General features: G+C 44.0%; 1 protein-coding gene and 2 pseudogenes across 1 annotated transcript; 2 read left to right on the plus strand and 1 right to left on the minus strand.

Annotated features, from left to right (window-relative positions):
- The first annotated feature begins 18,557 nt into the window (after positions 1–18,557).
- On the plus strand, positions 18,558–19,285 carry LOC133764798 (kunitz-type protease inhibitor 2-like; annotated as a pseudogene).
- A 9,238-nt stretch (positions 19,286–28,523) lies between these two features.
- LOC133763576 (anosmin-1-like) lies at positions 28,524–33,395 on the plus strand. Its single transcript, XM_062197377.1, has 8 exons — positions 28,524–28,679; positions 29,786–29,863; positions 30,439–30,501; positions 30,622–30,844; positions 31,244–31,428; positions 31,550–31,679; positions 32,012–32,199; positions 32,355–33,395. The coding sequence occupies exons 1-8, from the start codon at positions 28,527–28,529 to the stop codon at positions 32,493–32,495; spliced, it is 1,161 nt and encodes a 386-aa protein (XP_062053361.1). The 5' UTR covers positions 28,524–28,526; the 3' UTR covers positions 32,496–33,395.
- Positions 33,396–34,473: 1,078 nt separating this feature from the next.
- On the minus strand, positions 34,474–41,162 carry LOC133763996 (steryl-sulfatase-like; annotated as a pseudogene).
- Between the last annotated feature and the right edge of the window lie 30,927 nt (positions 41,163–72,089).

Raw genomic sequence — 72,089 nt, forward strand, 5'->3', positions numbered from 1 at the left:
GATTTCATATAGCCCTTGCCAAAAAGTGACTCTAAAACCATGGGTAAACTATTAATTAAGTAAAAGCAGTGCACCAGGGCCTTGTTAGTAAAATGGGAAGAGAATGTCATATTTTTACTGATTCATGGACAATGATAGATGGCTACATGGATGCCTATTTCAAAGGAAAAAAAAGAAAATTCATGGACAAAAATTATGAAAATGATGATAAAATACATGGGGCAGTGCTTAAAATAGTATTATCTCAGTGTTTCATGTATATGCCCATGCTGCTATGAATTTGCCTGAACATGAGTGCAATGCCCAAATCGACAGATGGGCTAAAATCACATCAAATATGGCCAAGCAACCAGAATAATATTTCCTGGAAAAATGGGCTCATCATTGTTCAGGTCACCTTGGAGTCCAAGCTATGCCAAGGTGGGCCTTTGCCATAGAATTGTCACTTTACCTATCTCTTTTAAAGCAAGTTAAAAATGTAAAATATTTCAGTTTGTTGATTTGTAAATATCCCATTCAAAAGAAGACCCTGCAAAGGAATATCTAAAGCCCCAAATGTCACCATAAGCAAGGAATTTATTCTACCAATATTAAATTAAGCCAAAAGTTTGGATAAAGAGGCATGATGAATATAATCTTAAGGCCACTGAGGTAGTTACTGAAAATAAAAATGAATGAATGAATGAATGAATAAAATTGTACTAGTCCCTTATTCAGGTCAAGATAAAATATTGCCTACTGCTCAATTATTTTTTTAAAGCTTTATTTATTCTATTTATTTTATTTGAGATGTAGAGGTAGAGACAGTGAGAGGGAGAGACAGGAGAGAAAGGTCTTCTTTCCATTTGTTCACTCCCAAAATGTCAGAGCCATGCTGATCTGAAGCCAGCAGCCAGGCACATCTTCCCCATCTCCCACATGGGTGCAGGGGCTCAAGGTCTTGGGCCATATTCTATTGCTTTCCCAGGGCTTAGCAGAGAGCTGGATTGGAAGTGGAGCAGCCAGGACTAGAGCCAGCATCCATATGGGATGCTGGCACTACAAGTGGAGGATTAACCTACTGTGCCTCAGTGCCGGCCCCAACTACTGCTCAGTTCTTTACTCATGAATAAAAAGTATTTTTGCAGGACTGCTTTTTATGAGTTAGAATTTTGATTTGCAGATATGGACAATGAAAACTCTCTTCATTTCTTCTCATAATATGAGATGTTTTCAGGATCAGTTGGGTCTTCCAGGACCAGACAAAAGAAACTTAATTGCAATAATCACTAAAGTTGTTACGTTTTAAATATGGCCCAGAAAAAAGTAACATTAACTATGAGAAAAATTCTTCATGCATCTATGAAACATATTTTATGGCTGAAGAAAATATTACTGTAACTGTAGAGTCTCAATACCATCTTCTGTAATTATACTTCACAGATTGGTTTTTTCAACTACACCTTGAAAAGCAGATACTACCTTTAAACAACAATGTCAAATATTTCCAACAATGTTTAATTTTATTTTTGTATATTATAATTCTCAGTTGTCTTTTTGTTTGAAACATGTTCTTTTACGAGATGGGCAGATCACATTAAATTATTTATGCTTCCCCTAAAATACAAGAGCATTCTATTATTCAGATCCCCAAATCATATGTAAATATAATTCAAAATGTACAAAAATAGATTTGAAGCATATATGAATAGCCACTATGACATTGCCTAAAATTTTCTAAAATCTTGTAATGAAAAACAAAAGAACTAGTACAATACTTTTTTGGTGGAGCAAAAACAGATTTATGCATAGTTAATTCTGTAAAGTTTGAGAGCCAAGCAAACAGGCTGTGCAGTTCTGGACAGGATGTTACTCAAGTTTTAGTAGTTAGTGCCTAATAGTTGCCCATGATGATTATTCTCCACTAAAGTAACCTTAACATTGAAAAAGACTTTCTAACTATTTGTCCACCCCCTAATAGCCAATTTGGAAATAACTACTAATGTTACTAAAGTTTCTCAATTTTATGATGTGTTCCCTACTAAATATGCCTATGTTAATTCACAATAAAGTGCATAATACCTGTTAACCACCAGGACAGGTGTTAAATGGAAAAAAAATATGTTTCTAATATATACCTGCAGAGGATTTGTTAACTTTAGATAATAAACAGGAAAATTATATTGGATTTTTTTTTTTTGTATAGGGACCAAATAACATTGCTGTGTAGGACCAGCGCCGTGGCTCAACAGGCTAATCCTCTGCCTTGCTGCACCGGCACACTGGGTTCTAGTCCCGGTCAGGGTGCCGGATTCTGTCCTGGTTGCCCCTCTTCCAGGCCAGCTCTCTGCTATGGCCCGGGAGTGCAGTAGAGGATGGCCCAAGTGCTTGGGCTCTGCACCCCATGGGAGACCAGGAGAAGCACCTGGCTCCTGCCTTCGGATCAGCGCAGTGTGCCGGCCGCAGCGCGCTGGCCACGGCGACCATTGGAAGGTGAACCAACGGCAAAGGAAGACCTTTCTCTCTGTCTCTCTCTCACTGTCCGCTCTGCCTGTAAAAAAATAAAAAATAAAAAAAAATAACATTGCTGTGTATACTCAACCCAAGTACTGTGTGTCAATTTCATGTTATTTCTTTTATATTACTTCAATATTTTCACTTTACCTTACATAATTGGAACATATACGGGCCCTGATAATCTTAACAACTATCTCAGTGTACAGCAATCTGATCATGGATTGACATGTGAATGACATATTGGACAAATTACTACATACTTATTAGTGCATTCTTCTAATCTACGTGTTTTACATCGTATCCTATGACTAACTTTTCTGTGCTATATACAATTTCTCCTCAATAGTTTTTCATAAGTAATAACAAAAGAAAGCTAAAGGATCGAGGTAAAGTAGCTCATTGTGTTGGGTGTCTGCTGCTCCTTGACATTCTCCACTGCAAGAATCTTCATACCTAACCTCCCCTGATTAGGTAGACAGTGTCACTTCCTGGACCTCTAAGTCCTCACCCCTTTGTAATATTTAATGCTTCATTAGGATCCCTTGCAAATACATTATGGAATGCTTCCCTGGTATCTGCCTTCAGCTAGTAGCAATTAAATTAATTATAAGTTAGAACTCACATAATTGCCAAAAAACTAAAAGCTATTTCACCCTTAGCTATTAATGACAATAATTCTCATTGGTATGATTTCCTTTTTTTAATCACCTACTGCACAAATTTTCTTTTCAATCTTTTTTTTTTTTGACAGGCAGAGTGGATAGTGAGAGAGAGACAGAGAGAAAGGTCTTCCTTTTTTTTTGCCGTTGGTTCACCCTCCAATGGCCGCTGCAGCCGGCGCATCGCGCTGATCCGAAGCCAGGAGCCAGGTGCTTATCCTGGTCTCCCATGCGGGTGCAGGGCCCAAGGACTTGAGCCATCCTTCACTGCCTTCCCGGGCCATAGCAGAGAGCTGGCCTGGAAGAGGGGCAACCAGGATAGAATCCGGCTCCCCAACCGGGACTAGAACCCGTGTGCCAGCGCCGCAAGGCAGAGGATTAGCCTGTTGAGCCACGGCGCTGGCCTTTTCAATCTTTAATTCTTTTTGTTAAACTTGTTATTTTTTGTAATGTTTATCCATACACCAAAATGAATATATATATATATATATATATGCACCAACTGCAGCACCAGCATCCCATATGGCTGCTGGTTCAAGTCTTGGGTGCTCCTCTTTCAATCCAGCTCTCTGCTTATGGCCTGGGAAGACAGTAGAGGATGGCCCAAGCACTTCAGCCCATGCACCCATGTGGGGACCCAAAAGAGGCACCTGGCTCCTACCTTCAGATTGGCCCTGCTCCATCCGTTGTAGCCATTTGGGGAATGAACCAGTGAATGAAAGACAATTCTCTTTTTCCCTCTCTCTGTCTGTAACTCTGCTACTTAAATAAACAAATAAAATTTTAAAATGTTTAGCTCAAAGTTATGTCTGGCCTATGCAATGAACCTCTCTGATCTTAAAGGTAGTGGAGGGTTAATATTAAATTAAGGATCTTGGGTGGTTGTAGTGGGTAAAAGCCACCACCTTCAGTGTCAGCATCCCATATGGGCACTGGTTGCAGTCCTGGCTGCTGCATTTCCAATCCTGCTCTCTGCTTGTTTTGACCAGATAGTGATCTGGCCAAGAGTTGTGCACAGACTTCAATATTAGAGGCTTGATTCATAAACAAACATCCACGTACCCATGAAAGTAGAAAGATAAGATTTATTTACAAAGACTCTCATCCATTAGATACAACCACAGCACTGGAATAAAGCATCATAGGCAACACATGTAGCATTCGGGAAGCAATCAGTTCCACCTTCATTTGTTTTAATTCTTATTTTTATATCTTTATGTAATCCCTTACCTGACCTTAACCTTAGTAGTGCTTGCCAATTGGCCAGAGGCAAATGTTTTTAATGTTTTTTGTGAACTGGCCTGGCCAGAGCCATATTCCCACACAATTTGATTAGAACATTGTTTGGAAGAACAGAGGGCACCCTCTATTCCCCAAACACCCTCTGTTTACCCTAGGTTGTACAGACTCACCTCCTTATCTTTCTTAATTCTTGTCCTTGAGTCAAACATTTTCCTTCTACTTTTTCATTCTCTTTACACTGCTGTGCCTGAAAAAGTAGTAAAAGATGACCCAAGTGCTTGGACTCCTGCACCTATGTGGGAGACCCAGAGAAATCTTCTGGCTCCTGGTGTTAGATTGGCTCAGTTCTGGCCATTGCATCCCTTTGGTTAGTGAGCCAGCAGATGGAAGAGCTCACTTGCTTGCTCTCTCTCTCTCTCTCTCTCTCTCTCTCCCTTTATCTCTTTCTGTCTCTGCTTCTCTGTAGCTCTGCCTTTCAGATAAATAAATCTTTTTTTAAAAAAAATCTCCCATGTCCTTGTTTGCACTGTAAACTCAAAAGCCTAGAACTATGGATGCTGTTTTCCTTGGGAGCTTAACTCACCTACAGAGAAAAATAAGCTTTTTTAATGTGATATGGAGCAAGGATAGATGTTCTCACAGGTCCCTAACCAGTTTCTGAGAGAATAGACTCCATACCTAGCTACACAAGGACTGTTGGATGGATGCCACCCTTGTTCATAAGAATTTTAAGGGAACTTAAAAGGGAGAAACTTTGCAAGCTCCCCTGTGGAGAAGATATTCTGATTGTCACCTCACAATTGGAACCCTGAAGCACATGTTCTAGGATTCCCAAGCCATGAATCTTCCAGCATTGTTATCTTTCCCTCCATAAGTAATGTTCTAATCTTCACATTTCTTTGTCTATTTAATTGTAGATAAATTTTTTATTATTATATTTTTGTGTTGAGAGTGCTCTGCTGCCACAGATCTAGCCCTGCTAAATTTTTTGGCCACAAATTGAGGTAGGTTTTTAATGTTACAGTGGTTCACGTTGTTATTTCTTAAGGTCACAATATTTTCTCTGTCTTAACTGTGTGTGACAAGACTGACTGTCCTAACTAGGAGAACTTGGTCTCATGGTTACTTTATATGTATGGGTATGTGGAATGAAGGAATGGGGTAGGCTGTGATGTGGTCAAAGACACAAACTCAATTCTCTTCTACTTTATGGTGAGAGTGTTCAGTTGTTCAAGAAGACATTATGGAAAGAATAGAAGTTACTTTTCATACTAGCAGGGCCCTGATGTGTATTTCATGTGTTTGCTCTTTGTTTTTGGTCATGTTGATACACGAGTGTTCAATATTTGGAATCTGACAATTCAAGGCACTTGGTCAGTCATTCACATACACCATCTAATTAATAGTCACCAATCCCAGGAGGTAAGGAAATGTATAACACTCATTTTCCAAATGAAACTGAGGCCCAGGGAGTTGAGTTCCCCAGCAAGAATTTGAATTTTGGCATTATGAGTCAATAACTCTGAGCTACTGTATGCAGACACAGAAGATCATTATACTAACTGGTATTCCTGTATGACTAAAATCACAAGCTTTCAGCTGCTAGCCAGCTCATCAGACTAAGTTTTATGCCTTAGGAGTGGTGATGAAAGACACAGAGATTACTAAATGAAGGGGGCAAGTATTTGGGTGTTTGAAATGTCAGAAATGAAGATTCTGGAGATAGTACACAGAAGAAACTTGATAGGAGAAGAGTTAGCATAGGTACTTGGGGAAATGTCCAGGACACAGAAGACACACAAAAGTGATGGCACTGGAAGATCCCTGCTGGATTTAAAGCAAAGAATTGTCATAAAAATTTAAATGGGCCAGGGCCCAATTTACTAGGGACAAGACCCCTGGTGAGGTCATGGCTAGCCACAATCCTGGAATAATAGTGGTTACAGCCAGAAGTCCAATAATAGCCTTACTCGCAGCCTTGGTGTAAAATGTCAACATCATCTGGTCTTAGAAAAAAATCTTTATTTTTTCTAAGAATTTTTTTTCAAAATTCATTTATTTGGGGTGGTGGTGCATGGAGACAGAGACACTTGGAGAGGCTTCCACCAGCTTGTTTAATCTCCAAGTGTACACATTAGCTGAAGCTGTGTTTGGGTTTGGCTGGAATTAGGATCCAGGAATTCAATCCAGGGCTCCTATGTGGGTGGAAGGGACCCAAATATTTAAACTATCACCTGCTGCCCCCAGGGGTTTTATTAACAGAAAGAAGGAAATTGAACCCAAACACTCTGATGTGGGCATCTTAACTGCTAGGCTAAAAATCATCCCCTATAAGAAATCTTGTCTTGACCAAAAGAATAACAGGATAGTGTTCATCACCCTCCCCTGCTGTGCCAGACTTTCCCATCTGTCTTCAGAGGCAGCTGTAAGAATGAAACAAGGCAGGGAAAGGAAAGAGTGCAGTGTTGGAGACAGGTGAGTGGAGTCAGTAGCAATGGAGTTGAATGTTTTTCTAATTGACTACTGGCCAGGTCCAAGCCCTAGATCACAATCTAAATGAATTCCATCATCTATGTCTTATAAGGCTCAGTCAGCACCCCAGTCTTTGGGTTTGCCTTCTAGGAGTCAACCAACCACAGATCAAAAACATAAAAACATTGTGTTTTGGTTATTATTCCATAAATAGTAGAGAATAATGACTGTTTATGAAGCATTCACATTGTATTAGGCCTTATAAATAATTTAGAGCTGATTAAAGTATATGGGAGTATGTGTACAGGATATGTGCAAATGCTAAGCCCTTCCAAACAAGGTACTTGAGGCTTCATAGGTCTGGTGCTAGGCTGTAGCCTGAGAATCAGCTTGTGAAGGGCTTGTAAGGATGGCATCTCCCAAGCAGTAGTGTCATAAGATACTGGGCCTGTGCTCCCAACTCATTGCAGCATGATTTAGCTAAAAATATTCCCTGAGTTCTTTAACAGAAAAGGCAGAAAAAGAGAGTTTTATCATCAAATTTTGAAAACGGATTCCAAGATTGTGGAATAAGGAAAAATGTTCTGCACTAGGCTAGAGATAAATAGTAAAAAATGTAGGAAGTGAACTCTAAGGGGATAATTGAGAGAAAACCCCAGGGGGAATTCTATTAAAGGAAGAGGAATGCTGTAGACCTGTGTGGAAGGTACAGATGTGCAGCATGAACATGGACACAATACACTAAGCAGCTGAAAGCCAGAGCGGTTAGCAGCTTAGAGACAGAGGTGAGACCAAACTGCAGCAGCCCTTGGTGATATACATGGAGGGAGAGCATGATGTGAGTCCATCTGCATCCTTAGGGGCTAATGGATATTCATGGATTCAGTAGGAAAAAGGGGGCATGTTTCTCTCACCCCATCATTTCCACAGCAGCACCCAGTTGTGGGAGGGCAGGTGCAATTTGGGGCTTGGGCAGCAGCTGTGGTAGGCCTTGCATGCAAGCACAGCAACTGGCTCAGGCAGGGCGCCATCTTCTCAGCAGTACTGGTGATAGTGGTGGAGAGAGGGCCATGTGTGGCATGTGGCACTTATGCATGCGTGTGATCCAGAGATTCCAGCAGATGGAAAAGTATGTGGCCCCACTGACTTTGAGCCTGGCTGGTAGGATTGATAGGGGGCTGGGTACCCATGTAGGACTGCAAGGTTCACCCAGTCTTCCAACCCACCACAAGCTCTGGATCTCAAGCCCATGGACAGCTGGTTCAGGGAACATCTGCCTCTCTGTGGACTGAACAGGCTGGCAGGGCAGAGTAGAACCTCTGCATTCAGCAACTGTAGGAGCCTTGTGTGCTGAAACTCTGAGAGGGTGCAGGGTATAACTGGCCTTCTGGACAATCATTGTGCAGTGAAGGCAGAAAACCTGCCAATAAAATTACAAAACAAATCCATATAAATAATAGGAATATTTTTCAAAAAAATGGCAGGGCCAAGTCATTATTTATTAATAGTAACCTTTAAAGTAAATGGCCTCATGGGACTGGCACTGCGGTGCAGCAGGTTAATGCCCTGGCCTGAAGCACCGGCATCCCATATGGGCACCAGCTCAAGACCCAGCAGCTCTACTTCTGATCCAGCTCTCTGCAATGGCCTGGGAAAGCAGTGGAAGATAGCCCAAGTCCTTGGGCCCCTGCACCCACGTGGAAGACCTGGAAGAACTTCCTGGCTCCTGGCTTTAGATCAGTGCAGCTCCAGCCATTGTGGCCAATTGGGGAGTGAAGCATCAGATGGAAGACCTCTCTCTCTCTCTCTCTCTCTCTCTTTCTCTCTTTCTCTCTCTGCCTCTCCTCTTTATGTGTAACACTGACTTTCAAATAAATAAATAAACCTAAAAAAAGACAAAGTAAATAGCCTCAAAAATCCAGTCTCTCCAGTTACAGGACACAGAAAAGCTGAATGAATTGAAAAACAAGACCCATCTATTTTCTGCCTTCAAGAAACAGATCTCACCAACAAAGATACACACAGATGGAAGTGAAAAGATTCAAAAGACATCCCATGCTATCAGAAAGCATAAAAGAGCAGGTGTTGCCATAATATTATCAGACAAAATAAACTTAACACAAAAACTGTTTAAAAAGACAAAGAAGGGCAAGCATAATCATTAAGGTATCAACTCACAGGAAGGTGTGACTATAATAAATGTATATGTACCTAATTACAGAATTTTGGATATTTAAATTAAATGTTAATTAACTTAAAGGGTAGCATAGACATTAATATAATAGCAATGGGGGACCTCAATACCCCACTTTCATCAATAGACAATCTAAACAGAAAGTCAACAAAGAAAGAACAGAGTTAGTGAGCATTATGGACCAGCTTGACCTAACTGATATCTACAGAACTTTTCATCACACAAATGAAGACAATACCTCATATCAAACATATGGGATACAACAGAAGTAATGTTAAGAGGGAAGTTTATAGCAGTTGGTCCCTACATGAAGAAATTCAAAAGGTACCAAATATATGAGCTATTGATGCATCTCAAAGACCTAGAAAAACAATAATAAACCAAACTCAAATTAATAGAATTAAAGAAATAATAAACATTAGAGAATAAATTAAAAAACTGAAGCAAAAATCAATATTGATGACCAGTGGAAAAACAGAGTTTTTTTAAAACAGTATATATAAATGATACACTTTTTACCAAACTAACCAAAAAAAAAAGAGGGAGAAGACTCAAATTAATAAATTTAGAGATGAAAAAGGAAGTGAAACAACAGATACCACAGATAATTCATCAGGAATTAAAACAAAGAGCTATATGTAAACAAATTGGGAAACTCAGAACAAAATGGGTAGATTACTGGACAAATACAGTCTGCCAAAATTGAGTCATGAATATATAGAAACCCTAACCAGACCAAAAACCAAGATGGAGACTGAATCAATAGAGACACTCCCAACAAATAAAAGCCCAGGACCAGATGGCTTCACTGCTGAATTCTACCAGACATATAAAGAACTCCAATACTTCTCAAGCTGTTCAAAGCAACTAAAAGGAACTGAATCTTCCCAAATTCTTTCTATGCAGCCAGAATCACATTAATTCCTAAATCTGAAAAAGATACAACACAGATAGAGAACTACAGACCTATACCCCTGCTGAACATAGTTGCAAAAATCCTCAGCAATAGAGTAGCAAATTGAATCCAATAACATACAAAAAAGATGATTCACTGGACCAAGTGGGAATTATCCTTGGTATGCATGGACAGTTCAACATTTCACAAACCAATCAATGTGATTCATCACATTAATAAACTGAAAAACAAAAACCATATGATAATCTCAATAGATGCAGAGAAAGCATTTGATAAAATACAACACGCTTTCAGGATGAAAACCTTAAGCAAATTGGGTATAGACAAATCCTCTGCCAGGATCTTATTGAATGGAAAAATTGGGGAGCATCATCACTAAAATCCACAACCACACAAGAACTTCCACTCTCAAAACTGCTAAACAATATAGTCCTTAAATTTTAGTGAGAGCCAATAGGTAAGAAAAACAAGTCAAAAGTATAGAAATTGAAAAGAAACAATTCAAACTATTCCTATTTGTGGATTATATGATTCCATGTATAACCTGGAAGTTTGAGCCAGAACTACTAGGCAAAAAAAAGAAACCAAAGGGATAAAAATTATAAAGGAGTAATTCAAATTATCTGTACGTGTAGAAGGCATATTACAATATATTGGGGAACCAAAAGGCTCGAGTAAGAGACTATTGGAACCCATGAAAGAGTTATGTAAAATGGCAGGATATAAAGTGAACATACAAAAATCAATAGCCTTTGTATACACAGACAATACCGTGTCTGAGAGAGAACTTTTAAAATCAACCCCATTCACAGTAGCTATAAAAAGAATTAAATACCTTGCAATAAATTTAGCCAAAGATGTCAAAGTTCTCTAATGGAAAAAAAAATCATCTATATTAATGGACTGGAAGAATCACTATCATCAAAATGTCCATACTACTGAAAACAATTCACAGATTCCATGTGATTCCTATCAATATACGAATAACATTCTTTTCAGATCTAAAAAAAAGATGCTAAAATTCATATACCAACACAAGAGACCCTGAATAGCTAAAGCAATATAATATGATAGAAACAAAGTGGGAGGCCTCACAATACCAGATTTTTAAAAATCTTTTATATAAATTTCCAAAGTACAGCTTATGGATTACAATGGCTTCCCCCACATAACTTCCCTCCCACCTGCAACCCTCCCTTTTCCCGCTCTCTCTCCCCTTCCATTCACATCAAGATTCATTTTCAATTCTCTTTATATACAGAAAATCAGTTTAGTATATATAAAGTAGAGATTTCAACAGTTTGCCCTCACATAGCAACACAAAGTGAAAAATACTGTTGGAGTACTAGTTATAGCATTAAATCACAGTGTATAGCACATTAATGACAGAGATCCTACATGATATTTTTTTAAAAAATGATTAATTTTCTATGCAATTTACAATTTAACACCAAGTTTCTTTTTCATTTTCAATTATCTTTATATACGGGAGATCGATTCAGTATATAATTAGTAAAGATCTCATCAGTTTGCACCCACAGAGAAACACAAAGTGTAAAAATACTGTTTCAGTACTAGCTATAGCATTACTTCACAATGGACAACACATTAAGGACAGATCCCACATGGGACGTAAGTACACCATGACTCTTGATGTTGGTTTAACAATTTAACACTCTTGTTTATAGCGTCAGTAATCTCCCTAGGCTCTAGTCATGAGTTGCCAAGGCTATGGAAGCATTTAGGGTTCACCAACTTTGATCTGATTCCGACAGGGTCATAGTCAAAGTGGAAGTTCTCTCCTCCCTTCAGAGAAAGGTACCTCCTATTTTGATGGCCCTGTTCTTTCCACTGGGATCTCACTCGCAGAGATCTTTCAGTTAGGTCTTCTTTTTTTTTTCCCAGAGTGTCTTGGCTTTCCATGCCTAAAATACTCTCATAGGCTCTTCAGCCAGATCCAAATGCCTCAAGGGCTGATTCTGAGGCCAGAGTGCTATTGTGCTATTCAGGACATCTGCCATTCTATGAGTCTGCTGTGTCTCCCACTTTCCATGTTGGGTCGTTCTCTCCCTTTCTGATTTTATCAGTTAGTATTAGCAGATATTAGTCTTGATTGTATGATCCCTTTGACTCTTAGACCTATCAGTGTGATCAATTGTGAACTGAAATTGATCACATGGACTAGCGAGATGGCATTGGTACATGCCACCTTGATGGGATTGTATTGGAATCCCCTGGCACGTTTCTAACTCCATCGCTTGGGGCAACTCTGATTGAGCATGTCCCCAATTGTACATCTCTTCCCTCTCTTTTTCTCACTCTTATATTTAACCGGGATCACTTTTCAGTTAAAATTTAAACACCTAAGAATAATTGTGTGTTAATTACAGAGTTCAACCACTAGTACTAGAACAAAACAATACTAAAATGGACAAAGTATTACATTGTACAACAACAGTCAGCACAGGAGCTGATCAAGTTACTGTTTCTCATAGTGTCCATTTCACTTCCACAGGTTTTCCCTTTGGTGCTCAGTTAGTTGTCGCAGACCAGGGAGAACATATGCTATTTGTCTCTGTGGGACTGGCTTAATTCACTCAGCATGATGTTTTCTAGATTGCTCCATCTTGTTGCAATTGACCGGGTTTCATTGTTTTTGACTGCTGTATAGTATTCTATAGAGTACATGTCCCATAATTTCTTTATCCAGTCTACTGTTGATGGGCATTTGGGTTGGTTCCAGATCTTAGCTATTGTGAATTGAGCTGCAATAAACATTAATGTGCAGGTGGCTTTTTTATTAGCCAAATTAATTTCCTTTGGGTAAATTCCAAGGAGTGGGATGGCTGGGTTGAATGGTAGGGTTATATTCAGGTTTCTGAGGACTCTCCAGACTGACTTCCATAGTGGCTTAACCAGTTTGCATTCCCACCAACAGTGGGTTAGTGTCCCTTTTTCCCCACATCCTCTCCAGCATCTATTGTTGGCAGATTTCTGAATGTGAGCCATTCTAATCAGGATGAGGTGAAATCTCATTGTGGTTTTGATTTGCATTTCTCTGATGGCTAGTGATCTTGAACATTTTTTCATGTGCCTGTTGGCCATTTGGATTTCCTCTTTGGAAAGATGTCTGTCGAGGTCGTTGGCCCATCTCTTGAGTGGGTTGTTTGTTTTGATGTTGTGGAGTTTCTTGATTTCTTTATAGATTCTGGTTATCAACCCTTTATCTGTTGTGTAGTTTGCAAATATTTTTTCCCATTCTGTCGGTTTCCTATTCAGTTTCCTGACTGTTTCTTTTGAAGTACAGAAACTTCTCAATTTGATGCAATCCCAATAGTTAATTTTGACTTTGACTGCCTGTGCTCCTGGGGTCTTTTCCAAGAAGTCTTTGCCTGTACCTATATCTTGCAGGGTTTCTCCAATGCTCTCTAATAATTTGATGGTGTCGGGTCGTAGATTTAAGTCTTTAATCCATGTTGAGTGAATTTTTGTGTAAGGTGAAAGGTAGGGATCTTGCTTCATGATTCTGTACGTGGAAATCCAGTTTTCCCAGCACCATTTATTGAATACTGTCCTTACTCCAGGGATTGCTTTTGGATCCTTGATCAAATATGAGTTGGCTGTAGATGTTTGGATTGATTTCTGGTGTTTCTATTCTGTTCCATTGGTCTATCCATCTGTTTCTGTACCAGTACCATGCTGTTTTGATAACTACTGCCCCGTGGTATATCTTGAAATCTGCTATTGTGATGCCTGCAGCTTTGTTTGTGTTGTACAAGATTCCTTTAGCTACTCGAGGTCTCCTGTGCCTCCATATGAATTTCAGCATCATTTTTTCCAGATCTGAGAAGGTCTTCGGTATCTTGATTGGTATTGTATTGAATCTGTAAATTGCTTTTGGGAGAATGGACATTTTGATGATGTTGATTCTTCCAATCCATGAGCATGGAAGATTTTTCCTTTTTTTTTTGGTTTCTTTGTTTTTGTTTTGTTTTGTTTTTTGTTTTTGTTTTTGTTTTTTGTTTTTTGTTTTTGTTTTTTTTGACAGGCAGAGTGGACAGTGAGAGAGACAGAGAGAAAGGTCTTCCTTTGCCGTTGGTTCACCCTCCAATGGCCGCCGTGGTAGGCGCGCTGTGGCCGGCGCACCGCGCTGATCCGATGGCTGGAGCCAGGTGCTTATCCTGGTCTCTCATGGGGTGCAGGGCCCAAGCACTTGAGCCATCCTCCACTGCACTCCCTGGCCACAGCAGAGAGCTGGCCTGGAAGAGGGGCAACGGGGACAGGATCGGTGCCCCGACCGGGACTAGAACCCGGTGTGCCAGCGCCGCAAGGCGGAGGATTAGCCTAGTGAGCCGCGGCACCGGCCTGATTTTTCCATTTTTTGGTATCCTCTTCTATTTCTTTCTTTAAGGTTTTTTTTTTTTGACAGGCAGAGTGGACAGTGAGAGAGAGAGAGAGAGAAAGGTCTTCCTTTGCCGTTGGTTCACCCTCCAATGGCTGCTGCGGTAGCGTGCTACGGCCTGCGCACAGTGCTGATCCGATGGCAGAAGCCAGGTGCTTCTCCTGGTCTCCCATGGGGTGCAGGGCCCAAGCACTTGGACCATCCTCCACTGCACTCCCAGGCCACAGCAGAGAGCTGGCCTGGAAGATGGGCATCCGGGACAGGATCGGTGCCCCGACTGGGACTAGAACCCGGTGTGCCGGCGCAGCAAGGCGGAGGATTAGCCTGTCAAGCCACGGCGCCGGCCTAGGTTTTGTAATTTTCATCATAGAGATCTTTAACATCCTTGGTTAAGTTTATTCCAAGGTATTTGATTGTTTTTGTAGCTATTGTGAATGGGATTGATCTTAGAAGTTCTTCCTCAGCCATGGCATTGCCTGTGACAATACCAGATTTTAAGACATGCTACAGGGAAGTTATATTCAAAACAACCAGGTTGTGGCATAAACATAGATGTGTAGACCAATGGAACAGAATAGAAACTCCAGAAACTGGTCCATGCATCTACAACCAACTTAACTTTGACAATGGAACTAAAATCAATCCCTGGAGCAAGCGCAGTCTATTCAACAAATGAGGCTGGGAAAACTGGATTACCACATGCAGAAATAAGAAATGTAATCCTTACCTGACATCTTACATAAAAATACACTGAAAGCTGGTGCTAGGGCTCAATAGGCTAATCCTCCACCTGCGGTGCCAGCACACCAGGTTCTAGTCCCAGTTGGGGTGCAAGATTCTGTCCCAGTTTCTCCTCTTCCAGTCCAGCTCTCTTCTGGGCCCTGGAAGGCAGTGGAGGATGGCCCAAGTGCTTGGGCCCTGCAACCGCATGGGAGACCAGGAGGAAGCACCTGGCTCCTGGCTTTGGATCAGCGCGGTGCGCTGGCCACAGCGTGCCAGCCACAGCGGCCATTGGAGGGTGAACCAACGGAAAAGGAAGACCTTCCTCTCTCTCTCTCTCTGACTGTCCACTCTGCCTTTCAAAAAAAATCCACTGAAAATGGATCAAAGATCTAAGTCTATGACCCAATACCATCAAATCACTAGAGAATATTGGAAAAATCCTGTTCAACATTTTTATAGGCAAAGACTTCTTGGAAAAGATCCCAGAAGCATAGGCAAGCAAACTTCAAATTGAGAAATGGGATTACATCAAGCTGAGATGCTTCTGCATTGCAAAAGAAGCAGCGAAGTGAAGTGACAACTGACAGAATGGGAGAAAATATTAGTAAACTATGTATCTGATAAAGGGTTGATATCCAGAATCTATAAGTAGCTCAAGAAATTCTACAAAAACAAAACAAAGAACACAGTTATGACATAGGCAAAGGTCTTGAACAGGCATTTTTCAAGAACGAATACCAAATGGCCAACAGACATTTGAAAAAATGTTCAGGATCACTAGCCATTATGGAAATGCAAATCAAAATGATGATGCAGTTCCAACTCACCCCAATTAGAATGACTCTTTTACAGAAATCAATAACAACAACTGCTTCAGTGGACGTGAAGAAAAGGTATTCTAATTCACTGCTGGTGTTAATGTAAATTGACTGTAGAAGTCCATATGGAGATATTACAGAAATCTGAACATAGACCTACCATTTGCTCTGTCCATCCCACTCCTGAGAATTATCCAAAGCAAAAGAAAGAAATCATCATTTGAAAGTGCTATTTATACCCCCAAGTTCATTGCAGCTCAATTCATAATTGCTAACATATGTCCATCAACTGAAGACTGGATAAAGAAATTGTGGTATATATACACTAATGGAGTACTACTCAGCTGCAAACAAATGGAATCCTGTCTTTGCAATAAAATGGATGCAACTGGAAACCATTATACTTAGTGAAATAAGCAGCCCCAGAAAGAAAGATATCATATGATCAAGGATAGCTGATATAGTACCTAAATGGTAATGTATAGGACTGAAATTGACATTTTCAGGTTTGATGATTGTTTACAGTCTTGGTCTCTTCTGTTGAGGAAGTGTTTTTTTCTTCCTACTATTTGTTAAACTCTTTTACTTAGAGTAGGGTTAACCTTGTGGTAATTAAGTAAACTGAAAGTAGATCTTTGCAAAAATTAAGATTGGGAATGTTAGAGGTAGGAGGAAGAACAGTTGGAGTATGAGTGGGAACAAAGGAACTATCACTATGTTCCTAAATCTGTATATATGAAATACATCAAACTTCTGTAGCTTAAATAAAATTTTAAGGCATTGTGCAAACTTTTCATTCCATAACAGTCCTTTTATATTGGACTTGAAATGAAGTGGCTCTGGGTTACAACATGCCATTCCCCGTATGGCACTTTAAAGAATGAAGACATGCTTCTCATTCTAAAATATGCATTATGATTTAGCAGCCCTATTTGTATTTTTTTGCATATTTCTAAAAGTACTTTTTTTCCTCTCTTTTTTTTTTCTTTTTTGACAGGCAAAGTGGACAGTGAGAGTGAGAGACAGATAGAAAGGTCTTCCTTTTGCCGTTGGTTCACCCTCCAATGGCCACCACAGCCGGCGCGCTGCGGCCGGCGCACCGCACTGATCCGAAGGCAGGAGCCAGGTGCTTCTCCTGGTCTCCCATGGGGTGCAGGGCCCAAGAACTTGGGCCATCCTCCACTGCACACCCGGGCCATAGCAGAGAGCTGGCCTGGAAGAGGGGCAACCGGGACAGAATCCAGCGCCCCGACCGGGACTAGAACCCAGTGTGCCGGCGCCGCAAGGTGGAGGATTAGCCTATTGAGCTGCGGTGCCGGCCAAAAGTACTTTTAAAGGTGATTTTCCTTTAAAAATGTGTTGATTGGGTACCATATGGTGTGCTCCTCCAAACACTATTAGGTTAATTTAATGTCATAATCAATTATGATGTCATAAACCACCAATAGGATGCTAACATCAGTCATGTTATAAAAACCAGTGTGGTTTCATAACCAACATTATAGCCAGCTCCATGACTCACTTGGCTAATCCTCCGCCTGCGGCACTGGCACCATGGGTTCTAGTCCTGGGTTGGGACTCTGGGTACTAGTCCCGGTTGCTCTTCTTCCACTCCAGCTCTCTTCTGTGGTCTGGGGGAACAGTGGAGGATGGTCCAAGTGCTTGGGTCCCTGCATCTGCATGGGAGACCAGGAAGAAGTACCCAGCCCCTGTCTTTGGATCAGCGCAGTGCTGGCCGTAGCAGCCATTAAGACAGTGAACCAAAGGAAGGAAGACCTTTCTCTCTGTCTCTCAGTGTCTATAACTCTGTCTCTCTCTCTCTCTCACTGTCTAACTCTGCCTGGCAAAAAAAATAATAATAATAAAATAAACCAACATTATATCATAAAAACATTGTGATATATAATAAAGCTACCATTGGGACATCACAATAAATTATGATGTCACAACAATCATTGTGATGCCATAAAGCAGTACTATGATCTCATATATATATAAATTGCAGTGTCAAATCAATCATGGACTCATTAAAATTGTTACACTATAACCTATTATGCTGTCATAAACCACCATTTTGATTTCATAGTTAATTGTGATGTCATAAAAATGCAGTGCGATATCATAAAACTACCATTGTTATGTCATAATAATTTGTGATGTAGGGACGCTTTTGATGTCATAATTCATTGAGATGTAACAAACTGCCATTGTGACATCATAAGCCTAACAATGTAATGTCACAATCAATTGTGATGTCATAAACACCACTGTGAAGTCAAAATCTGTTGTGATGGCATAAATGATCACAGTGATTTCAAAATCAAGTATGAAGGCTTTGGCGCCCCCCGAGTGTCTGGGGCTGCGGCGCAATTCGGGACCAGGGAGGGTCGCGGGGTGTCGCTGGGCGCGAGCGCGGAGAGGGCCGAAGCGGTCCCGCGCGCTTTTCGGTTTCCAAGGTCCGAGAACGGGCCTTGCCAGAGGCGTGCCCACTCCGCGGACCCTCGAGGGGCGCCAGCACCTGAGCGCGCGGCCCTCCAGTGCGCGTGCGCGGACAGGGTCTTCGAGTACCTGATCGCGAGAGACCCCAACGTCGGCGGCTTGAGGCCTCGCCTGGGCGTCCCGGGTGGAGCCGGTCATGGCGCAGCTGTGTGGGCCGAGCCGCTGCTGGGCGCTCCTTGCCCCTGCTGGCATCGCTGCTGCTCTGCCGGGCCGAGGCGGCCGGCAGGGAGCGAAGCATCCACGGCTTGTGCCGCGCTTCGCAGGAGGTGGGGCTGCTGGGCCTCCATCCCCCGGTGGTGGTACACCGCCACTGCCGGGTCCTGCCAGCAGTTTGTGTACGGCGGCTGTGAGGAGTGTCTCGAGAGGTGCGCTGGCGTCACAGAAAATCCCAGTGATGAGGAGGCCACCAGCAGGAATGGAGCTGACGTCTCTGTCCCGAGTGTTTTCAGGAGGCAGAATTCGGACGAGGCCTCCGGTGATGGCTTCAGCTATGAAGAATACTGCGCTGCCAAGGCAGTCACCGGGCCCTGCCGTGCGGCCTTCCCGCTCTGGTACTTGGATGCCGAGAAGAACTCCTGCGACAGGTTCATCTACGGAGGCTGCCGTGGCAACAAGAACAGCTACCAGTCCCAGGAGGCGTGCATGGGCCGCTGCTTCGGCAAGCAGGTGTACCCTGCCCTGCCCACTGGAAGTAAAGTGGTGGTCCTGGCGGGGCAGTTCATCATGGTCCTGTTCCTCCTCCTGGGAGCCTCTGTGGTCTGCCTGATCCGGGTGGCGCGGAAGAGGCAGGAGCGCGCCCTCCGCACTGTCTGGAGCTCCGCGGACGACAAGGAGCAGCTGGTGAAGAGCACGGGCGTCCTGTGAGCGCCCGAGCTGGCGCCGGGCCGGACTGTGTGTCTGGATAGAGCAGTGGGGCGTGCTGTGCGGCGCGGCGCGCTCTGCGTGCTACTCGCCCGTGGCTCCGAGTCCCTGGCAGGCGGTCTGGCGGCGGCCAGTCTTGTCCTTGTCTTTCCTCCAGGGGTGGTGGCCTTTGCTCACGTTGAATCCCGTTGTCTCCTTTCCCATCACAGACGTGATGTTTTCATAGCTGCTTCCTTTGTGTGATTCATGTTTTTTAAGTAAGCAAAAGCTGAGGGTTTTTTTTTTATTAGGATTCTGAAAGGAAGAAAACAAATTTAATAAAAAGGGCCTATCCTTTTAAAATAAATTCCTTTCAACACGCAAAAAAAAAAAAATCAAGTATGAAATTAAAAAAATCAGTGTATCATAAACCACAATTTGTGGTAGATTTGCAATTCATAATCAATTGTGATGTCATAAGCCACTATTATTATGTTATATTCTATTGTGATGTCATAAACCCATTGTGATTTTTTGACAGGCAGAGTGGACAGTGAGAGAGAGAGAGAGATGGATAGAAAGGTCTTCCTTTGCCATTGGTTCATCCTCCAATGGCCGCCGCGGCCAGCGCACTGCAGCCGGCACATCGTGCTGATCTGAAGGCAGGAGCCAGGTGCTTCTCCAGGTCTCCCATGCGGGTGCAGGGCCCAAGCACTTGAGCCATCCTCCACTGCACTCCCTGGCCATAGCAGAGAGCTGGCCTGGAAGAGGGGCAACCGGGACAGAATCCGGTGCCCTGACCGGGACTAGAACCTGGTGTGCTGCCGACACAGGCAGAGGATTAGCCTATTGAGCCCGCAGCGCTCAATTGTGCTTTTATAAGCCAGTATTATGACATAAAATCAAGTCACCATTCTTATTTATTAATCAATTGTGAGGTTGAAAAATCAACTGAGATGTTATAAATCACGATTGTGTCATAAAACTATCATGGTGATGTCACGATCATTTATGAGATCATAAAAAACACTACAGGGGCCAGCGCTGTGGTGCAGTGGGTTAAAGCCCTGGCCTGAAGCACTGGCATCCCATATGGGTGCTGTTTCTAGTCCTACCTGTTCCTTTTCCAATCCAGCTCTCTGCTATGGCCTGGGATAGCAGTGGAAGATGTTCCAAGTCCTTGGGCCCCTGCACCCATGTGGGAGACCGTGAAGGAACTCCCTGCTCCTGGCTTCAGATCAGCTTAGCTCTGGCCATTGCAGCTATCTGGGGAGTGAACCAGCAAATGGAAGACCTGTCTCTCTACCGCTCTCTGTAACTCTCTGTCAAATAAATAAAATAAATCCTTTAAAAAAAACACTATAACATTATAAACAAGCATAATGGAGTCATAATCAATTATGATGTCATACACCATCATTGTGATCACAAAAACAATGACTAGAAGACTACTATTGTGAGGTCATAATCAATAGCAAAGCTTTAAAATCATTGTGGTATAGTACCATTGTGGTATAGTAATAAATTGTGATGTCATGAATAACTTTTGTGGTGTCAAAATTATCTTTGTGATGTTATAAAACTACCTCTGTGAAATCATTGAACCAATTGGGACATCATAAACTTACCATTGTGATATCATAATAAATTGTGGTGTTATGAACCTCCATGCAGTATCAAAATCTGATATTGCAATGATGTTAAAGCTATTCTTATGTAATAAACCAATATTCTGATGTCACAAATATTCTGTGGCATAATAAATTTTAATTCACTATCATCTTCATGTTATTGTCAATTATGATGTCATAAAATGATTGTGAAGGATAAATCTATTGTTGTGACATGTAAAATCTGTGATTTTATAAAACAGTTATTGTTATGATAAAAATCAATTGTGACATCAAAATCCCAGTGATATAATCAATCAGGATTTTTGATATATCACCATTATGACATCATAAACCAACCACTCTGATGTTATTATTAATTGCCCAGTCATAAAAGCCATTGTGATGTCATACATCCAGTGTTGTGACATCATAAACAATTGAGATGTCATAAGCCTCCATGGTAGTGATGTCACAAATAATTGGTAGTGAATTCGTAGATAAGTATTGAGATCATATAAAATGCATTGTACTGCGATAAACCTACCATTGTTATGTCATAATCAGTTGTGATGTCATAAAATACTTATGATTACATAAACCAACAATTCCTGTATCATAAACCTACCATTGTGACATTATGATCAATTATCATGTCATAAGCAACCCTAGTGATGTCATAATGATGACTGTGATCTCACAAAAATACCCTTGTAGTCCCATAATCAATTATGAAGTCATTGAAATAATTGGGACATCATAAACTTATCATTTTGACATCATAATTATTCATGATCCCATAAACTCTCATGATGTCATATTCAATTGTGAATTCATAAAGACTGTTGTGATGTCATAAATCTATAATTATGATGTCTTAATTACTATGTCATAAACCACCATTGCAATGGCATAATCAAATGTGATGTCATAAACCACAATATTGAAGTTATAATAAATTCTGATATTATGAAAACCATTTCCATGTCATATGCTATTATCCTACCATAAATATGTAATTGTGATGTCATAGACCAAACATTATGTAGTAAAGATGAAATGAATATCATTCTGATATCATAAAACTACCATCATGAGGTTATAATCAATTGGGATGTCATAAATGACACTGGCTGGACATGACATGAATTACCGTTGTGATGTCACCATCAACTGTGAAATCATGAACCAATATTTTGATATCCGAAAAAGGGACACTAACACACTGTTGGTGGGAATGCAAACTGGTTAAGCCACTATGGAAGTCAGTCTGGAGAGTCCTCAGAAACCTGAACATAACCCTACCATACAACCCAGCCATCCCACTCCTTGGAATTTACCCAAAGGAAATTAATTTGGCTAATAAAAAAGCCATCTGCACATTGATGTTTATTGCAGCTCAATTCACAATAGCTAAGACTTGGAACCAACCCAAATGCCCATCAACAGTAGACTGGATAAAGAAATTATGGGACATGTACTCCATAGAATACTATACAGCAGTAAGGAACAATGAAACCCAGTCATTTGCAACAAGATGGAGGGATCTGGAAAACATCATGCTGAGTGAATTAAGCCAGTCCCAAAGAGACAAATTTCATTTGTTTTCCCTGATCGGCGACAACTGAGCACCAAAGGGGAAACCTGTTGAAGTGAAATGGACACTATAGGAAACAATGATCTGATCAGCTCTTGTCCTGACTCTAGATGTACAATGTAATACTTTATCCTTTTTAGTATTTGTTGTTGTTGTTGTTGTTCTAGTACTAGTGGTTGAACTCTGTAAATAACACACAATTATTCTTAGGTGTTTAAATTTTAACTGAAAAGTGATCCCTGTTAAATTTCAGAGTGGAAAAAGAGAGGGAGGAGATGCACAATTTGGGACATGCTCAATCAGTCTTGCCCAAAATGATGGAGTTAGAAATGTGCCAGGGGATTCCAATACAATCCCATCAAGGTGGCATGTACCAACGCCATCTCACTAGTCCAAGTGATCAATTTCAGTTCACATTCGATGGCTTGGATAGGTCTAAGAATCAAAGGGATCACACAAACAAGACAAGTGTCTGCTAATACTAACTGATAGAATCAAAAAGGGAGAGAAAGATCCAACATGGGAAGTGGGATACACAGCAGACTCATAGAATGGCAGATGTCCTAAACAACACTCTGACCTCAGAATCAGCCCTTGAGGCATTCGGATCTGGCTGAAGAGCCCATGAGAGTATTGTAGGCATGGAAAGCCAAGATACCATGGAAAAGAAAAAAAGAAGAAGAGCTAAATGAAAGATCTCTGTGAGTGAGATCCCAGTGGAAAGAACGGGGCCATCAAAGAAGGAGGTACCTTTCTCTGAAGGGAGGAGAGAACTTCCACTTTGAATATGACCCTGTCTGAATAAAACCAAAGTCAGCGAACTCTAAAGGCTTCCATAGCCCTGGCAACTCATGACTAGAGCCTAGGGAGATTACTGACGCCATGAACAGGAGTGTCAAATTGTTAAGTCAGCATCAGGAGTCACTGTGTACTTACATCCCATGTGGGATCTGTCCTTAATGTGTTGTCTAATGTGCAGTGATGCTATAACTAGTACAGAAACAGTATTTTTACACTTTGTGTTTCTGCGTGGGTACAAACTGATGAGATCTTTACTAATTATATACTGAATCGATCTTCTGTATATAAAGATAATTGGAAATGAAAAAAAAAACCTGGTGTTAAATTGGAAATGGCATAGAAAATTAATTAATTTTAAAAAAATATTATGTAGTATCTCTGTCTTTAATGTGCTGTACACTCTTATTTAATGCTATAACTAGTACTCCAACAGTATTTTTTTTTTCACTTTGTGTTGCTATATGGGGGCAAACTGTTGAAATCGTTACCTAATATATACTAAACTGATCTTTTGTATATAAAGAGAATTGAAAATGAATCATGATGTGATAGGAAGGGGAGAGGGAGCGGGAAAGGGGAGGGTTGTGGGTGGGAGGAAAGTTTTGGGAGGGGGAAGCCATTGTAACCCATAAGCTGTACTTTGGAAATTTATATTCATTAAATAAAAGTTTTATAAAAAAATAAATAAATAAAATAATGTAAAATTGTAAAAAAAATATTTTGATATCCTAAGTTTCCATTGTGATGTCATAAGACTACAAATATGTTATAGTCAACTGTGATCTAATTAAAATCATTTTGATGTCAACAGATATCATGGCATGAAAAACCATGTTATACATGACAAATCTATAATTTTTATGTCATAATCAATTGTGATTTTATAAAAATCTTTGAAATTTCCTAATCAACTAGGATGTGAGAATCCATTATTGTTATATCACATATCTACCATGGTGATGTCATATCAATTCATAAAAATCATTGGGATGTTATATATCTACCAATCTGAAGTCATAATCAGTTTGTGTTGCCATAACCCACCATTGTGATATCGTTAGTAATTGTTATGCCATATAAACCGTTGGGATCTTGTATCAGTTGTGATGTCATAAATGACCATTGTCATGTTATAATCAATTAGATGTCATAAAATAAATTGTGATGGAATAAACCAATAATATGATGACACAGCATACTATTGTGTTGTCTCAAAACTACCATTGTTATGTTATAATCAATTGTTATGTCATAAAAATCTCTCGTGCTAGCTTAATCAACTGAGATACAAAAAGCAATCATTGTTATGTCATAAGCCAACCACTTGATGTCATAATCAATATGAAGTCTTCTTTTTAAGTTATGCAAGTTTCATATATTTGATGTATGCAGGTTTGGAACAAAGTGGGGCTTTCTCTCCTCCCACACACATTTCAAACCTTCCCCCCTTCCCAGGTTCCCATTCTTAATTTTTATGATGACCTATTATCAATTCACTTAGTGATCTTATAGTTAGCCTTACTCTAAGTAGAGTATTTCAGCAAATAGTGTAAAGATAAAGAAAACAAAACAAAATAAAACAAACTGAAGATTGTTGATAAGTGGAAGAAACCAGGTCTATAAACAATCATCCATTCTCCAAATGACTATCTTGCTTGAATACATTACATTTCAGGTATTCTGTTAGTAGCATCAGATCAGGGAAACCATATGGAATTTCTTTTTTGGGGGGACTTGCACATTTCACTAAGTATAATGGTATAAGTGGTGATCATCTTGTTGCAAAATAAAGGATTTCTTTTTTTTTTTTTTTTTGCTTTTACAGCTGAGTAGTAGTCCATAGTGCATATATACAATAATTTCTGTCTTTTTTTTTTTGACAGGCAGAGTGGATAGTGTGAGAGAGAGACAGAGAGAAAGGTCTTCCTTTTTGCCATTGGTTCACCCTCCAATGGCTGCCGCGGCCGGCGCATCGTGCTGATCCGAAGCCAGGAGCCAGGTGCTTCTCTGGTCTTCCATGCGGGTGCAGGGCCCAAGCACTTGGGCCATCCTCCACTGCCTTCCTGGGCCATAGCAGAGAGCTGGCCTGGAAGAGGGGCAACCGGGATAGAATCCGGCGCCCCAACCGGGACTAGAACCCGGTGTGCCTGCGCCACAAGGCAGAGGATTAGCCTGTTAAGCCACGGCGCCGGCCTACAATAATTTATTTATCCAGTGCCTAGCTGATAGACAGCTGGGTTGATTCCATATCTTAGCTCTTGTGAATTGAGCTGCAATGAACTTGGGGGTACAGGTATCTCTTTCATGTACTAATTTTTTGGTTTGGTTAAATTGTCAGGCGTGGAATGGCAGCATAATATGGAAGGTCTATACTCAGGTTTCTGAGTTATCTCCATACTGCCTTCCACAGTGGTTGCACCAGTTTACATTCCCATGAGCAGTGGATCAGAGTACCTTTTTTTGCCATATCCTTGCCAGCAATTGTTGATTATTGTTTTCTATATGAGAGCCATTCTAACTGGAGTGAGACAAAACCTCATTGTGGTATTGATTTGCATTTCCCTGATGGCTGTGAACCTGAGCATTTCCCCAACTGTCTGTTTCCCATATAAATTTCCTCTCTTGAAAAACACCTGTGTATGTTCCTTGTCCATTTCTTTATTGGATTGTTTATTTTATTGTTGTTGAATTCCTTGAGCTCTTTATATATTCTGGATGTTAACCCCTTATCAGTTGTACAGTTTGCAAATATTTTCTCCCATTCTGTCAACTGCCTCTTCATTTTGCTGAGTGCTTCTTTGCAGGGCATAAGCTTTTCAGCTAGATTAATCCTATTTGTTGATTTTGGTTTTGATTGCCTGTGCTTCTGGGGTCTATCCAAGAGGTCTTTGCCTATGCCAATGACTTGCAGAGTTTCTTCATTGTTCAATAATAATTTGATGAAATTGGGTCATAGATTTAATTCCTTTATACATTTTTGTGTAGGGCATAAAGTAGGGATCCAATTTCCTACTTCGGCACTTGGAGGTCCAGTTTTTCCAGCATCATTTGTTAAAGAGACTATCCCTGTACATGGATTGATTTTGCTATTTTATTAAACATAATAACATCACAGCTTCCTGTAGACACATGGATTGAATTTGGGAGTTTCTATTCTGTCCCATTAATCTATATGTCTGTTTTTGTGCCAGTACCAGGCTATTTTGATTATCCTTTAGTTTGTTTTGAAATCAGGATTGTAATGCCTCTAGCTTTGTTTTTGTTGTACAAGATTGCTTTAGCTATCCAGGGTCTCTGGTGTTTCCATATGAATTCTAGCATCATTTTTTTCTGGGCCTGAAAAGAATATTGAAATTTTGATTGATATCGTATTGAACCTCTAAATTGATTTTGTAAGTATGGATATTTTGGTGATGTTGATTCTACCAATGCATGAATGTGGGAGATTTTTCCATTTTTAATGTCTTCTTCTATTTCTTTCTTTAGTGTTTTATAATTTTCATCATACTAATCTTTGAATTCCTTGGTTAAGTTTATTCCAAGACATTTGATGAATTTGATTCTTTATGGAGCTACTGTGAATGGCACTGATCTCATAAGTTCTTTTTCAGCCATGGCATTGTCTGTGCATACAAAGGCTTTTGAGTTTTCTGTGTTGATTTTATATAGCACCACTTTACCAACTCTTTTATGAGTTCCAATAGTGTGAGTGAAGATTTTTGGATCTTCTAAGTATAGGATCATGTCATCTGCAAATAAGAATAACTTGAGTTCCTCTTTTCTAATTTCTACCCCTTTGATTTTTTTTTTCTTGCCTGATGGCTGTAATTAAAACCTCCAGAACTATATTAAATAACAATAGTGAAGGCCAGAGCAGTGGCTCACTAGGCTAATCCTCTGCCTGCAGTGCTGGCTCCCCGGGTTCTAGTCCCGGTTGGGGCACTGGATTCTGTCCGGGTTGCTCCTCTTCCAGTTCAGCTCTCTGCTGTGGCCCAGGAAGGCAGTGGAGGATGGCCCAAGTCCTTGGGCCCTGCACCCACATGGGAGACCAGGAGAAGCACCTGGCTCCTGGCTTCGGATCAGCACGGTATGCCGGCCTCAGCGGCCATTGGGGGGTGAACCAATGGCAAAGGAAGACCTTTCTCTCTGTCTCTCTCACTGTCTAACTCTGCCAGCAAAAGAAAAAAAAAAAATAAAGTCGACATCCTTTTCTGGTGTCAGTTCTGGGGAGTGGGATGTTGACAGCTTTTCTCCATTCAGTAGGCTGCTTGTCATGGGTTTGTCTTATGTTGCCTTGATTGTGCTGAAAAATGTTCCTTCTATACCCATTATCCTTGAGGTTTTCATCATAAAAGATGTTGTATTTTATCAAATGCTTTCTCTGAAGTTATTGATATTATCATATGATTTTTATTCAGTTTGTGAATGTGGTTTATCACATTCCGGGGACAAATCCTGTGGGGTCAGGGTGCATTATCTTTGTGATGCGTTGCTGGATTCGACTAGCGAATATTTTGTTGAGGAGTTTTATGTCTATGTTCATCAGAGAAATTGGTCTATAGTTCTCTGTTGCATAGTTTCCAGGTTAAGTATTAGGATAATGCAGGCTTTGTAGAAGCAGTTTGGGAGGATTGCCACCCTTTCAATTGTTTTGAATAGCTTGGGAAGAATTTAAATTAATTTAAGTCCCTGCATCCAATGGCGTGGCCTCCTCTGGGCGCCGGCCCTGCCCCTAGACCTGTCACTCAAATCTCTGCAGCCAATGGCACAGCCGCCTGTCACTCACACTCCCAGTGCCCGCCTCCAGAACTGTCACTCAAGCCCCTCCAGGCAATAGCGTAGCCGCCTGTCACTCCCAACCGCTGCGCCCGCCCCCTGACCCGTCCAGCCCTCCGGCGGATACCCCGGCGCCTGCGCACTGTCCCCACCTCTTGCCTGTCACTCAAGTCGCTCCAGCCAATGGCACAGCAGCCTGTCATTCACACTCCCTGCGCCCGCCCCTGCTCGCAGTCAATCAAGCTTCTCCAGACAATGCCCCGGCGCCTGCGCGCTTGTCCCGCCTTCGGCTATCACTCAAGCCCCTCCGGCCAATGCCTTGGCCCCTGTATTCTGATCCCGCCCCCTGATGTCATTCAAGTCCCTCCAGTCAAAGCCGCGGCGCCTTACGCTGGTCCCGTCCAGGAATTAGATTGACAGCCCCTCCAGCCAATGCCCCGGTGCCCTGGCACGGACCCGCCCCCCGCGCTGACGGACAACTATGCCCGTCATGGCTGCCGGCGCGGTGCTGGCGCTGTGCGCTGTGCTGGCCGCCGGCGCGGGTCCCGGGACGGTAGGCGCGGAGTCGCTTCGGGCCGGGGGCGTCCAGGGCTCGCGCTGCGCGGCCCGGTGCCTGAGTCTGCGGCTGTTGCAGGTACGCGGGGCCCCGCCAGGGGGGTGCGCGACGCGGAAATCCGCCCAGAAAGCGATCGCGGGGCTCCCCCGGCGCCCTCAGACCCCCAGGGACCCCCGCGGGTCTTTCAACCAGCGGCGTTCCAAAAGTGCCCGGGCGTCGGCCGTCGGTGTCCCCTTAGAGGAGCCCCAGCACCCAACCTGGGGGCTTCCCGACGCGAAAATGCGCCCGGGACGTGATCTCGTGGCTCCCCCAGCGCCCCCAGACCCCCAGGGACCCCCGCGGGTCTCCTTCAACCAGCGGCGTTGCAAAAGTGCCCGGGCGTCGGCTATCGACCATCTGTGTCATCTCAGAGAAGTCCCAGCCCCCAACCAGGGGGTTCCCGACGCGAACCTCCTGGGACGCGATCGCGGGACTCCCCCAGCGCCCCAGACCCCCACGGAACCCTGAAACCCTCAGGGACCCCCGCGGGTCTCCTTCAACCAGCGGCGTTGCAAATGTGTCCTGGCGTCGGCCATCGTTGTCCCCTCAGAGGAGCCCTGGGCCCCAACCTGGGGATTCCCTATGCAGAAATTGGCCCTGGACGCTGTCTTGGGTTACCCTGGCGCCCCTGACGCCCACAGACCTCCGAGGCCCCCATGGATCCCCTGGGATCCCTACTGGTCTCAGTAAACCGGCGGTGTTGCAAAGGTGCCCTGGCATCGGCCGTTGGTGTCCTCTTAGAGGGGCCCAGGTCCTCAGCCAGAGGTGTACTGGAGGTGGAAATCTGCACTAAAGGCTATTGCTGGGCTGCTCAGGTTCCTCCAGACCCCTAAGGCTCCACAGAGACCCCCAGCGACCCCTGAGACCTCTGGGCAGCAGCAGCCATCGCTGCCCCCCAAGCAGGGCCCCCAGAGTCTCCAGGATTCCAGGCCATTCTGTGGGGGCTGGGGGCCAGGGGCTTGGGGGGGGAGCTCTGACTAGAGGAGACTTGAGGACCCCCCTAGGGTCCTAAGGAGACTCGGGGGCCCCCCCAGGGCCCTAAGCAGATGGGGGGGCTAGAAAATAAAGGGAAAAAAATCACTGGGGGTGCTGTGCCTGGGGGTGGGAAGTGTGAATGTGTGCCTGTTTTTTTTTTTCTTCCACAGAACAACGGTTCCCTGGTTTGGTGCCAGAATGACAAGCAGTGTTCGACGGTAGGATTCCTAGACGTGGATGCAATCCATGTATGAAACACACGTTTCGGACACGGGAACTCCACAGGGAGCAGGTGCACAGTTGCCCAGGTTGTTGATAGACATTCTTATGTATTATGTCAGGGATCAGCCCAGGCTCTTGTCATTGACTCGGGGACCCCGTGCACCTACTGAAGACTCAGATGGAGTCCCCCGGGGACCTGCTGGAGACCAGGATGGAGCTCTTGGGGATCTGTGCACCTTCTGGAGACCCGGATGGAGCTCCTGGTGCAGGCTCAGGCCCATGTGCACCTGCTGGAGACCCGGATGAGCTCCTCGGGGCCCCATGCTCCTGCTGGAGAGCCGGATGGAGCTCCTGGTGCAGGCTATGGACCCCGTGCACCTGCTAGAGACCGGGTTGGAGCTCTGGAGGCCCCGTGCACCCGCTTGGACCTGGGTGGACCTCCTGATTTAGACTCGGGGGCCCGTGCACCTGCTGGAGACCGGGTTGGAGCTCTGGGGACCCTGTACACTGTTGAACCCTGGATGGTGCTCCTGGTGCACCTGCTGAGCCCCAGATGGACTCCTGTTGCTGTCTGATCAACCTCCTTATTCTCTCCTGACAGTGTCTGGAGCCCTGCAAGCACCCAGGGGAGCTGGAGACGCAGTCATGTCAGAGCTTCTGTGAGGTGAGGATGTCAGTTTCTGGGCAACCCCCCCCACCCCCCGCGGCTGACTGTCGGTTTCAAAGCCCCCCATGGCCGGCTCTGTCGGTTTCAAGGCCCTCCATCTTTCTCCCCTCCCCGCAGCCACTGTTCCCCGTGTGGAGCCACGAGTGCCTGAGCAGCTGTGCCTTTGTCCGCTCGGCGCTGGCGGCCAAGCAGGGGACGTGTCCGGCGCCGACCCAAGCCAGCGGCTTTGCAGCGGCCTGCGTGGTCAGCTGTGAGGCTGATGCCGAGTGCCCCGGGGGCCGGAAGTGCTGCCCCAACGGCTGTGGCCGCACCTGCCAGGCGCCCCGGGGGGCCTTCCGAGGTCAGCAGGGCTGTCAATCACGGTGGGGGCGGGGCGGGGTCGCTGTGAGCTCCAGGGGTCTCAGGGGTCCCTAGGGGGTCTCTGTGAGTCCCAGGGGTCTCCGTAAGCTCCAGGGGGTCTCCAGGGGTCTCTGTGAGCTCCAGGAGTCTTCAGGGATCTCTGTGACTCCCAGGGGTCTGTGATGGTCCCAGGGGGTTTCTGGGGGTCTCTCTGACTCCCAGGGGTCTCTGGGGGTTTCCAAGTGTTCTAAGGGGTCCCTGGGGGTCTCCGAGGGTCCCAGGAGTTCTCAGGGGTCCCCAGAGGTCTCTGTGAGCTCCAGGGGTCTCAGGGGTCCTTGGGGGTCTCTGTGACTCCCAGGGGTCCCCTGGGGTCTCCCTGACCCGGGCTCCTCCACCCTAGGGGTCCCCCTGAAACCCCGGAGGCAGCTACGGCTCAGGGAGCTGGGGTCAGGGCCCTTGGAGGTCCAGTGGTCGTCCAGGTTCAACGTCTCCCTAGAGCCCGTGGTGTACGTGGTTCAGCGCCGGTGGAATTATGGGATGGTGCCCAGTGAGCGTGGGGCCACTGCGTGGGAGACGGTGGCCCAGGTCAGTCATTGAAATATTTAGATTGGCGGGAGAGGCCTGGTGGCCATCTTGGGTCCCCATCCATCATTTTTATTTAATTTCCGGTTCACATCCGGGCCATTTTCTGTGTCCCCTGTTCCAGACCACAGACCAGCGAGTCTGGCTGCCCGATGTCCGGCCCGGCCGCTGGTACCAGTTCCGAGTGGCCGCCGTCAACGTGCACGGCACCCGGGGCTTCACCACTCCTGGCAGGCACTTCCGGTCATCCAGAGGTCAGTGCAGGGCCCCGCCCCTCCAGGCTCCCCCGTGCCTGGTCGATTGGGGGCTCCGTGGCTGTGGCTCCCCCGGTCGTGGCTCCATGGCCTCGGCCGCTGTGGCTCCCCACACCTGGTCCATGAAGCTCCAGTTGTCCGTGGCCCTCTCCATGACCGTGGCTCCCATGGGGGCCATGGACCCCCAATCCTGGTCCACCGAGGGGCTCCTGTGGCCGTGGCTCCCCCACATCCAGTCTCTGTGGCCATGGCTCCATGCCCCATGCCCACGCTCAGACCAGCCCCCGGGTGGCTTTGTCGTGCCTCACGGGCCCCTCTCCACTGGGTTGCAGCTCCGTCGGCCCCACCGGCTCCGGCCGACCTTCGTGTGCGGAACTCCACGGTGCGCGACGCCGACGGGACCGTGGCCGCCACCGTGGCCTGGGAGCCCCCAGAGGACCCTGACGTCCCCGTGCACCACTACAGGGTCTCCTGGGGCCACGCGACCGAGGGGCAGTGGCGGAGGAAGACGGTGGACGGGGTGAGAGGGGGGAGGGGGCGGGGCTGCGGCCCCCTTGCAGGGGTCCCGGAAATCTGGGATCACTGGGATCCCAGGTAATCTAAGGATTCCCAGTAATCGGATGGATCCCACTGAGGGATTCAGGTGATCTAAGGGACCTCCCCCCCATCCCGCAGCGCCGGAGTTCAGTGACCCTGCAGCGCCTGCGCCCCAGTGGCGTCTACACCGTGCAGCTGCAGGCTGTGAGCCACTGGGGGCCAACGCGGCTGCGGGGCCCCAAGGCCGCCCTGCGCTTCACGGCCTCCGGTGGTGAGTGATGTTGCCGGACACCGGAAGTCCCGCCCACTCCCGCTCATGGTGAGTGGCATTTCCGCACACCAGAAATCCCGTCCACGTACTTATACTCACGGTGAGTGACGTTTTCTGCACACCAGTAATCCCGCCCACTCCCGCTCATGGTCAGTGATGGTCAGGACACCGGAAGTCCCACCCACTCCCTTCCGCACACTGGAAGTCCCTGTGACAGCTCCTGCCTCTTTTAGAGCTGTCGTCAGATGTGAATGTCATTCTGATTGACATGTGTCTATCACCTTCACAGATGTATGGTCCCCACAGGGCTCCAGCTCCAGTGCAAGGGATTGACAGAATCAGCATCACTCGGACTTCCCAGGAGCCTTTGCAGTGAGCGCTTCTGTCAATCATGGGTCATCAGCATTTTGAATGGACTTCCCAGAAGCCTTTGCGGGAAGGGCTCTTGTCAATCATGCGTCGCCATGGAGATGCCTCATGGACTTCCCAGAAGCCTTTGCAGTTGGGGCTCCTGTCAATCATGCGTCACCATGGAGACGCCAAGAGGACTTCCTAGAAGCCTTTGTAGGAAGTGCTCCTATGCAGTCATGTGTCATCTGCATGCCTAATAGACTTCCCAGAAGCCTTTACGGTTGGGGCTCCTGTCAATCGGTGCACAGTTCCAACTCACACACGCATGACTGCCACATCCATGAACATGCATGTGCGAACCTGGCTACATACGTGTGCACCCACACACAGGTCCGGGGTCACGACCTTTGATGGAGAAGCAGCCGCGTGACCCCAGGGTCACAACCTTTGATGGACAGGTGGCCGCGTGACCATGTGACTTTTTTTTTATTTATTTCTCATCCCTCCCAAGTGGGCCATGTGGAAAATCGCAAGATGGCTTTCCTGTTGCCCGGTTATTTATTGACTGCAATCAATGTGATCAGGGGTCTTGGGGGTCTCTCTGTGCGGTGGCCATGTTGTCCTGAGGGTCCAGGCTGCACCATCCATCAAATCCGGGGGTGGATAGAACCCTCAGTTCCCTGGAGTTCACCCTTGGGCCCCTAAACTGGGGTTAGCGGTTCTGAGCTGCTGCTCCATACTTGCTGAGTCATGGTTCTATACCTGCCGAATCCTGTTTCTATACCTGCTTAGTCATGGTTTCATACCTGTTGAGTCATGCTTTCATACCTGCCGAGTCATGATTTCTATACCTGCTGTCATGCTTCCATACATGCTGAGTCATGTTTCCATATCTGCTGAGTCATATACTTGCTGAGTCATGGTTTTACACCTGCCAAGTCATGCAGCTATCGGCTCTTGTGACTCAGCAGAAAGTGCTGGGTGCCGGGGACCGACTCTGCTGTGCAGTGACTGACAGCATGGCTTCTCTGTGACTGACAGCTGCTCCAAGAGACCTGCGGTCTCCACCTGGGCCCCTGAAGATCCTCTGAGGGCCACCCCTGATCCCCGCTCCATTCTGCACAACCAGGACCGGATTAACAGTTTCCAGGTCCAGTCAGGGGCGGGCTCTGAGGGTGAGTGACAGGTTCCTGGTCCAGTCGGGGGCAGGTTCCCAGTTGGTCTATCTGCATCTATAAGGAACACCTGCTGCTTCGTTTGTGATGAACACTTTATGGGAGTCATTGTGGACCCTGAGCCCAGGTTCCTGTCTGTCAAAGATGGCCGACTGATCCATGGAGGGAGCCACAGGTTCGTGTCCAGGATAGAGATGGCCGACCGATCCACACGTGGCCCCAGCTCGGTGTCCAAGATAAAGATGGCCAACAGCCAGGGATGGAGCCAGATTTGTGTGTGTGACAAAGATGGCTGACAGCCATGTTGGGATCCACACTTGGCCCCAGATGCCCAGCAGGTGCACGGCAATGGCCCTGAGGCCCCTGCCGCCCAAAGCTGCAGCCATGGCTTCCAGACCACGTGGCCCAGGGCCAGCTGGTTAGGGATATCCGGGGGGGGGCACAGAGCCCCGGTGCTATGCTACCACCTCCTGGATGCAGGATTGCCTGGTGGCTCAGCTCGGTGTGGTGTGAGGGGCGCAGCCTCGCCGGGATCGTGGGCCAGGTTGAAGAGCAGAGTGGGTCGTGACTTGTCACGTGGGTGGGTCCCTGGCACAGGTGCACATGGGTGGGGAAGCAGCCATTAGTGCCGGCCGGGCGGAACTTGGGTGTGAAGAAGGCCTTGAACACAGCTGAGCCTAGGGGGCGGATCCGAGCTGTCAGTCATGGGGAGGGATGGGGCTGGGCTGTCAGGGCGGAGGGTGGGGCCAGGGCTATCAGTCATGGAGGACCTGTCAATCAACTATGGATGACCTGTCAATCATGGGGATGACCTGTCAATCAATCACAGGGCTGACATCTACCTCTATCCAGCATGCCCCAGGGCCCACGTCTGCCCTTCCCAGCATCCCCTGGGGTGCACACTCACTGTTCCGTGGCAGCCAGCACATGGCCTGCAGGTAGGCATTGCAGTAGTGGAACAGGAACTCATGGGCCGACTGCTGGCTCTGCCCCTGGAGGAGGGGCATCAGGTCCCGCCCATCAATCACCCTGGGGGGGTGGGGCTTGTGTGTGACTGACTTTGGGGTCCCTGGGGGGGTCTTCCTTGACCATCTGTCAACCACCCTGGGGGCAGGGCTTGCATCTGTCAATCACCTGTCGTGGGGCAGTGGTGCCCCTGTGAGCCCAGCCACAGTGGGGAAGATGTCCATGGTGCTCATGGCCGCATCCACCTTGCACCCGGCAGGGATGACCCCAGGCCAAGTGCAGGATGTCCAGCACTTGGATGCTGCCCTCCCAATTGTTGGCTTTGCCGCCTGCAGGGGACAGATGGGGGAGAAGACATCTGCTGGATTAGCCTTGTCCAGGGGGTCTCATTATGACATGGTCTGGTCCCATCCTATAAGTTCAATGATTCTATGTTGAACATGACAGACTCTTATTATGACAGAGTCCCCTCTCTGACCTCATAGATGCGATCTCGACCATGGGGGACATTTATTTTGACAGTCTGCGCTAGGAGGGACTCTTATTATGACACAGACCCCTCCACAATGACCCTGCAGCTGGACACTGGGGGCTTTTATTATGACATGGCCCTCTCCATAACATCTTAGGTTCAATATTGACCAGGAGGGACTTTTATTGTGATAGGATCAGCTTTAGGGGAGTCTTTTATTGTGACATGACTGCCCAGATGCCTCTAACTCAACCACAGGGGACTCTTATTATAACAGTGTCCTTTTCATGACATCATAGATTTGAGCTGGGCCATGGGGGAATTTTATGACAGGGTCTGCTCTAGGAGGGGCTCTTATTATGGCACGGTCCTCTCCATGAGGAACCAGATGCCTCCATTTTGACTGTGAGGGACTTTTATTATAACTGGGCCTGCTCTGGCAGAGACACTTATTATGACAGCATCCCCTCCAGGATGCCTCAAATGTCTCCATCTTGACTGTGGGGGCTTTTATTGTGACATGGTTCCCTCCAGGATGCACCTGATGCCTCCCCTGGGCATTTGGGGACTCTTCTTGTGACATTGTGACCCTGAGACTGGTCTGCACCTGGCTCACCCCTGTAGATGCCCATTGCTGCCCCTGTGGACCTCGCCCGTGGCCGTCACCTCCTCCACGTGGGTGCCGTGGTCAGACAAGAAGTAGACGAGGGTGCGGCCAGCTAGGCCCAGCTCGTCCAGGATCTGCAGGATCCAGCCTGGACCAGAAAAAAAAAAAAAAAATTATCCGATGCCAACCAGCTCAGGGACCAAGATGGCCAACAGGGACGAATTCACAATGCAATTTGAGATTCGGCCCCCTGTGGCACCAGAGACAAATTCACTTTGCAATATGAGATTCAGCCAACCGGTGCGCAAGAGAAATTCACGTTGCATTCTGGGATTCAGTGACCAGGTGGCGTCAGAGACACATATGCATACCCACGCTCCAGTCCAACTCCACAATGTCGCCGTAAGCCCCATTCCAGCTCCTGTGGGAAAACTCTGGGGAGGCGAGCAGGGCTGTGTGCACGTGGATATAGGACAGCAGCAGCAGAAAGGGCGTCTGGGAGTTCCTGGAGGGAGGTGGGCAAAAAAAAATTGGACAAAACACTTGAACAGGTAATTTTTTGGTTTATAGAAGGCGATGCAAAATAGACACTGGAAATAGGCATAAGGGGTTCAGAGTATATCTGAAATGGCTGTAGAAGTGGGTATAAAACACTCACAGCCAATCCGGAATGGCCACTGGAAATAGATGAAAAAGCGCTTAGAGCCGATCCAAAGTGGGCACTGGAAGTAGGCATAAAACGCTCAGACCCTACCCAAAATGGCCACCGGAAGTGGGCACAAAAGCCCTCAGGCCCAACCCAAAATGGCCTCTGGAAGTGGGCTGAAAAGCACTCTGAGCTAATTCAAAATGGCCACCGGAATTAGGCAAAGAAGCTCAGAGCTGATCCAAAATGGTCACCGGAAGTGGGCATAAAGCATGCAGACCCACTCAAAATCGCCACCGCGGACTCACTGCCGTATGAACCCCATGGCCTCCTCCGTGAGCCTCTGCGTGAGGTTCCCATAATCCAGAGGCTACTGGGCCACTTCGAAGTCGCGCATGAGGAAGCAGTGGAGTGGCCAGAAGTAGTGCCGGAACAGGAAGTGGCCACCCAGCAAGATGGCCATGGGCAGCAGGAGGCCCAGGAAGGCGATAGGCGGCGGTCGGGCCAGGCCGAGGCAGCGCAGGGCGGCCAGGGTCAGGGCAGCGGCGCCCAGGACCTGCACGGGGACCACCACAATCCAGCGCACGGCGCCCTCGAACAGTGTGCCAGTCCCAGGCTTGCAGTCCCGCAGGTTGGTGGCCGGGAGCCCAAAGAACTGGTCGAAGCCGTGGACCCGCGGGTGGTGGCAGAAGTCGCGCGGGTGCCGGCAGCACAGGCCCAGGTGCCCCTTCCCTGGGACCAGAAGTTCGTTGGTGATGGACAGCCTAAGCCCACCCCCGATGGCAAACTTCCAGTCACGTGACTGGAATGCCTTCTGCTGCCTTCCCCTGGGTGGGGTCCATCCTTGCATGTTGCTGCTACTTGACAGCATTTTGCCTATCTTCTTTATAAACGGAATTCCCGCCGACCCCAGAAGTCCCAGCCACACCTGAAGTCCCGCTCCCAGAGGTTCCGCCCACCCCTGAAGTCCCACTTCGAAAGTTCTGCCCACCCCGGAAGTCCCGCCCCCGCCCTGGGCATTCCGGAACCTTCTGTACCGACAAGCGCTGTGGTGTAGCCGCGGGTCTTGGCCAGCCTGGCGAACGTGACCTCGGTGGCTGGGAGACCCCCAGATTAAGCTGGGAACAGGAAGGCACCCACCCGCAACCGTGCAGCCCTGCCTGGGGGGCGGGGAAGAGATGAAGCCCCACCTCCTGTACCCCTGCCACACCCCCACCTCCGAGGACAAGCCCAACCCTCCCCGGCCCTTCCCCCACCCCTAGAGCAAGCTCTGCCTTTCCCCAGCCCCACCCCCGTGAACCACAGACCCGAGCACACTGGGTAGCGTCCAGTCAGAAAAGCTGCCAGCTTGGTGTGCACAGCGGAGCGGCAGCCAAGTGCTGGGTCAGTTTCACACCATCACGTGCCAGCTGGTCAATGTTCAGGGTTCTAGGGGGCGGAAGAGACCCAGATGAGCTGTGGAGGTTCCAAGATGGCCACTGTGCAGTTACAAGATGGCTGCCTAAGAGACCCGGATGACTGTGCTATAAGCTGGCCGCCATGGAGGTACAAGCTGGCCACCTGAGAGACGTAGATGAGCCCGAGGCTACAAAATGGCTACCCGAGAGACCTGGATGAGCTGTTGAGGCTACACGATGGCCACCTGAGGGACCGGATGAGCCATGGAGGCCATAAGATGGCCACCCTAGAGACCCGGATGAGCCCTGGAGGCTAGAAGATGGCCGCCTGAGAGACCCAGATGACAGTGCCATAAGATGGCTGCCTGAGAGACCCGGATGTCCGACCTGAGCGTCCTGTTGCCATAGCAGCCGAGGTCATCAATGCCCAGGTCATTGGCCAGGAGCAGGAAGATGTTGGGGGGTGGGGCCGTGGTGGCAGTGTGGGCGTGGCCTCGGCTGGGACCCAGGAAGAGGAGGAGGAGGAGACGCAGGGCTCTCTCATCGCCCTGCGCGGAGAGACAGCGGTGTCAAGGCTCCCTGCCCCTCTCTGTTTTAAGGCTCCCTGCTTTTGTCTTTTTCAAGGCTCTCCGCCATGACTTTCATTACAATAAGACAGGGCGTGGCTCTGAGCCTTGAGTGGTGGACTCTCCATTACAATGATTGTCAGGAGGAGACAGGGCTTTGAGTTGATTGGCTTTCCGGCTTGCCTTAGTGATGGGCGTGCCACTGAGTAGCTATGGACTGCTTACTGTTTATTGATCAATTATTTGTCATTGATAAATTATGGATTATTGATTGTCGATTATTGGTTATTGGTTGACTATTGGTAATTAATTGGTTATTGGTTAGTTTTTTAAGTTTATTTTTCATTATTCTCTGAAATTGAGGCTTAAATTTTATTCATTTTTCTGAGAGAGAGGGACCAATATCAGATACCAATAAATGATCAATAAGTGACTGATAATCACCAGCCACCAACTAATAGCTAATCAATAATCAATAACTAATCTATAATTGATAACTGATGAATAGTTAGTGCCCAATAGCGATAACTAAGAGCTAACCAATAACCAATACCTAATCAATAACCCGATCCGGACACGTCTTCACCGGCGGTCCTGTCTCCCACAGCGGTCAGACACGGTCAGACTCGAATGCCCATTTCCTGGGTTCTAGAAGCTTCTGCACTGGCCCTGGCCAGAATCTTCCAGCCTCCAGTCAAATCCACACAGACTGACAGCTGTCAATCATATCAACAGCATGAGCTTCTGACCCAGATGCTAAGACTCATTCATTGCTGGGGACACACATTCATCCCTCAAGGCTACCACCACACATACAGGACATTCCAGAAACCCCAGTCGCCTTCTGCTGACTCATGCTGACTCACACTGGCCTGTGTGTCCATCAATCACTCAATCAGGCCGACCCCCAGAATAAATGGATCGATAGTTGGCTACAAAGAAGACTCTGGAGTCCTCTGGGTAGGGTGCTGGGTGCTGAGTTATCCCAGCTACAGAACCAGGGGGAGGGTCGAGAGAGGGCAGAAACTTTGTGCAGCAGGAAGGACCATGGCTTCACCCACAACTGGACAGCCCAGAGATACATTGTAGCAACTCTAATTAGCAAAGTTAATACATTGTAGGGATTTTGATTTCAGTCTCAATACATATACCTGATACACTGTAGCAATTCGATTCATTGTAGAAATTCCTAATTCTCTAATTCACCAATTTGATGCATTGTAGCAATTCGACGAATTGTAGCAACTGTAACTGCAACCTTAACTCACAAACGCAACACATCCCAGCAATTTGATACATTGTAGCAATTCCAACTCACAAATTTGATACATTGTAGCAAATTTAACTTCTGTTTTGATTCGCCAATCTGATACATCCTAGCAATTTGATGCAGTGTAGCAATTCCAAATTTAAATTTAACTCACAAACTTGATGCACTTTAGCAATTTGATACATTGTAGCAATTCTGAATTTGATTTCAGTTCGCAAATCTGAACATGTTAGCAATTACAGGTCACAATTCTGATACACTGTAGAATTTGATCCATCGTAGCAGCTTCAATTCACAAACTTGACACATTGTGGCAGTCCGACACAACCTGGCAAATTCAATACAATGTTGCAGTTGCTTGATACAATGGTGCAAGTTTGATGCAATGTTGTGATTTTTTCGGTGCGATGTAGCAGGGTGACCCCAGGACTTTGGCACAGCCCCCACCCCACGCATCCCTGACCCCCGACTCACTGCTCCCTCGGATGCTCCAGGACACGGCTTCCTGCTTCGAGAGCCAGACCCTGACTGCCTGGGGCCTCGGTAGACAGCTAGCATGTGTCAAACCCCACGTCAATCAATTATTACCACCACGTCAGAGAGAGATAGGATGGTGGCCAATGGCTCCCGGCTGTGACTCAGGGAGAAAAAACTCACTGCTGATTCTAAGAGTAACGGAGTCACCCTGGGGGTGGCTGGGTGCACCTGCCTGGCCCTGTGGCACACATAATTAGGCTGTCAATCATCAGAGGACTTCCTGTACAGGGTCATGGAGGGGACAGGGAGCTCCTGGGGGCCCTGTGCACCTGCAGGAAACCCGGATGGAGCTCCTGGTGCAGGCTCAGGCCTTCGTGCACCTGCTGGAGATCCGGATGAGCTCCTAGGGGCCCCGTGCACCTGCTGGAGACCCGGATGAGCTCCTAGGGGCCCCGTGCACCCACTGGAGACCCGGATGGAGCTCCTGGTGCAGGCTTGGGCCCCGTGTACCCGCTGGAGACCCGGATGGAGCTCCTGATGCAGGCTCGGGCCCTGTGCACCTCCTGGAGACCCGGATGGATCTCCTGGTGCAGGCTCGGGCCTGTGCACCTACTGGAGACCCGGATGGAGCTCCTGGTGCAGGCTCGGGCCCCATGTGCCTGCTGGAGACCCGAATGGAGCTCCTGGTGTAGACTAGGGCTCCGTGCACCTGCTGGAGACCCGGATGGAGCTCCTGGTGCATGCTCATGGCCCCGTGCACCTGCTGGAGACCCGGATGGAGCTCCTGGTGCAGGCTCAGGGCCTTGTGTAATCCTCCCTGGGCTCTGTGTGTTCGGAACGTTCCGTCCGGAGGTCAAGAAGGCCCCTGAGCCGCACAAACAACAGCCGCGAGGAATTTGTTCCCTGTGTCAACACCCGGGTTGTGCAAGGCCAGCGTCACCTGTGTGGGCAGTAGATTCTGGCAAAGGATGAGGCAATCACTGAGCACAAATCCATGGGCCTTGGTTATTGTTTGGAAATTTGTAATATTGGAGAGGCGGAAACACCTGTCCATCACCCCGGAAAGCCTGTCAATCAATCATCAGAAACCTGTCAGTCACTCTTTAAAATTTTTTAATTCGTGAAGACTCTGTTTAATCATAACAATGCTCTTTGGCCATAAAAATACCTTTTCTGACAGAAACGTACCTATATTTCTGTCAGAAAATTTTCCGTCAGAAATTCGAATCTCTGAGTAGAGAAATGGGGAATGGGAATTCTGGGAATTCTAGAAGCAGGGGCTCGTCTGTGTGCTGTCTGCTGTCCATCAATGTTGGCAGGATCTGTGATGGGCGGATCCAATTGGCTGCCACTCCTGTCAGAACTTGAAGCTGCCAGCATCCAACATGGCTGCCACTCCAATCAAAACCAGAAACTGCCAGACTCCAACATGGCTGCCGCTCCTGTCACAAGAAGAAATCGCTAGGATCCAAGATGGCTACTTTTCCTGTCAAAACAAACTGGTATCCAATATGGCTGCCGCTCCTGTCAGGAAAAAAAAAAAATGCCAGAATCCAATAAGGCTGCCGTTCCTGTCAGAAAAAAAATTGCCAGAAACGAATATGGCTGCCACTCCTGTCAGAAGACTTTGGAATCCAATTTGGCTACCGTTTCTGTGAGAACGAGAAATTGCCAGCAACAAATATAGCTGCTGCTCCTGTCACTGCCAGATTCCAACATGGTTGCCGCCCCTGTCAGAAGTCGGAATTCGCACCTGGAGGCACACATTGGGGAGACTCCGCCCTCCCAGCACGAAGAGCCCCCAGGGGAAGTGGGGCCTCCAGAAAGTGTTGGCGTTGTGATCTGAAGCCAAGCGTAACACATCATGAGGGGGAAAACAATTACGTCCGGCCTCTATTATAGGATGTTAACAAATACTTGTATTATGGGTTGTCTAACCCGCAAAAGCGCTGAGACGCCGCACTACGCATGCGCCGGCCCCACTCCTGTCAATCACTAGAGCCGGAGCCACCCATTTCCCTCGTCAGGACCACAGCAGCATTTGCTAAGGTAACTGATCAGTGGCGGAACGCGAGCGCGCCTGCGCGGGGTTGCCTAGCAACGAGAAGACGGCCTTAGCATGAGTGCGCAAAGTCCCAGCTCAGGAGGGCATAAACTCGGCTACGCAGAGTTGCCTAGCGACGGGGAGAAAGCCGGACGGCGCGTGCGCCAAGTCCCAGCGCCTCGGAACACCGAACGCGTCTGCGCGGAGTTACCTAGCAACGGGGCAATGAGGAGAAGGCCGGTTCGCGTATGCACTATGCCTGTCTCCGCCCTTGGGTTGGCCGCCTTCAGTGCGCATGCGCGAGGCCTCTGGGGCGCCTCTTTCTTTCACTGCCCCAGCGCCCCCCAACATGGCGGCACCCGGGACCCCGCGACCTGTCACTCACCTCCTCTTCAACCTCGGCAGACTCCCTACTGGGTGCGTAGACAACCCGAGCGGAGGCGCACGGGAGGGGCGCGGGACTCCGCGTGCGGAGGGGACGGGTCTCCTCAGAGCAGGGACCCTCGCTGCGGCTCGGCGACCCCCGTATGGAACCCAGAGCGCAGCCAGCGGCATCTACGCGGCCCCCAGCGGGCGGCTTCCGGTCCGCCGGGCGCCTGCACGGGAGGCGCGCAACCCGGAGACCACCCGGGGCGGGCCCTGGACTCCCCGCCCTGAGCCCGAAGGCTCCAACCTGGAAATTTCCCATGCTCCAGGTTTTTTCACATAGTTCCTGAATCTTCCCACGGTTCCTGATTTTTCCACGGTCCCGCCCGTCGGCCTCGGGGGTCGCAACTGGGAAATGGTCTTGCTCTGGGGTGGCTAGTGTCCGGTCCCGTGCACCTGCTGAAGACCCGGATGGAGCTCCTGGTGCAGGCTCAGGCCCTCGTGCACCTACTGGAGACCCGGATGAGCTCCTGGTGCAGGCTCAGGGTCCCGTGCACCTGCTGGAGACCTGGATGGAGCTCCTGGTGAAGGCTCGGGGTTCCTGTGAACCTGCTAGAGACCCAGATGAAGCTCCTGGTGCAGGCTCGGGCTCCGTGCACCTGCTGGAGACCCGGATGAGCTCCTGGTGCAGGCTCATGGCCCCATGCACCAGCTGGAGACCTGGATGAAGCTCCTGGTGCAAGCTCGAGTCCCGTGCACCTGCTGGAGACCCGGATGGAGCTCCTGGTGAAGGCTCGGGGTTCCTGTGAACCTGCTAGAGACCCAGATGAAGCTCCTGGGAGAGCCGGATGGACCTTCTGGGGGGCCCTGTGCACCTGCTGGAGACCTGGATGGACCCCCTGTTGCAGGCTCGGGCGCTTGGCTGGGAGCTGAGGGTGTGAGGGGCAGGGCAGCTGGCACCAGGAGCTGTGCAGATCCTCGCAGATTCCCTTGTGCTGCCACGGGGGTAGGGACCGGGGCTGCAGTGTTAGAGCCGGAGGGCATCTGATCGACCTGCTCCCCTGGGCTAGACTCATGCCGAGTGCACCCAAAATGTTCTAGAAGTTCTATGGATAGCCTTGGCGGCCTGAAGTAGGATGTCTGGGAGCCAGTAATGAGGGTGTGGCTCCTCCTAGTGGGGTACGGAAGCCGGAAGTGGGGGTCCCAAGAGGTTCAGGAAGCCAGAAGTGGAGGTCATGGCTGGCACCGTACTGGATCTTGGCTCCCCTTCAGAGAACATTTTTTAAAGATTTTATTTATTTGAGAGGTATAGTTACAGAGAGAGAGAGGTCTTCCTTCCTCTGGTCCACTCCTCCAATGGCCACAACAGCCAGAGCTGAGTAGATCCAAAGCCAGGAGTCAAGAACTTTTTCTGGGTCTCCCACATGCGTGCCAGGGCCTGAGCACTGGGGTCATATTCTAATGCTTTCCCAGTCCACAAGAAGATAGATGGATCAGAAAAGGAGCAGCCAGGATGTGAACCAGCGCCCATATGTGATGCTGGTGCTGCAGGAAGAGCCTTAGCCTTCTATGCCTCAGCGCCAGCCCCCGGAGATCACTGAATTTATAGCTGTCATCTTTATGGTAGTGTAAGATCTGAGGATTATTTAGAAATATTTTTGAATCCTTTAAGGAGATATTTCCTGTGATTGCCACTGAATATAACAAATATATAGTGTTCAATAAGTGGGCACCAAATGAATTAACTTACCAATTTTAGTCGATACAGAAAGAATTTATATTTATAACAATAATTTAGATTATACTCTAAGTATAAACAAAAGATACCTTCTTGAGAAATCTATGGTATTATCTATGTACTACTGCCTTTATAGTATTACAGTGAATCTATTCATATAGCCCAAATGTCAGTTGGGATAAATTCTGCCATGACAGATCATTTTTTTTTTTTTTTTGACAGGCAGAGTGGATAGTGAGAGAGAGAGACAGAGAGAAAGGTCTTCTTTTTTGCCGTTGGTTCACCCTCCAATGGCCGCTGCGGCTGGCGCATCTCGCTGATCCAAAGCCAGGAGCCAGGTGCTTCTCCTGGTCTCCCATGCGGGTGCAGGGCCCAAGCACTTGGGCCATCCTCCACTGCCTTCCCGAGCCATAGCAGAGAGTTGGCCTGGAAGAGGGGCAACCAGGATAGAATCCGGCGCCCCAACCGGGACTAGAATCCGGTGTGCCGGCGCCGCAAGGCAGAGGATTAGCCTGTTAAGCCACGACGCTGGCCAACAGATCATTTTTACTTTGGTTTCACGCTGACAAAACAGGGTTGTTAAGTCGTAACAGAAATTACATGAACCACAAACCTTATAGACTCCTTATACAAAAGTATTCCCAATTCCTGGTTTGCTCCATCAAAACAATGAAATGTGAGTTTGTACAAATTAATCTGTTATGTTACAACCCACAGTGGCTTTGAGATGGTGAAAACTTTCATCACTAAGTTTTTTCAGTGGCTGATTTACCATTCCTCACTAAGGAAGTGACTGATGTATTAGTCCACATACCTTACAACTGGACTTTGGAAAAGCAGAATTCAATCTAGTGTGCAACCATAGCTCCAAACATAAACATATTTGCCCCTATTCTGTAGCAATACTTTCCTATTATCAGAAAGTGGGGAACATATGGCCCACTGGCTCTATAAGGTCTGTGAAATCATTTGGTAATGTGCTACCTAGGCAACCACAGACAACTCAAAATTCAATAAATCAATAATCTATAACAGGCTAATTTTAAGTTAATAAAGTTGTTTGGCCTTTGATAAGATTATAAATACCCAACAACCCATGGCAGGAAAAAACTTCTTTTCACCACCCTTTACATGTTCAGAGTCTTTTACTTTTGCCAAGATAAAGGCTTTTCTTGCCAGTAGGTCTTCTGAGACAAAAGGGAGCTCAAAGTGACATGGCAGCAGCCATACATTAAAATTCATTGAACTCCTACATCCATCCCTGTAGAAGCATCCCTGGTTTGGGATTGAGAACATCTAGGCCACGTAAATTAAAATTCTGGATAGCAGATCAAAAATGCCATGTAAGAGTGATGATGGTAAGCCGATACTCCTTCATGCATTCTTATTTCATGGACCGATTGCTTCTACATAATAACCTGTCAGTACCTTGAAAAGCCATTAATTTCAAAGATATAGAGTGACCCACATGATGATGCCACCTTTCAGTCTCACAGAACCATGCCATCTGGATTCATGTCGATGCTCTATCAGGATGACAAATTCTAGGTGGTGGCATATATGATAGAAAGAGTGGATGTCATTATTTAGTCACCTGCCTCATGTTAGTTGAAGTAAAATGAGATTTATATTCATAAGAAATTGTATACATAATCACATTGTATTTATAATCTCATGTCTGAGAAACAAAACTCAGTGATTCTTCATATAGTAGTGATGACTGAGGAACTGCAAGGAGAGAAGTCAAACTTTGATTTAATATATATACAGAGATTCCAATCAAATTGATCAGTTTTCATCAACTACCTTGATGGTCACCTCATGAAATTGTGAAGCATAGCATCATTGTTAGTCTCTTTGGTTGGCAGATTGTCCAAACAGCAGTGGCAACACCTGGACCAGCATTATTGAATGTTAGCCTATGCTAGTAGATCTATGTTTAATAAGTCTATGATGACTTCCATTTGAGCCACCATGGTCACTGTATTTTTGTGTCCCCTGTGTAATAAATGGGACTGGGCAGTGGCAGAGGCCTGTTGAAACCAATGGCCCACAGAATTCTGTCTACATGGGTGCTTACTTTTTCTTCTTTCATAGTTGCTATCTAGTCATTATTACTAAGCACTATAAAGACTACACATTATAGCCACTCTGATAGGCACGTTTCATATATCTGTCTCAAAAATCCACGGTTTTCAATCTTCTGATCAACCAAGTAAACTGTTATGTCCTGAGAAACTATAATTATCAATGTTTCTGATCATATTTCCTTCATGTATTAGATCAGGTATAATACTCAGAGATTTACTTATACCACTACCTTACAGGTCCCTTAACAGGGTACTACTGTTATCCATATACTTTCAACTGACATTAACTTGCTAAGCCAATGAACAAGATTAAATGTTTGTTTTCTTTCTCTGAAAGTCATATGGTAGTCTCTAAGCAATCAATAATACTAGAGGGAGGTGAGACCCACTGTTTGTCAGTTTACTTATGCCTTCTGGGCCTGCAGTAGCCTGAGCTTTGGTACATCTTTTTCATTGATTATGGCTGCTATAGCTACTACTCTTTAGAATTTAGTAGTTCTGACAGAATACACCTTTGTCCTCATAGTCCCTTGACCCAGCATAGTCAAATACCCAGTCCTTACTAGAACCCAGAGCAAACCCAGAGCTAGTTTTCAAATGCTATATATTTACTTGCCATAGATAGTATGTTCTTTCTTGAGAACATGTATATATTCTGTGTTATGATCATATCAAGGATAGCCATGAAATCCAGAGAGCATTTTCTCACCAGGACTATCTCTGCTACCAGAGTATCTTGCTGGTTTTATAATCCAAGTTGTGGTTTTACAACCCACAGCTCAGAACTACTACAAAATTATTTCCATGTTTGTATCCATTTTAAAGCTCAGTATACCAATAAAATAGTTTGAGCAGTAAAAAAAAAAAAAAAAAAAAAAAAAAAGCTATGTATTGAATGCCTACCTACCATCAGTCTTCTTTCTTGGTAGCAACTCTGGTACAACCCAATAAGGAGTCTTTTTTATCAGAATGTTTCCCAGCCTACCCTGGTCACCAGATCACAGCATAAGCCTTCAATCTTGTACAGTATACCTCTCACATTCTTAGATGAGCTTTAATGAGGTTTGCAATGTATTGCTTACATCTTCACCCATTTGTTTTGTACACTAACTGGAAATAAAGTTTTTCCCATGAGATAAAGGAGAATGACAAGCATTTTTGGTTTTAAGTATAATTTTATTATTTGCCATGAGAAGAACTCTTTTTTATTTGATGTTTACATTTGGTTTAAGGATATGTTATGGATTCAGTATTGCTAAGAAGACTATTGTAATCAACAACTCAAATTTGTCAACTTAGTTGCACTGTTGTGCTGTGTTTGGCCAAACATTTTTATTGATGTTGCTATATAGATATTTTGTAGATGTGATTAACATCTACCATTGACTAAGTAAGGGAGATTATACTTGTTAATGCAAACACCTCTATTAAGAACCCAAACTGATACAGTATGCAAATCCAGATAAGAAAATATAAAATTAAATTAGTAATATACATATCTGCATGCTCTCTGAGAAACTGAATGTGGGTATGATTAGAAAGCATATGGGCTCTACTCTTTTTTTTTTTTTTTTTTGACAGAGTGGACAGTGAGAGAGAGAGACAGAGAAAGGTCTTCCTTTTGCAGTTGGTTCACCCTCCAATGGCCACCGCGGCTGGCGCCCTGCAGCCGGCGCACCGCGCTGATCTGATGACAGGAGCCAGGTGCTTCTCCTGGTCTCCCATGGGGTGCAGGGCCCAAGCACTTGGGCCATCCTCCACTGCACTCCCTGGCCACAGCAGAGAGCTGGCCTGGAAGAGGGGCAGCCGGGACAGAATCCAGCACCCCGACCGGGACTAGAACCCGGTGTGCCGGCGCCGCAAGGCGGAGGATTAGCCTATTGAGCCACGGCACCGGCTGGGCTCTACTCTTAAGAATAAATTTATGGGGCCAGCGAGTCGCTTAGTAGGTAAAGCCACCACCTGCAGTAATAGCATCCCATCCTTGACTTTCTACCTACCACCTACATGTATCTTTAAAATCCTAGTTTAAGTCAGAATTTGCCCAATGAAATGGAGGCCATCTTACTTGGGTTTTACATTGTGAGGTCATCAGCTTCCTTAAAGTTCTATGAGTTGTCCTGGCAATGTTCAAGTGCAGTTTCTCAGAGAGACCTTAGACTGTGGTAATCATTCACCACTTCCAGGTAATAATTTTTTTACATTTTATGGATGTTTATGGGACTCTAAATTTTCCTTTAGTTATGAAAGCTAAAGATGTTGAAGACTATTCTGTTGTCTTTGATATTCTTTTTCTTTGGATTTTTTTAAAATGTTTTATAATAATAGGTTTATCACCAATTTTCCATGTCTTTTATCAATCTATTATTTCTCCCACTATATTACTCATTTTGATTCACTTAATCACAATCTTTCTCATTTTATGAAACATCCAATAATTTTATATTCCATCTTTCATATTACCATTACCTGTGTGTTTTTTTTTTAATATCCCAATATAAGTTTATCCTTCCATTGTGACTATTTGGTCATGATCTCAAACAAAATTATTTAAGCTGTACAGACTACAATCATATACATATATTTTGAGAAGTCTTGGCATCCCTAATAATTCACACTGTCCAGGTAATGCATTTTGAAGGCCACATTTTCTTGTTTTCTTTTTTAAAGATTTGTTTACTTCTTTGAAAGAGCTGCAGAGAGGAGAGATAGAGCTCTGATATCTGCTGGTTTACTCTACAGATTGTTGCAATGAGTGGGTGAGCCAGGCTGCAGCCAGGAGCCAGGAGTTTCTTCCCATCTCCCACATGAGTGGCAGGGACCCAATCACTTGGTGTATCTTCCACTGCTTTTCTTAGACCACTAACAGGGAGCTGGATCAGAAGTGATGTACCAAGGACAGGAGCCAGCACCAACATGGGATGCTTGTTTCACAGATGGCAACTTTACGTCCTGTATCACGATGCTGGCTCCTCTGCAACATATTTTTAACTTATTTGAATTTTATGGGACTGTATATTTACTATCAGTGTATGGGAGTTGCATTAGAAAAGGTACAGACACTGCCTTCTTTGAATTTTTGCTGCTAGCTTGTTTGATCTTTGATTTCCATTCTGTATTTTTTTCATTTTTTTTTTCTTTTTAGGGTAATTGTAGTCATATAGTTTCCAGCCAAACAATTAAACATACTAGTTTTTCTACTTTTGTTTTTTCTGAAATTATTGTTTCTTACAGTATATTTAATATCATAACATCATCATCCTTATTTAATTTTTTCTATTTGTTCTTGTAACTGTCACCTATGTATATCTTTAATAATATAATCTCTGCAAATCCTACCACTGTGAACCTCAGGCCATCTTGCCTAGTGTTTTCATTATGAGATTATCAGCAGCCACAATATTGTATAAGCAGTTCTGGGAACTTTCATATACATCATTTTTCAGGGGCATTTTAGGAGAATCTGTCATTACCCTCTTCATAGTAACATATTTCTTGGTAATTGTGATTTTATGTAACTGTGACATATCCTTTGATTTTTTGAAAAATGTCAGTAGGTTAGTTTTAAACACTGATATCTTACCTGAGTTTTTATTCTTGCAGGTGATGTTTCCTGTGATTTACATTTTATGAAAAAATTTTATTTACTTTTCTTTGTATATTAATTATAATAGTATACTTTTAAATATATTTTATTTATTTGAAAGGCATAGTTACAGGCAAAGAGGGAGACAAAGAATGAGAGTGAGACGAAGAGAGAGAGATCTTCATCATAGTTCACTCCTCAAATGCCCACAATTGCAGGGCCAAGCCAGATTGAATCCACAGGCCAGGAGACTTTTCCAGGTCTCTTACATGGGTGAAGGAGCCAATGAATTGGTCCTTCATCTAGTGATTTCCTAGCAAAGAAAGCTAAATCAGAAGTGGAACAGCGAGGACTTGAACTAGTACCCATATGGGATGCCAGCACTACAGACGGTGACTTTACCCACTGTGTCTCAATGCCAGCCCCAATAGTCTAGTTTTCAACATATTCTTTATCTTCTTGTCATTCTATCATTGGTGCTGAAAACTATTCATTTTTCTCATAGTAATCATAATATATTTTATTTCATAATATCTTTTCTTATTTGCTTTTGCATTTGAGTTTATAGTTAACACCTATATATCTCTGACTTGGTATTGTATGACATTCCTAGCACTATGAATGCATGATCATCATGTTTGGCTTTTTCATTATGAGATCAACACCATCCTAATACTATGGTTTTTGCAGCAACTATCATGGATACATATTTCAGAGACATCCTAGGTTCATCTGATAATTCTGATAATTCATTCTTGCAGTTAACAAATGTTTACATTTTCTAATTATTTGAGACTTCAATTTTTGAAATAGTCCTATATACATATTTCCTATAAGACAAATCTGATTAAGAAACAAAAATAAGATTATTGTGGTAAGTTATTTGGTCTTTATCTTTCCTGAAATATATTTTTCCTTTTTCAATGTATTTGTATTTGTCTGTTTTAGTGTAATGTCTCATATCTCCTTTTCATCTAAAATTCTTCATTTCTTTTCAGAGTAATTATAAATGAATTTTATTTCTTTTTAAACATTTATTACTTTAAAGAGAACAGATTTCATGTAGTTTGTTGATACAATTCCAGGAAGATGACCACAATTTTCCCTCTCCCTCAATTCCCCCTCCTTTCTTTCCTTTTTTAATTTTGCAATAACAATTAAAATTACTTTATAATCACAGACTTAATGCATCACTAACCATGATGTTCAACAAGTAAAAAGTAGAAAAAAGATTATTCCATAGGACCATAGAGAAGGGCTATAAACAATGATGTCATGTTGTCAATTTCATTTTTGTGTATTATGTTTTTTGTATTCTATATTAACTACCACATATAAGAGAAAACATATATTGCCTTTTTTGTCACTGGGTTATTTCACTAAGCATAATGGTCATGGTCTCAGATTGCATCCATTTTGTTATAAAAGATGGAATTACATAATTTTCCTGAGTAGTAGTCCATTGTGTATTTATGCCATATTTTTATTTCATAATGTTTCCAATTCTTTAGTTTTGTCTTTGATGTCATGTGTTTTATCCATGTATCATTAATATCCTTTTTCAATATAATATCATCATTTACATCAAAACTATAAGTTGTCCTGACAATCTTCATTTACACAAATCTTAGAGCCATCTTGGGTCCCACCAATCATTCACCTTTTCTTGATGATAATTTAAGTCTTTTCTCAATTATTGGGGGACTTTGCATTTTCCTATAGTTTTTAAAATACCCAATTTTGTAGCCCCATGTACTGTCATATTTCATTTATGATTATTTTCAAGGAAATGTGTTTTTTTTAACCTTCCCTTTATTTTTCCCATTTTAATTGTAATTTTAATGATTTTTTTCAGCAACTGCCTTTACATTTGGTTGTGACTTTGTTATGACTCTTACCAGATTACTCATTTCTTCGCACAATAATAATGCTTAAGCTAGCATGCTTAAGCTAGTAATATATTTTTGCTTGTTCTCATTTTTTATGAAACTTTACCTTTGATTTCAAAGAGTTATATAGAATATATGTGTCATGTTTTCTTTATTGTTATTCAGATAAGTGGTGTCATATATCCTTTTTTTTAAAAAAAAGATTTATTTTATTTATTTGAAAGATAAAGTTACAGAGAGAGGTAGAGACAGAGAGAGAGGTTTCCATCTGCTGGATCACTCCCCAGATGGCCGCAAAGGCCAGAGCTGCGCCAATCTGAAGACAGGAGACAGGAACTTCTTCTGGGTTCCCCACATGGGTGCAGGGGCCCAAGGACTGGGGCCATCTTCTGCTATCTCAGGCCACAGCAGAGAGCTGGATCAGAAGAGGAGCAGCTGGGACTAGAACCAGCACTAATAGGGGATGCCAGAGCTTCAGGCTAGGGCATTAACCCGCTGCACTATCATGTATCCTTAATTTATGTTTCCTGGAGAAGATTTAATTTGTTTTCCCCTTTTAATGCAATTATAATGGACTGTGTTTAGCACCTTATCCGACATTGGTTTTTCACACCTCATTCCTTTTTCTAAAGTTTTACTTATTTAAAAATCAGAGCTACGAGGAGGGACAGAGGGAGAGAGAGAGATAGATCTTCCAGCCGCTGGTTCACTTCCTAGATGGCTGCAACAGCCAAGTCTGATCCAGGCTGAAGTCTAGGAGTTTCATCTGGGTCTCCCACAACGGTGGCAAGGGTCTGAGCCCTTAGGCCATCTTCCACTGCTTTTCCCAGGTCATTAGCAGAGAGTTGGATCAAATGTGGAACATTTGGTGCCCATATAGGATGTTAGCATCACAGGTGGTATCTTGACCCATTTAACCAGAAAGAGCCCACTGTGCTTACAAATTGTTTACTTTTCTCACAGAGATCACAATATATATTTTATTACTTTTACATCCCCTTATCATTTTGTGATTCTGCCTTTGACATTTTACCTACCACTCATTGTGATGTTATCAACCCTGTGAAATTGTAACTTTACCTCAAAACTTTGTGTACATCTTTTTTCAGAAAAATATAAGGCAAGACCTGGCCATTAACTCTTTATATGTAACATTTTGCAGATTTTGTTGATGATTCTGGGGATTTAAATTTACCGTTTATTATTGAAAGTGGCATACTTTTACATAATTAAGCCTTTTAGCTTCTTTAAAGTTTTATTTTAACTGAAAAGTAGAAAAGAAAGAGGAGGGAAATTCCATGTATTTTTTGCCCACCTAATTGCCACAGCAACTGGAGCCAAGCCAGGCCTAAGTCAGGATCCAGGAACTCCATCTGGGCCTCTGATGGGGATGGCAGGAAACCAATTATTTAGGTCATAATCTCCTGCCTCCAAGGTACATTAGCAGGAAGCTGGATCAGTAGTGCAGAACAGATGGTACTCTAACCCAGCACCACAATGTTTGATGAGGCCATGCCCATTGGTGGTTTAATCCACTGCACCAGAACACATTCTTTGGGCTGCTTATTTTACTTCTGTGATAGATGGTACTATGTTTGCTATAACTATATTGGATTTTTTTTTAACATTTTTTTTCAATTCAATTGAAATAGTCTGTGCTTCTGTCATTTGGTCTATATTAACTTATTTTTCCTCCCAAGTTATTCATTTTTTCTTACAGTGATAATAATAGGCTTTTCACGATTGCTTGACTTTTTCAATTATATCTATCTATTACCATTGTGTGTGTGTGTGTGTGTGTTTATATATCTGAAGATCAGACTTACACAGAGAGAAGAGAGGCAGAGAGGGAGAAAGAGAGAGAGAGGTCTTCCATCAACTGATTGTCTCTTCAATTGGCTGTGACTGCTGGACCCAGGAGCCAGGAGCTTCTTCTTGGTCTCCCACGTGGGTGCAGGTGCCCAAGGACTTGAGCCATCTTCTGTTTCTTTCCCAGCCCATAGCAGAGAGCTGGATCAGAAGTGGAGCAGCTGGGGCCAGCACTATGGCTCAATAGGCTAATCCTCCGCCTGCAGTGCCAGCATACTGGGTTCTAGTCCTGGTCGGGGTGCTGGATTCTGTCCTGGTTGCTCCTCTTCCAGTCCAGCCCTCTGCTGTGGCCCAGGAGTGCAGTGGAGGATGGCCCAAGTGCTTGGGCCCTGCACCCCATGGGAGACCAGGAGAAGCACCTGGCTCCTGGCTTCAGATCAGTGCCGTGCGCTGACTACAGTGGCCATTGTGGGGTGAGCCAACGGAAAAGGAAGACCTTTCTCTGTCTCTCTCTCACTGTCCACTCTGCCTGTCAAATAAATAAATAAATAAATAAAAATAGAAGTGGAGCATCTGGGACATAAACCGGCACCCATACAGAATGCAGCACTGCAGGCAGTAGTTTTAACCACTATGCCACAGAATCAGGCCCATCAGTGTATATTTTTAATATCTTAAGTCTGAGCCAGCCAAACACTATGTGTTTAGCCTGGTTAGCTTTTTTTGAAGGCATCAACACAAAATCTGTAGGTTTTCTGAAAACTATCATGTACACAGTTTCTCACAGTCATGTTATTTTATTTAGCAGGTAACATGTTTTGCTGGGTCTTGGTCCACCCGTACAAGGATGGACTGGGTCCGAGGAAAGGTAAGTGCGCCGCTCGCCCGTTCCCCAGCCTCCCGATCCCGGAGACAATCAGACGCAGCGGGGAGCCAAGTCTAGCAAGGACTCACTTACTTTGTGCGAAACAGAACCTTTTATAGCACAAAACTGCAGAGTCATTGGGGCAGGGCTAAGGACCAACCAATCACTTAAATGGTCATTTTATGGGAGGATTTCTATAGGGCTAGCCATATGTCTATACACTTGTTACTAGTTTTGTTACCTCCCCTGATGTTGCGCAGCCAATTAGTTTTAGTGGTAAACAACTTTGGATTCTGCCCACCTTACTTCCTTTGGGCACCATCGTGTAACTAATTTCCCCACAATGTTTTATACTTTTTGCATATTTATGAAACTCTCAATTTTGCCTTTGAATTTTAAAACTTCCACACTAATTCAAAATATGTAAATCTATCCTTTCATATATTGTAGAACATAAAATAATCTTTGTATTATTTAAATTTCTGAGATTTTTTCATATTTTTAATATTAATGAAATTGTGTTGAACTATTTATCAATAACTTCTGTTATTGATAAAAAATTTTGATTTTCAAACCATTATTTCCTCTTTCAAATTACTTATTACTTCTCACAGTAATCATATCTTATTTTATAATGTGTATGTCCATTTTTATTTTTGTCAGTAATCACACATATGTTTTTATAGCAGATGTATCACTTTTTATTTTTTTTTAAAGTATTGCTATAACCTGTGTCTCACTAACATCCTAGTAAGACGGGGGTGATACTATGATCCAATGCCAATCTTGGCTTACATTTTCATTGCTAGTTCATCAGATTGCTCAAAGTTCTGTAAGATCTGGAATATTTTATGTGCATACTTCAGAGACTTAGGTCAGTTGTATTCATTCTTCCTTTCCAATTAACACATTTTACCTTTTCCAGATCTTTACCACTTGTGTATGAAATTTTCTATCATGCATTTTAGACACTGCTATAATTCCTGTAATATACCATGTAAAATGGAAACATCTCATCATGACTTAAGGGACTCCAATTTAGAATATTTTTAAAAGATTGTCATTCATTTTAGAGGTACCTTTAGTTACATACAGATAGAGGGAGAGACAGAGAGAAAGTTTTTCAATCCACTAGTTCACTTCCCAAATCACTGTTACAGCTGGAGCAGGGCCAATCCAAAGCCAAGGGCAGAGATTTTCTGGGACTCCCAAGCAAGTTTGGGGACCTAAGTACTTGGCCCATTCTCTCTACTGCATTCCCAGGCCATAGCAGAAGGCTGGATTGGAAGAGGAGCAGCCAGGACATGAACCAGCACACATCTGGAATGCCAGTACCACAGGCAGGGCTTAGCCTACTATACCACAGCACCAGGCCCTAAAAAATATGTTAAACTTTGCTGTAATGAACTATTTTTCATCAAATACCTTTATGTCTGCTAATTTCTCTATTATTACTCCACCAAGTTTTTCACTTTTTCTTATAGACTTAGGACAATATTTAATGTACATCTCTCTCTCTCTCTCTCTCTCTCTCTCTCTCTCTTTTGACAGGCAGAGTGGACAGTGAGAGAGAGAGAGAGAGAGAGAGAGAGAGAGAGAGAGAGAAAGGTCTTCCTTTTGCCATTGGTTCACCATCCAATAGCCGCCGCAGCCGGCATGCTGCGGCCGGCGCACCGCACTGATCCGAAGGCAGGAGCCAGGTGCTTATCCTGGTTTCCCATGCAGGTGCAGGGCCCAAGCATTTGGGCCATACTCCACTGCACTCCTGGGCCATAGCAGAGAGCTGGCCTGGAAGAGGGGCAACCGGGACAGAATCCAGTGCCCTGACCAGGACTAGAACCTGGTGTGCCGGCGCTGCAAGGCAGAGGATTAGCCTATTGAGCCACAGTGCTGGCCTCTCTCTCTCTCTCTCTCTCTCTCTGGCCAGGAGCCAGAAGATTCTTCCAGGTCTCCCACATTGTTGCAATGAACCAATGAATTGGGCCATTCGCTGTTACTTTATTAGGGTCAATAGCAGGAATCTGGATTAGAAGTGGAGCACACAGGAATTCAATTGCTCCCTATCTATACGGGATGCTGGTGCCAGTCCTGCAGTTTCTAATTCTGCCCTTACAGTGCACTGCCTACCCTTTTATTTTTTAACTATTAATCCCTAATCGAGTGTGGTACATCATTTCCTATTCCACCTTCTTGGAATCTCACATTTCTTCATCGAGTTATCTGTTAATGGACATGAAGATTGATTCCATATATTAGATATTGTGAATAGAGTGCTATAAAAATCGGGTACAGAAAGCCCTTTCTTATACCAATGTCATTTCATTTGGGTAAATTCCCAGGAGTGGGATGGCTGTGTTATATGGTACATCTGTAGATTTAGAAATCTTCATGTCTTCTATAATGGTTTACATGCCCACCAACAGCGTATTAGAGTCCACTTAGCCCCATATCCTCACCAGAATTTTTGATTATGTGGAAGATAGACATTCTAATCAGGGTGATATGATACATAATTGTATCTTATTTGCATAACTATCCTGAACATTTCATGAGTCCGTTGGCCATTTGTATTTCATCTGTTGAAAAATGTCTTTTCATGTCCCTCACCCATTTCTTATCTGTGTTGTTTATTTTGTTATTGAGTTTCCTGTGCTTCTTATTTATCATGGATGTTAATCTTTCTTCATATGTATGGGTAATAAATATTTTCTACCACTCTGGCTGTTCTCATTACAACTAATCTATATGCTTTTAAGTCTGATATTTTGCCTCTGGCTTTGTTTGGTGTTTAAGATTGTTTTAGCTATTTGGAGCCTCTTATATTTCCATATCAATTTTAGGATTTTTGAACTAGATATATGAAGAATGCCCTTGGTATGTTGATTGGGATTACATTAAATCTGTAAAATGCTTTGGGTATTATGGGCATTTTGATGAAATGAATTCTTACAATCCACATAGGAATTTTTTTCATTTTTTTGTGTCTTTTGTTTCTTTCCTTAATTTTTTTTTTTGACAGGCAGAGTGGATAGTAAGAGAGAGAGACAGAGAGAAAGGTCTTCTTTTTTGCCATTGGTTCACCCTCCAATGGCTGCTGCGGCTGGCACATCATGCCGATCCGAAGCCAAGAGCCAGGTGCTTCTCCTGGTCTCCCATGCAGGTGCAGGGCCCAAGCACTTGGGCCATCCTCCACTGCCTTCCCGGGCCATAGCAGAGAGCTGGCTGGAAGAGGGGCAACTGGGATAGAATCTGGCGCCCCGACCGGGACTAGAACCCGGTGTGCCTGTGCCGCAAGGCGGAGGATTAGCCTGTTAAGCCATGGTGCCGGCCTTTCCTTAATGTTTTATAATTTTCATTGTAGAGATCTTTCACATCTTGGTTAAATTTATACCAAGCTATTTTAATTTTTATCTCTATTGTGAGTTGGACTGATCTTAGAAAATCTTTCTCAGCAATGGCATTGTTTATACAAATATTGATTTTTGAGTATTGATTTTATAACTTGCAACTTTACCACACTCTGAGTTACAAAATTCTCTTAGTGGATTCTTTTGTTTTCCCAACAACAAAACAGGGATAATTAGATGGCATCCCTTTTATTTGTTTTTGTGTTCCAAATGTAGCCAAATCCAAAGCTATATTGGATAGCAATGGTGGATGTAGGCATACTTTTCTGGTTCTGGATATTAATGGAAATGCTTCCAATTATTTCCCATTCAATGTGATACAGACTGTTTTGTTCCTTCTGTACTCATTTTGCTTAAGGTATTTTTTTTATCATGAAAGGAAGATTTATTTTATCAAATGCTTTTCTCTGTTTGTTGAGATAACCCTGTAGTTCTTTTACATCAATTTGATAATGAGATGTGTCATGCTTATTGATTTCTGTGTCATGAACCATTCTTATATATACTTGTTTCTCTATTCCACTTGCTCTGGGTGGATGATCTTTTTGACTTGTTGTTGGATTTGTTAGTTGGGATCTTGTTGAGGAATTTGTGCCAGGTTCGTCAGGCCTATCAGTTTATTATTCTCTTTTTATTGTATCTTTTTCCAGTTTTGGAATTATGATGATGCTGGCCTGATAAAAGTTTGGCAGGATTCCTCCCCTTTTAAACTCTTAAATAGTTTAAGATGAATTTAAATTAACTCTTTAAAAATTTGGTAGAATTCAGCACTGAAGCCCTCCAGTCCTGGGCTTTTCATTGTTGGGAGGGTCTTTATTACTGATTCAGCCTCCATCTTGGTCATTTGTCTATTCAAAATTTCTGTGTCTTCATGCCTCAATTTTGGTAGATTGTATGTACCCAGAAATCTATCCATTTCTTCTAGGTGTTCCAGTTTGCTGCCATGTAGCTATTTGTAATGATTTTAATGATTCTTTTTGTTTCAGCACCATCAGTTAAAACAACTCTTTTACATTTCTGTTGTTATTAATTTGGGTCTTCTGCCTTTTTTCATTAGTTGGGCCAGTGCTTTATTGATTTTGCTTATTTTTTTCCAGAAGACAGACTCTTTGTTTCACTGATCTTCTGCATCATTTTTGGTTTCCACTTTTTAAAATTTTTTCTCTAATTTGTATTATTTTCTTCTGATTTGTGCTTATTTTTCCATGTCCATGAGATTTGTTCTTAGGTTATATACTTGATGTATTTCCAAATTCTTGATATGGATAGTAATTGCTATAATCTTTCCCCTTAATACTGTTTTTGCTGTATCACAAATATTTGCTATGCTATTTTATTGACATTCGTTTCAAGGAATTTTAAAATTTCTCTCTTTGTTTTTTTCTATGACCCTTTATTTATTCAGGAGCTTTCTGTTCAGCCATCATGTGTTTGTATAGTTTCTTTTTTTTAAATTTTTTTTTTGACAGGCAGAGTGGACAGTGTGAGAGAGAGACAGAGAGAAAAGTCTTCCTTTTCTGTTGGCTCACCCCACAATGGCCGCTACGGCCGGGGCGCTGCAGCCAGTGCACCACACTGATCCGAAGCCAGGAGTCAGGTGCTTCTCCTGGTCTCCCATGTGGGTGCAGGGCCCAAGGACTTGGGCCATCCTCCACTGCAGCACTCCCCGGCCAGAGCAGAGAGCTGGCCTGGAAGAGGGGCAACCGGGACAGAATCTGGTGCCCTGACTGGGACTAGAACCCGGGGTGCAAGTGCTGCAGGTGGAGTATTAGCCTATTGAGCCGCGGCGCCAGCTGGTGTTTTTATACTTTCTAGAGTGTCTTACTTTAGTATTTTCCAGCTTCATTCCATTGTGATAAGAAATGATACATGATGTGACTTCATTTAAAAAAATTGAGATTTGCATTATTTCTTACTATAGAATGTTTAATTTACAGATGAAAACTGTGTATTCTGTGGCTGTTGGATGAAACATTCTAGATATCAGATCCATTTTGTCTATAGTATAGATTATCTCTTTGCTTTTTGATTTTTCACCTTGTTGATCTATGCATGATGAAACTCAGGTGTTGGAGCCCTCCATTATTATCACTGTGGAGCCTCTATTTCCCTTAAATCCATTAATATTTGTTGTAATTAACTGGGTGCTCTAGCATTGAGTGGATATTCACTTAGTGTAGTCACATCTTCCTGTTGAGTTGATCTTTGTATCATGGCATAATGACTGCTTTTCCCTCTTTTAACAGTTCTAGTTTCAAATTCTATTTTGTCTCATATTAAAGGAGTTACTCCTGCTCATTTTTGATTTACAGTTGCATGGAGCATCATTTCTCATCCTTTCACTTTTAGTATGTGTATGTTTGTGAGGTATGTTTCTTGTAGGTGGCATATAAATGGATCTGGCTTTTTAATCCAAGCACCCTGTCTTTATATTTAAAATGGAGCGTTCAGTCCATTTACATTCAAGGTTGTTATTGATAAGTGGCGATTTGGTCTTGTCATTTTTCTGTACATATTCATGTTACCTACTTTGGATCTCCTTTATACTATTATTAGATTTTTCTACCTTCAAATTCTTCCAAGAAACTATCTTTATCTATTTCTGTGTGTAAGACAACCTTAACTATGATTTGTAAGTCTGGATCAACCATGACAAATTCAGTTTGTTTGTTCTGGAAGGTCTTTATTTCATCTTCATTTATAAATGAGAGCTTTTCTGTGTATAGCATTTTGGGTTGACAGTTTCTTCTTTTTTTAGACTTGAACTATCACTCCATTCTCTTCTCACCTGTAAAATTATTGATGAGGAATCTACTGTCAATCTAAATAGAGATCCTTTAAAGATAATCTGCTGGTGCTGTGGTGCAGCGGGTTAAAGCCCTGGCCTGAAGTGCTGGAATCCAGTATGGGCGCCAGTTCTGGTCCTAGCTGTTCCTCTTCCAGTCCAGCTCTATGCTGTGGCCTAGGAAAGCAGTATAAGATGTCCCATGTCCTTGAGCCCCTGCACCCACATGGGAGACCTGGAGGAGGATCCTGGCTCCTGGATTTGGATTGGTGCAGCTCCGGCTTTGCAGCCATCTGGGGAGTGAACCAGCAGATAGAAGACATTTTTCTCTGTCTCTACCTCTCTCTGTAACTCTTTCAAATAAATAAAATAAATGTTTATAAAATTAAGATAATCTGGCAGTTCTCTAGCACATGTTAGGACAATTCAGTTTCTTTGTGTTTTAATTTTGAAAGTTTGAATATAATGTGTAGTGTTGAAGATCTACTCTGATCTAGATGTATGGGATTCTGTGTGCTTCCTGTTCTTGGTTGTCCACGTCATTGTGCAAATTAGAGAAATTTTGAAACGTTCTGCCTTTATTTCACTAAATATGTTTTCTGAGTCATACTTCCTTGTCGCCCGTTCAGGAATGCCCAAGAAATGTGTACTTTGTTGCTTGATGGTGCCCCATAAATCACAAACACTTTTTTCCCCCAAGTTTTTCTTTTGCTTTATTGTCTGATAGATTTCAAAAACTTTGTCTTCCAGCTCAGCTATTCTTCAGCCTCACTAAGTCTGTTGTTCAGGCTTTCCCTGTGTTTTCTCTTTGACATGTTGAATTCTTCATTTCTAATATTTCAGTTAGATTTTTAACATCTTCCTCATCCATATAATTCACAACTTTAACTGATGTAATTTCTCCTGTTTTTTAATTATCTTTCAATCTTTTGACTCCATTTTCATGCATTTCATGAGTTTCCTCATGTTCACAGTCTAATACTGAAGTCTTATGATGTTCCTTTTTGGAACCAGATTGTATTCCTTATTCATGTTTCTTGTATTTTTATTCTAATTTTTATGCATCTGGATAAGCAGTTGTTGATATTTCCTCTGAAGTCTTTGTTTTTGGAAATGTGCCTCTAGGCAAAATGTGATGCCAGCAACTTTGGGGGATATCCAGAAGTGTGTACTAGGTGGAGCAGGAGCTCTGGCCAAAATTTGTGGGTGGGACAGAATTCCAGGGTAACCTCCAAATTGTGAGTGATGGCACTCTGTAACAAGTGAGGTCGAAGGGATGATCACCCTGGCTTGTATGATCATTGCCTCTGCCCTTCTCTGTGCCAAGGTGAACCCCTTTGTGCCTGCAACCCCCACCACTAAGGCACATGAACTATATAAACTGTGCATTCTGTAGTGTGAGCATTGACCCTTCTTCCTTGTCCATTCCCAACACTCAGGGAATTCTGAACTTCTGAAATTGGACTTGGTAATTGCCCAGAGACCTAGCCACACCCTATTAACTTATTGATTCCCCCACCTATTGCACAGTCACAGTATTCCCATAGTCACAGGGTGCAGTATTCCTGCAGTCACAGGTTGCATGGAATCTGCTCTACCCTGCAAACCTCCCCATCCAGAGAGCCACCCCATTCCTGATCCAGGTCCCTTGGAGGGTAGAGGAGTGAACCTGACCTCTGTTCCCAGAGTTAAGTGGGCACATTGCCCTCTGCCAGCTAGTGTTCCTTCATTCAAAGTCAGTGTGGATTATGGATTTCACTCTCTGATAAAATTCACCAGATATGCTTGGGCTTCTGCGGCCTTATTCTGGTAAAATGGTGCTGTTCCATCTAGCTGATGCACAACCTGGTTGAGGGGTGAAGAGAAAATAAATATGCCCCCCATTAAAAAAATTTAGAACTCTTCCCACTGCCAACTCCTCTGCCTGGATCCAGTGGTCATTTTCCATGCATGTCCTGACCAGTTCTCAGCTACAGTACTCCAGGGTACTCCTACTCATCTCAGGTCTACTCAGTGTGCACATAATTCCTTTTTGGGGGCACATTTAAGTCTGCCTTCATTTTTCTTTTCTTTTTTTTTTTGACAGGCAGAGTGGACAGTGAGAGAGAGAGAGAGAGAGAGAGAGAGAGAAAGGTCTTCCTTTTGCCATTGGTTCACCCTCCAATGGCCACTGTGGTAGTGCGCTGTGGCCGGCGCACCACGCTGATCCGATGGCAGGAGCCAGGTGCTTCTCCTGGTCTCCCATGGGGTGCAGGGCCCAAGGACTTGGGCCATCCTCCACTGCACTCCCTGGCCACAGCAGAGAGCTGGCCTGGGAGAGGGGCAACCGGGACAGGATCGGTGCCCCGACTGGGACTAGAACCCGGTGTGCCGGCGCCGCAAGGTGGAGGATTAGCCTAGTGAGTCCCGGTGCTGGCCCCATTTTCATTTTCATTTCTTTTTTTATTTTTATTTTTGTAAAGCAGAGTTAGTGAGAGAAACAGAGAGAGTTATAGACAGTGAGAGAGAGACAGAGAGGAAGGTCTTTCTTCCATTGGTTCACTCCCCTAATGGCCGCTACAGATGGCATGCTGTGCCGATCCAAAGCCAGGAGCTGGGTACTTCCTCCTGGTCTCCCATGTGGGTGCAGGGACCCAAGTACTTGGGCCATCCTCTGCTGCCTTCCGGGCCACAGCAGAGAGCTGGACTAGAAGAGGAGTAACCAGGACTAGTACCCAGCACCGCAACCAGGACTAGAACCCGGGGTGCTGGTGCTGCAGGCAGAGGATTAGCCTAGTGAGCCATGGCACCAGCACATTTTCATTTCATTGATTGTAAAAGTTGCTTTTTTATTTTGGATAATGCATATATTTTTTTTATCATAAATGACTTTTGTGAGTATTTTCTCTCAGTTTTGACCCTTTTTCCTTGACATTGTCTGTCAGAAGAGATGTTTCGCATTTTCATAATGTCCAGTTAGTAATCATTTATTTCATATATTATGCCTCCAGTGTTGTATCAAAAACTCAACATCACACCCAATATTACCTAAATTTTTCTACAAAATTATTTTCTTGGATAGATTTTCATTGAATTATATGGTCAATGTTTGTAGCAAGATTATCTCTGATCCATTATTTTGCATTCACTCCTTTGTCAGTTATCTACTACCTACACTTGGAAAGGTCAGGAAGCCATGACTGGGAGTGGAGCAATATATTGAAATCCAGCCCCTCCAATATAGGATGTAGGCATTTTAACCAATGCAAAACACACACCACTTTATTAATTTCCTTTAAGATATAGGCCTATTCAGAATGCATACTTTTTCTGGTGTGAGTTGAAACACATAGTTTTTCTAGGAACTTGTGTGTTTCTTCTAGGTTATAAATCTAATACCTTCAAGGGCAATTTAATACCATTAATCCAGGATTATATATGTTTTAAGTGGGAAGGCTGGTCAGGGCTACTCCAGCATAACCAAAGGGAATAGACAGCTTTCTTTGCCTCCTGTGTTTACATTTGTTCTTATAGGCCATCTTGTCTGAACAAATCTGGGCTTATTTAGTGTTGATTTCCAAAGTATTTTAGTAAGTTATAAAATAAGTCTGCTTACTGCTAATATAAAAACTTCGGTGATCTCATTTAGATGCCTTTAGTGTTAACAATATGTTAACAACGTCAGGTAATCCCTAAACTAAATAGCTTGTAATCTAGCTGTTCTCCTCTATCCCAGTAAGTTCACTCCATTGAGCCTCATGCAGTTCTACTGATCCATGCCCAGCCACCTCTTGATCATAGACATATAGGGACTCAAGCTTTCATCTTTGATGTTTCCCCCTCTTCAACTTCTTTCCTGTACAGATTAGAGATATATTAGCTGCCCCAAAATTTGACAGCTTCTGCAGTTTTGTACTGACAAGATGTGCCTGAAATCCAGCCCATTGTGCAGTAGGAAGTTGTTTTCCCTGAATTACTCAATAAAGCTATATTACCTGATTTGAAATTTTCTGCCGAGTTACCTCAAACATATATTTCCTGCTGTCATGCTGTCATGGCAGGAGATTACAACTGGGCATTGAAAATAAAATTGTCTGATATGATTTCTACATCCATATTTTGATATTTTGATCCATTGAGAGTATATGCTGGTTTGTCATATGAGAAAACATGTATTTTTTCAAATACATTTTGATACAATTTAAGGTTATAAAAATCAGTTTTATGAATTTTAATTATTTTTTATTTAAGGAATATAAATTTCCAAAGTACAGCTTATGAATTACAAAGGCTTCCCCCACACCAACTTCCCCCCACCCGCAACCCTCCCCTTTCCCACTCGCTCTTCCCTTCCATTCCCATCAAGATTCATTTTCAATTCTCTTTATATACAGAAAATCTGTTTAGTATATATAAAGATTTCAACAGTTTGCCCTCACATAGCAACACAAAGTGAAAAAATACTGTTGGATTACTAGTTATAGCATTAAATAACAGTGTACATCACATTAATGACAGAGATCCTGCATGATATTTTTTTAAAAAGATTGATTACTTTTCTATGTAATTTCCAATTTAACACCAAGGGTTTTTTTTTTTTTACATTTTCATTTATCTTTATATACAGAAGATCGCTTCAGTATATACTAAGTAAAGATTTCATCAGTTTGCAACCACACATAACCACAAAGTGTAAATATACTGTTTCAGTACTAGCTATATCATTACTTCACTTTGGACAACCTATTAAGGACAGATCCCACATGGGACGTAAGTACACAGTGACTTTTGATGTTGATTTAACTATTTAACACACTTGTTTATGGCATCAGTAATCTCCCTAGGTTCTAGCCATGAGTTGCCAAGGCTATGGAAGCCTTTAGGGTTTGCCGACTTCGATCCTATTCTGACAGGGCTATAGTCAAAGTGGAAGTTCTCTCCTCCCTTCAGAGAAAGGTACCTCCATCTTTGATGGCCCCATTCTTTCCACTGGGATCACACTCGCTGAGATCCTTCATTTAGGTCTTCTTCTTCTTCATCATCTTTTTTTTTTTTCCCAGCGTGTCTTGGCTTTCCATGCCTAAAATACTCTCATAGGCTCTTCAGCCAGATCCAAATGCCTTAAGGGCTGATTCTGAGGCCAGAGTGCTATTTAGGACATCTATCATTCTATGAGTCTGCTGTGTCTCCCCCTTCCCATGCTGGATCCTTCTCTCCCTCTTTGATTCTATCAGTTAGTATTAGCAGACACTTGTCTTGTTTGTGTGATCACCTGGATTGGTGAGATGGCATTGGTACATGCCACCTTGATGGGATAGTATTGGAGTCCCCTGGCACTTTTCTAACTCCATCATTTGGATCAAGTCCAATTGAGCTTGTCCCCAATTGTACACCTCCTCCCTCTCTTTTTATCATTCTTATATTTAACCGGGATCACTTTTCAGTTAAGATTTAGACACCTAAGAATACCTGTGTGTTAATTACAGAATTCACAAAAAAAATACTAAAATGGATAAAGTATTACATTGTACATCAAAGTCAGGACAAGAGCTGATCAAGTCACTATTTCTCATAGTGTCCATTTCACTTCAACAGGTTTCCCCTTTGGTGCTCAGTTAGTTGTCACCGATCAGGGAAAACAAATGATATTTGTCCCTGTGGGACTGACTTAATTCACTCAGCATGAGGCTTTCCAGATTCCGCCATCTTGTTGCAAATGACTGGGTTTCATTGTTTTTGACTGCTGTGTACTATTCCATAGAGTACATGTCCTATAGTATCTTTATCCAGTCTACTGTTGATGGGCATTTGGGTTGGTTCCAGGTCTTAGCTATTGTGAATTGAGCTGCAATAAACATTAATGTGCAGATGGCTTTTTTATTAGCCAAATTAATTTCCTTTGGGTAAATTCCAAGGAGTGGGATGGCTGGGTTGTATGGTAGGGTTATATTCAGGTTTCTGAGGACTCTCCAGACTGACTGCCATAGTGGCTTTACCAGTTTGCATTCCCACCAACAGTGGGTTAGTGTCCCTTTCTCCCCACATCCTGTCCAGCATCTATTGTTGGTTGATTTCTGAATGTGAGCTATTCTCACCGGGGTGAGGTGAAACCTCATTGTGGTTTTGATTTGCATTTCCCTGATTGCTAGTGATCTTGAACATTTTTTCATGTGTCTGTTGGCCATTTGGATTTCCTCTTTGGAAAGGTGTCTGTTGAGGTCTTTGGCCCATCTCTTAAGTGGATTGTTTATTTTGATGTTGTGGAGTTTCATTTCTTTATAGATTCTGGTTATCAACCCTTTATCTGTTGCGTAGTTTGCAAATATTTTTTCCCATTCTGTCGGTTTCCTAATCACTTTCCTCACTGTTTCTTTTGCAGTACAGAAACTTCTCAGTTTGATGCAATCGCAATAGTTAATTTTGGCTTTGACTGCCTGTGCTCCTGGGGTCTTTTCCAAGAAGTCTTTGCCTGTACCTATATCTTGCAGGGTTTCTCCAATGCTCTAATAATTTGATGGTGTCTGGTCATAGATTTAAGTTTTTGATCTATGTTGAGTGAATTTTTGTGTAAGTTGAAAGGTAGGGATCTTGCTTCATGATTCTGCACGTGGAAATCCAGTTTTCCCAGCACCATTTATTGAATATACTGTCCTTCGATCCTTGATCAAATATGAGTTGGCTGTAGATGTTTGGGTTGATTTCTGGTGTTTCTATTCTGTTCCATTGGTCTATCCATCTGTTTCTGTTTCAGTACCATGCTGTTTTGATAACAACTGCCCTGTAGTAGGTCCTGAAATCTGGTATTGTGATGCCTCCAGCTTTGTTTTTGTTGTACAAGATTGCTTTAGCTATTTGAGGTCTCCTGTGTCTCCATATGAATTTCAGCATCATTTTTTCCAGATCTGAGAAGAATGCCTTTGGTATTTTGATTGGTATTGAATTGAATCTGTAAATTGCTTTTGGGAGAATGGACATTTTGATGATGTTGATTCTTCCAATCCATGAGCATGGAAGATTTTTCCATTTTTTGGTATCCTCTTCTATTTCTTTCTTTCACGTTTTGTAATTTTCATCGTAGAGATCTTTAATGTCCTTGGTTAAGTTTATTGCATGGTATTTGTTTTTGTAGCTATTGTGAATGGGATTGAACTTAGAAGTTCTTCCTCAGCCGTGGCATTGCCTGTGTATACAAAGGCTGTTGATTTTTGTGCATTGATTTTATATCCTGCTACTTTGTCAAACTCTTTGATGAGTTCCAGTAGTCTCTTAGTTGAGTTCTTTGGGTCCCCTAAATAAAGAATCATATCATCTGCAAAGAGGGATAGTTTGAGTTCTTCCTTCCCGATTTGTATTCCTTTAATTTCTTTTTCTTGCCTAATAGCTCTGGCTAAGACTTCCAGAACTATATTAAATAGCAGTGGTGAGAGTGGGCATCCCTGTCTGGTACCAGATCTCAGCGGAAATGCTTCCAACTTTTCCCCATTCAATAGGATGTTGGCCGTGGGTTTTTCATATATTGCTTTGATTGTATTGAGGAATGTTCCTTCCATACCCAGTTTGCTTAGAGTTTTCAGCATGAAAGGGTGTTGTATTTTATCAAATGCTTTCTCTGCGTCTATTGAGAGAATCATATGGTTTTTCTTCTGCAGTCTGTTAATGTGGTGTATTATGTTGATTGTTTTGTGAACGTTGAACCATCCCTGCATACCAGGGATAAATCCCACTTGGTCTGGGTGGATGATCTTTCTGATGTGTTGTTGCATTCTATTGGCCAGAATTTTATTGAGTATTTTTGCATCTATGTTCATCAGGGATATTGGTCTGTAATTCTCTTTCAATGCTGCATCTTTTTCTGGCTTAGGAATTAAGGTGATGGTGGCTTCATAGAAAGAATTTGGGAAGATTCCCTCTTTTTTGATTGTTTTGAATAGTTTGAGAAGAATTGGAGTTAGTTCTTCTCTAAATGTCTTGTAGAACTCAGCAGTGAATCCATCTGGCCCTGGGCTTTTCTTTGTTGGGAGGGCCTTTATTACTGTTTCAATTTCTGTGTCAGTTATGGGTCTGTTTAGGTTTTCTATGTCTTCCTGGCTCAATTTAGGTAGGTTGTATGTGTCCAAGAATCTGTCCATTTCTGATAGATTTCCCTGTTTGCTGGCATACAAGTCCTTGTAGTAATTTCTGATGATTCTTTTTATTTCTGTGGCGTCTGTTGTTACGTTTCCCTTTTCATCTCTGATCCTATTGATTTGGGTCTTTTTTTTTTTAGTTAGTTGGGCCAATGGGGTGTCAATTTTGTTTACTTTTTCAAAAAACCAGCTCCTCGTTTGGCTGATTTTTTGTAATGTTTCTTTGGATTCAATCCTGTTGATTTCTTCTTTGATTTTAATTATTTCTCTTCTCCTACTGGGTTTGGATTTGGTTTGCTGCAGATTTTCTAGATCCTTCAGATGACTCGAAAGCTCATCTATTTGGTGCCTCTCCAATTTCTTGATGTAGGCACCTATTGATATAAACTTTCCTCTTAACACTGCTTTTGTTGTATCCCAGAGGTTTTTGTATGTTGTGCTTTTATCCTCATTTACTTCCAGAAAATTTTTGATTTCTCTTTTAATTTCTTCTACGACCCATTGTTCATTCAAGAACATGTTGTTCAATCTCCTTGTGTTTGCACGTGCTCCGGGGATTCCTGAGTTGCTAATTTCCAATTTCATTCCTTTGTGGTCTGAGAAGCTGCATGGTATGATTCTAATTCTTTTGAATTTGCTGAGATTTGCTTTATGGCCTAGTATGTGGTCAATCCTAGAGAAGGTTCCATGTACTGCTGAGAAGAATGTAAAGTCCTTAGATGTAGGATGAAATGTTCTGTAGATATCTGTTAGATCCATTTGGGCTATAGTGTCATTTAAATCTGCTGTCTCCTTGTTGATCTTCTGTCCTGTTGATCTGTCTATCTCTGAGAGTGGAGTATTGAAGTCCCCCAGTACTATTGTATTGGGGTCTAAGCCTCCCTTTAAGCCCCTTAACAAGTCTTTTAAATAAGCTGGTGCCCTGTAATTAGGTGCATATACATTGATAATCGTTATATCTTCCTGTTGAATGGATCCCTTAATCATTAAACAGTGCCCCTCTTTGACTCTCCTAACAGTTTTTGTGGTAAAGTTTTTGTTTTCCCATATTAAGAGGGCTACGCCTGCTCTTTTTTCATTTCTGTTGGCGTGGTATATCTTTTTCCAGCCTTTCACTTTCAGCCTGTATGGATCATTGTTGGAAAGATGAGTTTCTTGTAAGCAGCAAAAAGATGGGTTTTGTTCCTTAACCCAATCAGCCAATCGGTGCCTTTTAACTGGACAGTTCAAGCCATTAACATTCAATGTGACTATTGAGAAGGAGTAACTTTGCCCTGTCATTTGCCAAAGATTTTTTCTAATATATGGTTTGAGACTCCTGTGATCTTTTGCTGTGAGGTTTCCTTCCTTTACCTTCTTTCATATTGGTTACCGTGTTTCTGTGTTTCTGTATGTAACACATCTTTAAGCATCTTTTGCAGGGCTGGACGAGTGGCGACAAATTCTTTCAGTTTCTGTTTGCTGTGGAAAGGTCTTTCTTTCACCTTCATTCACAAATGAGAGCTTTGCAGGATATAATATTCTGGGCTGGCAGTTTTTCTCTCTTAGTACCTGGGCTATGTCTCGCCATTCTCTCCTAGCTTGTAGGGTTTCTGATGAGAATTCAGCTGTGAGTCTAATTGGAGATCCTCTGAGAGTAATCTGGCATTCCTCTCTTGCACATTTTAGGATCTTTTCTTTGTGTTTCACTGTGGTGAGTTTGATTACGACGTGTCGTGGTGAGGATCTCTTTTGATCATGTTTATTAGGGGTTCTATGAGCTTCTTGTACTAGGATGTCTCTGTCCTTCTCCAAACCTGGGAAATTTTCTGCTAGTATCTCACTAAAATGGCCTTCTAATCCTTTCTCCCTCTCCATGCCTTCAGGAACTCCTAGAACCCGAATGTTGGGTTTTTTAATAGTATCCTGTAGATTCCTGACAGTATTTTTTAGATTTCTGATTTCTTCTTCTTTTCTTTGGTTTGCCTGTTTCCTTTCCTGTTCTCTGTCTTCTTAGTCCGATATTCTCTCTTCTGCTTCACCCATTCTGTTTTTAAGGCTCTCTAATGTGTTTGTCATTTGATCTATTGAGTTCTTCATTTCATTGTGGTTTTTTGTCACTATCACAGTTTCATGTTCTACTAGTTGTTTCATTTCATTTTGATTCCTCCTTAATATTTCATTTTCACGAGAGAGATTTTCTATCTTGTCCATTAAGGATTTCTGTAGTTCAAGAATTTGTTTTTGAGAACTTCTTATTGTTCTTATCAATTTTTTGAGATCTGCTTCTTGCATTTCCTCTATCTCTTCATCTTCATAATCTTGGATTGTGGTGTCTTGTTCATTTGGGGGCATTATAGTGTCTTCCTTGCTCTTGTTACCTTGGTTTCTATGTTTGTTGTTTGGCATGTTGGAGATAATTTATGGGTTTTTTTTTGGCTGTGGTGTTTTTTTCTCGTTATACTATGCCTCTAAGTGGGCTGTCCGCTTTGATGGAACCTTGGAGGCTGTGATGGGTGTGGCCAGAGAGCTCCGCTTTATTCTTTGGGTTTAAGGCTGTGCAAAAAGCGACTCACCCAGATTGTTTCTCCCTTGCTCCTTGCTGGATTGCTCTCTCTCTCTCTCTCTTTTTTTTTTTTTTTTTGACTCAGTTGGGAAGTTATTCGGTACAGGTGGGTGGAATTGAGTGTAGTTGAAATCTGGACTCTGTGAGTATTCGTTTGATCTACCCCTGGGACCACACAAAGAGTTTATGCAGCCCTCAATGTGTTTTCAAATTTCAACAAAGTTCCAAGGTTACTGAGTTTGTGAACTCCTTGGCGGCGCTTTACATATGTAAAATGGTGCCTGCTCTTTGTTTTGCTCAGAGGTCTCTGCTCCCCCCCCCAATGTCTCGGGTTTCTGATGCCTTTGTCTTACCTCCCATTGGTTCCTGCGCTAGGGAGATTCTGAGGCTGGTCTCCCGCGGTTGGGTTTCCACGCAATGGGCTCCCTGTAGGTCCTCTGTGTCAC

Source organism: Lepus europaeus, chromosome 7 (assembly GCF_033115175.1).
Source record: "Lepus europaeus isolate LE1 chromosome 7, mLepTim1.pri, whole genome shotgun sequence".
Lineage (NCBI taxonomy): Eukaryota > Metazoa > Chordata > Mammalia > Lagomorpha > Leporidae > Lepus > Lepus europaeus.

Excerpts from the sequence above, each read along its gene's own strand:
- LOC133763576 (XM_062197377.1), top strand. The coding sequence starts at position 28,527 with ATGCCCGTCATGGCTGCCGGCGCGGTGCTGGCGCTGTGCGCTGTGCTG. Across the intron at positions 30,502-30,621 it reads CATGTCAGAGCTTCTGTGAG|CCACTGTTCCCCGTGTGGAG; the intron begins GTGAGGATGTCA and ends CCCTCCCCGCAG. Across the intron at positions 31,429-31,549 it reads CGTGGGAGACGGTGGCCCAG|ACCACAGACCAGCGAGTCTG; the intron begins GTCAGTCATTGA and ends CCCCTGTTCCAG.